Here is a 72089-nt window from a genome sequence, read left to right as displayed (position 1 = left end):
CACCCCTGCTGCATCTCTTCCTGCGCCGTCGCCGCTACGGCCCGCCCACCCGGCCCGCGCTAGGGGGCCGCCCAAGCGTTACGAGCCGGAGACCGGCCGATGGACTTTGGACTGAGACCGTTAACCCGCGGTGGTTCGTGGCTTCCCGGTCTGGGGGGGATGCAGGAGTTTACTCCCGGCCACTAGGGGGCAGTGCAGTACTGCCTGTGGAACAGTCTAGGTTAGAGTGTGTTGTTGTTGCCACGTCCTTTTCCTTCCGGTCGTGTGCAAGTGTGCACTTTGTCTCTCCTCTCTCTTCAGCATGTGATTGCTTGTTTGATGTAAGTCTGCTAATATTTATATGCTTTATGTGACAAGATTTATGTTAACAGTGTTCACTCATGTTACAGTGCTATGTCATGCATTCGCTCATATGTTGTTATGTCACCCGCAGGGTGTTCTCATCTTTGTCGGAAATAAAATTGCTAGCAGACATTGAGGAGTCTTTCTTCACTCCCTATAAGCAAACTAAGCAGCTGCTTAGGGCCCCGCAGCTGCCAGGGATGAAGATGGCAGAGGTCTGTTTTTGACCAGAATAGGTAGCGGTACCACCTACCATGTAGCTGCTTGCTCCATGGTAGGAGTTTAGATAACCGAATAGTAATGATAAAAGAAGGTGCAGAGTAAAAAGTGATCTTATCTTCCCAGTCTTATCTTATCTTATGTTCCCAGGAATGTTTGGAAGATCCAGAGGAAGTGTGTCCATAAGGAAAAGGCTCTATATAATAGTCTTTTTCTTTGCATTAGTTCTAGGGCACGCTAACTAAAGTAGTCCAGTGGCTGTTCTACTCCTGGATGTATGAATATCAGAACAGAGAACAGTATAGGCTAATGAGTCAAAAGCTCTTCTGCCCATAATATCATTCAACACCTTTCATACATTTAGGCGGTGTCTCGTCATAGTCAGACGTGTGGTCAATGCGTCAGCATGGGGGAAATACTCCCATTTTCCCCCACGACCACACACACACACACACACACACACACACACACACACACACACACACGGTACCGGAAGTAACGTATCTATAGATATTTACTGTCATATTAGACTTATTCTTTGAATTCTCTCTTTTTCACCCTGTTCAATTTGGTGACTTAATTCCACAGTCTACAGTGCTGTATGCTTTTCTCTCACTAACTGAACCTGATGTCATCGAAATATTTTTAGCTTGGTCTCTTTATGTCGTTATGCACTTTCAATCATTATCCATCCAGGGTGCACCTTTAGACTTGACAGCTATCAAGATGCAGCCCTTTCTTATAAAGGCTAATCATTTTGTTCATGTTGCCCCCATGTAGCGCAATCATTTTGTTCATGTTGCCCCCATGTAGCTTACCCAAAGAGGTATGGAGGCTGGATGTAAGTGGCTTTAAATGTTAGAAAACCCTGTTGTTTAGTGCTAAGTGCTCCACATGGCTTATGGCTTGAATATGACCATAATTAGCATTGTCTGACACTTATCTTTACAGTAGGCAAGGCAGCTTTTGTACACATTTCCTGCACTGATGGGGGCAGTTCAAAGTGCTTTACAGAGTAATAATAATATGGTAAAGGTAAAAGTTTTCCAATTGAAAAGTTCAAAAGTACAGAAAAGTGATACAAAATATAAAAGAAGAAATTTGACTCATTAGAAGCACAGGAGTCTTTATAGCCACATAATCAGCTACAGAGGGTTTAAGAGCTCCAGGGTCCGAAAGACACAGCATGCAGTGAAAATATGTTATTCTCTGCTTTTTTCTTTCTTTCCATATTTCTGCACACTGTGGTGCTTAAACGGAGTATCTCAGCTCAAAATAACTGTAATATAAATGTATATACACCCAAACCTATCCTGCTTAGGTCCCCGAGATGTGCAGGGCCAGCCTTGAGAGCAACTAATGAATGTTTCTGGTTAAAATCTCTCCGTACAAAACAACACATCAACTCAAATCAGTTTGAATGCTTCCCCTTAAATTCAAACTGATTTGAGTTGATGTGTTGGTTTGTACAGAGGGATTTGAAACATGCTTGAGTCGTGTGGCGACAGAAGTGTCATTAATGTTGATTAATGTTGATTCTTGTTGAGAGAGAAAATAACTTTTCATTGGTGTGGCTATTTAGATCAGTGGTCCTCAGCCTGGAGGATGGGACTGTATGGGGATTTTGAGATTTCTTTTGTGAGGCCACCGCAAGAATGCTCACAGACAAAGAAAAGGAAATCATTCACACACCAAACACAAGGTCATAGGAGAATTTAAGTTTTTTACAACCTGGACCTTATTTTCATCTAATTTCATGTTAAACTTCTTACCCAGAACAGAAAGTCTGTGAAATTGATGCAGTATTGAGCAAGAACGTGCCGCGCAAAAACGCTCGCCCTGGCTCTATTTCTGCGAAGCTTCGCACATAACTCCACCTTCAAAATAATATATAACTCCACCTTCATAATATATAACTCCACCTTCAAAATAAATATATAACTCCACCTTCAAAATAATATCTAAGAGTTGAGAGTTCAGCTGTAGTGGATCAAGCCGCCATGTTTCCCTGTAACAGCGTAGGATGTCTGGATATTTATCTGATTTCGAGAATATGGACGATGCATTTGAATTTGATGACCGCCCATATTTATTTGCACCGGACTAACGTTATATGGATTACAAACAGAGGAGCGGGGGAAACAGGAGCTTCTCTCTACCAGTGTGACAGACAGCAGACAGAGAACCTGCTGCTGCAAGAGAACCTGCTGCTGCAAGAGAACCTGCTGCTACAAGAGAACCTGCTGCTGCAAGAGAACATGCTGCTGCAAGAGAACCTGCTGCTGCAAGAGAACCTGCTGCTGCAAGAGAACCTGCTGCTGCAAGAGAACCTGCTGCTACAAGAGAACCTGCTGCTGCAAGAGAACATGCTGCTGCAAGAGAACCTGCTGCTGCAAGAGAACCTGCTGCTACAAGAGAACCTGCTGCTGCAAGAGAACCTGCTGCTACAAGAGAACCTGCTGCTGCAAGAGAACCTGCTGCTGCAAGAGAACCTGCTGCTGCAAGAGAAACTGCTGCTGCAAGAGAACCTGCTGCTGCAAGAGAACCTGCTGCTGCAAGAGAACCTGCTGCTACAAGAGAACCTGCTGCTACAAGAGAAACTGCTGCTGCAAGAGAACCTGCTGCTACAAGAGAAACTGCTGCTGCAATAGAACCTGCTGCTGCAAGAGAACCTGCTGCTACAAGAGAAACTGCTGCTGCAAGAGAACCTGCTGCTGCAAGAGAACCTGCTGCTGCAAGAGAACCTGCTGCTGCAAGAGAACCTGCTGCTACAAGAGAACCTGCTGCTACAAGAGAAACTGCTGCTGCAAGAGAACCTGCTGCTGCAAGGTAAATACAGCGTTCATTTCCTCTCTCTTTTACAATAACAATTTGAGCCTGTGTCCGTGGCAAAAACAAGCTTGTTTAGTGGACGTACAGTACAGCACGAGGGGCATGTGGGCAAAGAGACTGAAGCCATGTTGGCACCGATTTCAAAAATGTCTGCTAACATGACTTCGTTGTACATAAACAGAAAGTAGACTGAAAAAATATCAAAATTCTCCTTTAATAGCTTTGCATAAGTTTCAATTGCAAAATGAAGAGCATTTTATGAGGCCGCAAATGCAAGAAGGTATAAATATGGAGTGTGAGAAGGAAATCTATCATAACCAAACTTATGAATAGCATTGAATACCTTTCATTTGTCAAGTATAAGAGCATTCTCAAGCATACATTACATTGTGAGGTGACACTGCATTGGGGTGAGTGATTGATGCCTCTGGCAGTTGACAGTTGACCTCAGCTTAGTGTGTGTGTGTGTGTGTGTGTTTGCGCACGTGTGTGTGCGTATTTGCGCACGTGTGTGTGTTTGTGTGTTTTCGCACGTGTGTGTGTGTTTGCACACGTGTGTGTGTGTTTGCGCACGTGTGTGTTTGTGTGTGTGTGTGTGTGTGTGTGTGTGGACCAGCCTTGCTGCCGTGAGCGTGCTCTGAGGTAGGCCATCGCTGAAGTAAACAAGGCCAATGTGCCCTTTCCAGCCAGTAGTTGATCAGCTCCACCGTGGACATGAGCTCTGCCTCTATCACACCCCCTGACGTTTCTATGGCAACGCACACCACCGCCGCCCCCACCGACTGAAGGACGCTGACCTCCCCTGGACACACACACGCACAGATGCGCACACACCCACAAACACATGCGCACAGACGCGCGCACACACACACAAAGGCACATGAAACACATTTTGAAATATGCAATATTTATATGGATGTAATGTGCTATATCTTTCTGAAGTGATGTTCCATATTATGCACACACACACGCAGAGGGAAATGTGCATGCCCCACACACACACACACACGCAGAGGGAAATGTGCATGCCCCCCCCCCACACACACGCAGGGGGGAATGTGCATGCCCCCCCCCCCACACACACACACAGAGGGAAATGTGCATGCCCCCCCCCCCCCACACACACACGCAGGGGGGAATGTGCATGCCCCCCCCCCCCCCACACACACACACAGAGGGAAATGTGCATGCCCCCCCCCCACACACACACACACTTTTTTGAGACAAAAGTTCATCAAATGAGGGTCGGTGGCTCTAATGTGGACTAAACGAAAGGCTCCTTGATATGAAAGAGGATGAGAATCACTGGTATAGCTTCATGCTTTCATTTGGCCCAATTTGGAAGAAACCCCTTTGGGAGTCTGGCACATTACTCATGAAAAGCAGCTGGTGGGAATGTAATGAAATATGCTGATAACACATAGCTCACAGGAGTTATATATGGTACAATGTCGGACGGTCATTACAATTTACTGTGAAAATGATATATTTAGATATTCCACAAGGGTTATCCATCACATGTTTCAAAATGAGGTGATCATTCACGTGTCTCGTAAATCCAGAGCAGAAACATGGCCGAGTTACAGAGGTCTCCGTGAGCTGCTGCTCCCTGTCCCATATGGCCCTCAGTCCCATCAGGCTGAAGTGACCCCCTACCTCCTATGAATACATTTTGGTGGCAGTACTGCGAGAAATAACAATTTCTCTTCATTGTCATGTTTCCATGGAGCTTTTAGTGTGCCAAACATATTATTATAGACTGGTTCTAAGGTTTGAGGACAGTTGTGATGGCACACAGTCAGGTTGGCTCTGCATCTGTTCTGCCAGACCAGACTGCATGAGGATCCAAAGGCCAACAGCTGACCAATGAAAACGTCTTTCACTACAGTGTGGGTTGGACTTTGTGTTATTTTTAGAGAAGCACACTGGGTGCATGTTGTCTAATTAAAGAGTCGATTAATTATAAAGTGTGGCAGGCCCAAGCAGAAAGCTTAAACACTAAAGCAGTAGCCTAGACAAAAGAGATAGAAATGACAAGGCAAACAAATAAATCCAATGACAAAAACTAAAATTCTAATGTATTTTTTAATTATTTAAATTCAGTCATTTATTCATAGTTTAAGGACAATATTGAAATAGAAATATTAATTGACACATTTAAGTGACCTTGTATTTATTTTATTAACATGTCTGTATGTGTATTTAATTAATCACCTTATATTGGATAACTTGATATTATTTTTATGTATTTATTAATCAGTAAAAAAAATCTTCATTGAACTAGTCTATAATAACAAGGTTTACACAGAATCATCTGTTTCTATAGCACAAATAACATATTTACCGTTTTCTTATAATTAATCAGGATTAGTGATTTGTGTTATATTTTATACTCTCAAACACCTCTGAAATGAGCTCAAACAAATCATTGGGGCTGGGTTAAAAAAATCGATTCTCCGATTTTTAATCGATTTTCATTTTAATCCTCGATTATCGATTCATATGTCCAGAGATAGATTTTTTTTTTTTAATTTTTTTTTTTTTTTTTTTAATAAACAGGCTAAAATATTATGCTGTGTGTGGTAGTTGAAACATAGTTTCAAGTTGACGTTTAATTATGTTTGTAGTTGAAACAAAAACATAAATACTGTAGGCTACATGAATGGAAATGTTTGATCATTATTAATATCTACTTTTAGAAATTACAATATATAGGCTGAAATCAAATCACTGCATAATTGTGAAAGTGTCTTTATTGACAGATGAAAAGGCTGTTATTTACCCTTTGTCACCACCTGGTGAGTAAATATATGTGTAACTAAAACCATTAAAATTGACAACAGGTCTGCAACTTTTTTTCCCCATGTACAGTATCTACTTGGCTGGTTGGGAACCCCTGTGTTACATAACTGGACAGTCATGTAATTCAGGGTACAGCTCAAAAACCACGTTTTGGTATCACTAACCAAATCAATATTGAAAATTGATCGAATCGAATCGAATCGAATCGAAATTAATCGATTCGCAACCTTGTGAATCGGAACCGAATCGATTCTTGAAATTTGAACCAATACCCAGCTCTACAAATCATACAGTATTTATTTGCACAATTCACTTTTTCTCGACTGGGAAAACTCAGAATTGTAGTTAATCACTAACTGTAGGAGGATAAGTAGACGAGGCAGATTGAGGGAAAGTGGGCACACCAAAAAAGAGAGAACTCCTGCAATGCATCGGCCACCACAGATCCATGATAGACAGCGTAAGAGTATCACAGAGTGGATTTTCCTTTGAGCTCTAAATCCTGATACCTCCACTGGCGGGTAACATGCATGTGGTAACCTAGCAACCCCCACAGTGGAACACTAACCAGCACCAGGGTCGGGTCAGAACCTTTGGCGAAACAGAGAGAGAGAGAGAGAGAGAGAGAGGGAGAGAGAGGGGTGTGAAGCATTGTCAAAACACACATTCGACCACGTGTACACACACAAATAAATAAACACGATTTTAGACGGACAAGCCCGTCTTTTATTATCACACGAACACTTCAACACATGCATGCGGCCACAAACACACACTCATGCTGACGGTGGCCGGTGAAATCTGTCCTCTGCATTTGACCCATCCAGGCTTGTCCTTTTCCTCCAGGGGGCAGGCCAGGAGCAGTGGTCGCTTTTTCTTTCCAGCGCCCGGGGACCATCTTCGGATGTCGTCGTCACTGGTCGGATGACGATCTTCTGCATGTTTTTAGTGGGAGGTTATGTACGGAGGAACCCCCTGGGGAGCACGGGGAGAACATGCAAACTCCACACAGAAAGGCCCTTTCGATGAGATAGCCCACCTGGGCAGTAGGCACTGAAGATATGGGGGGGTCACAACTCCAGCGCCCACAGCGTCCCAGGCGAGAATCGAACTCAGGACCTTCTAGCTGTGAGGCGACAGCGCTACCGACTGCGCCACCGTGCCCCCTAAATCCTCCTAAATACCTAAATACTCGGCCTGCATTCAAGTCGGCACAACAAGCATGTTGTAACACAGTAACAATAACACAGTAACAAGTGTGTTGTCACAGATTGAGAGATTCATGTCGAGCAGGATTGAAACTACATCAGCCTCTCAGTAGAGCTGCCCACTTAGTAATCATGGCAAGTTGGTCCTAGAGAGAGAGAGAGAGCGAGAGAGAGAGAGCGAGAGGAAAGAAAGAAAGAAAGAAAGAAAGAAAGAAAGAAAGAAAGAAAGAAAGAAAGAAAGAAAGAAAGAAAGAAAAAGAGAGATAGAGAGAAAGAACATTGACAACAAATTTGAGACAGTGGAACTGAAATGTAAAGGCTTCATCCTGATGTAAAAATCCCATGATAGGGCTATAAAAGGAAGAGGAAAAACTAACAAAGTACTGTAGCCAGCTTTTTGTTTCATTCATACATTTGTTGGTTTGTCTGTTGGTTTGTCTGTTTGTTTGTTGGGCGGGTCAATAACCACGGTGCCTGCTGGCGTGTGCTGCTCTCCACTGAAGCCTACAGACTCCATTTGCCATACACTGTTTGTCAGTTAGCTAATAAGCACAAACACTTTGGGGGCAAAGAAGGTCGATAACAGCCTCTAAAACAAACCACTCTGCAGACGAGAGAAACAGAGAAAAGCACGCAAATTAAAAGCTTGGAATTAAACATCTCTGCATGTGCAAAAAACTCATTCACAAGAAAAATGTAGTGGCCATCTGAGCCAAAGAGATCAAAAGATATGTCTCTCTCCAGTCCCCTCCAATGAAGATGGCAGGCTTCAATCCAGCATCCGTTGCAGTTTAAAGCCATCTCTTGTTTAGATGCTTCGTGCACGATGCCCACTAACTGTTCTGTGTGTCATCACTAACTCTACTGTGTGTCATCACTAACTGTTCTGTGTGTCATCAATAACTGTTCTGTGTGTCATCACTAACTCTACTGTGTGTCATCACTAACTGTACTGTGTGTCATCACTAACTCTACTGTGTGTCATCACTAACTCTACTGTGTGTCATCACTAACTGTTCTGTGTGTCATCACTAACTGTTCTGTGTGTCATCACTAACTGTACTGTGTGTCATCACTAACTGTTCTGTGTGTCATCACTAACTGTACTGTGTGTCATCACTAACTGTTCTGTGTGTCATCACTAACTCTACTGTGTGTCATCACTAACTGTTCTGTGTGTCATCACTAACTCTACTGTGTGTCATCACTAACTGTTCTGTGTGTCATCACTAACTGTACTGTGTGTCATCACTAACTGTACTGTGTGTCATCACTAACTGTACTGTGTGTCATCACTAACTGTTCTGTGTGTCATCACTAACTCTACTGTGTGTCATCACTAACTGTTCTGTGTGTCATCACTAACTGTACTGTGTGTCATCACTAACTGTTCTGTGTGTCATCACTAACTCTACTGTGTGTCATCACTAACTGTACTGTGTGTCATCACTAACTCTACTGTGTGTCATCACTAACTGTACTGTGTGTCATCACTGTGTTCACACCGAGATATTTATTTTTCTCTCTGTCGCTCGATTCAACCCTTTGGAATCGCTCTGTCGCTCTGTTTAAATAGCTCGTCAACAGGCACAATAATTGACGGACATCTGGGGGCTATAACGCAATGTCATGATATTTGTCCACTACGAGCCGCCGTAGTTGTTTACAAGCTAAGCCTATCAGCGTGCTCCTAATGCGAGCTCTATACCGGTAGTACAGACTTCACTTCATGTCAGCTGTCAGCCTGTCAATCAGCTGTCAATGCGGTTTGTTGCCACACAATAAACCAGCGGTTTGTTCCAAGCCAGTGTGATCCTTGACTCACTCTCACATGGCAGCCAATCGTTGAACAGCGAGCGACTGATGCCAGCGTAATTTCGCTCGAGTTGGGATATTTCATCTCGGGCGACGAGCAAATATACGCTCAATCGCTCGTTTGCATTGATTTTGTATGTAAACTCGATGCCAGCGAAAATCTTTAATAGGTCGGTGTGAACGCAGCTTAACTGTACTGTGTCATCACTAACTGTATTGTGTTTACAGAGAGGTAGACTAACAGTATTGGTCATGATGCTTTTGTTGTTTATAGCAGCCTCCCTGTTTACCATCCTCCATCCCTGCGATGGAGATATTGCTTCTTCTCATTGCTGGACTTCCTGAAGCAACACTTCAAACATTTTGCTGGTCCTTATTTCTACCAGCTGAGGCAAAGCTTGTATTAGTGTTGTATTTTCTGTCTAAATAAATAAATAATTTAGTAATAACGACCGCACCGCGGATTTATGCCTTCGCCATTAGTTCATTCTTGAGTCCAAATCGCCATTTGAGGCAAATTGGAAGAAATTCCTTCAAGGCGCTCCTGAGATGTTGCGTTACAGAGCTTGGGAATGGCGTTCGTGAGGTCACAGTGACCTTGAACTTTGACCACCAAAATGTGATCAGTTCATCGTTGAGGCTAATATTTGAGGCAAATTTGATGAAACTCCGTCAAGGCATTCCTGAGATGTCACGTTAACAAGCTTGAAAATGGCGTTCGAGAGGTCACAGTGACCTTGACCTTTGACCACCAAAATCTAATCAGATCATCCTTGAGTCTAAGTCAATGTTTGACGCAAATTTTATGAAATTCCATCCAGGCGTTCCTCAGATATCGCGTTAACGAACATCGGACGGACAACCTGGATCCATTATGCCTCCCGCCTGGCTATCGCCGGCGGAGGCATAATAAAGACACACACCTGAAGCTAATGGCTCGTACTAAGAGTAAAAATGACAAAAGCTGCACATTCATCTCTCATGTTTCTGACTGAAACGACCAGCCGACATGTCAGAATAGGGCTTTTCACTCCCTGCTAATGGACATTTCACTGAGCTGCCACAGCCCCTGTCTGGAATGACATATATTGCCTGCTTTTCATTTCATAGGTGGTATGTGGGGTGGGCACTGGGCACTGGGGAGGGACTGGAGTGGGAGGTGGTATGTGGGGTGGGCACTGGGGAGGGACTGGAGTGGGAGGTGGTATGTGGGGTGGGCACTGGGGAGGGACTGGAGTGGGAGGTGGTATGTGGGGTGGGCACTGGGCACTGGGGAGGGACTGGAGTGGGAGGCAGAGTGGGATGCACTCCAGAGTCGATGAAGTTCAATTTCAACTTCAATGAAGTTGGCGATCTAATCTATTTTGCATGGAAGCCATAATTAATGCAGCAGTGGCAGGCGAAAACATAGGTTTTCCGGCTGAAGAAGTGTGGTTGCTTAACGTTTAAAGAGCTGTCATGAATATAAATGGCTGAAGTAGAGTTGGAGACGGAAGTCTTGGGACAGCAGAGTGAAAATGTCGTGGCAGCGAGTCAACGTTCAACACCTCCATGAATAAAATACTTCTGCCGCTGAAAGGAGGGAGTTCTCATTTCAATAGTTTGCAGAGCTAAACATGTGTGCAGTAAACATGTGTGCAGTAAACATGTGTGCAGTAAACATGTGTGCAGTAAACCCGTGTGCAGTAAACATGTGTGCAGTAAACATGTGTGCAGTAAACACGTGTGCAGTAAACACGTGTGCAGTAAACACTGTTGAAATTAGCAAAGTTGACCAATCAATGGATGGAAAAAGGATTGCAATCAAGATGACTCAATTTCCTTGTGTTCGTTATTTCTGGTGGAGGGTAAAAAGTGATGGAACAAATGACAGAGTCTCTCAGCTGAAATTCAGGTCTCATTCACGACACAACAAAGTATGCCGTCAAGAAGCGATCTTTATTCAGGAAGCATTCATATATATACTGTCCAAGAGAGGCTGGGTCTCTAAAAGAGGAAGACCCCATGTGTTGTAGGGCAGATTACCAGATGCACCCACTCATTGGGTGTTACCTTAAACTGTCAACTGTCTTATGGGTGTGTTTACAAAATGTACGGGCTGAAAAACATGTTTGTTTCATAGTGTATCAAAAGGACACGAAACCAGCCTATAGACAGGTGCACATCCTTGTTAGTCTAATGTTACGTGTAGTTTCACCTAGAACTGAAACTCCTGTCTGGGACCCAACTTCCGTTAGTATAGTTGAGCAAACATCTCATAGGCCACACATTATTAGAGCTTACTAGGCTGACCTTTGATCTTAAGGAAACTTGGATTAATTCCAACAACACGTGTGCAGTAAACACGTGTGCAGTCATTGTTGTGTGTCAGCTTTTTACAAAGGTGGGCGTCCGGGTGCAGGTAATGCAGCGCTAGATTGCCTAAATCAGGGGTTCCCAAACTTTTCCGACCAAATACCAAACCAAATTTCCCAGGGACCACTTCCATAACAGACCCCCCCCCATCAAATAACATTAGCTGATTGAACCATGCACTAGCAGCGGAAAGGCTAAATAACAATATAAGGCTACTGGGTCAACACACACCTGTGAACATTTGGCTGTGAAAAAGAGGATCTCGCCAACATCTTGCCTAACTTTGGAGTGTTATTTAGCCACCTTCCTGAGAAGCTAGCATGACATGGTGGGTACCACTCGACTCCTTAGGTCTTCATATAGACCTTATTCGCTAACCCCGGACAGCGCCATATTGTTGACATACCGTCCTGCAGCTGACAACTATAGTAACAGCCTTATTGTCGTTTCTGTTCCATTACAAAATAGCGATAGTGATGACGGCAATAAAAACCCCAGAGTTGTTGTTTGTATGCTGCCGTTAATGCCTGTAATAATAAACAAAAGAAAAAACGAGGTGAACAGACTTTGCTGTGAGGAGCTGTCAGAAAGTTTCACCTGTCTCTCCCAACTATCCACACATCTCCTGTGCTGCTGACGTATCCTCAGTCTCGCTCCCTTCACGTCTGTGGACAGTAGAGATAGAAACAAACCACGGGGACTTTATTGCTGTCATTACTACAGCCGTGTGTAACGCAGGTCACCATCCGAACACAATTGGAACGATACAGGTAACGCTAACGACGGCTAGCTTCCTATAAACGCTGCTCTTACATAGGCTGTCACTAAGAGCTGCTGCGCTATGTCAAGAACATGGCGGCGGTGGGCGTGCCCGTACGTGAGTGACGTCAATCGAATAAGGTCTATAGAGACAGTCGGTCTGTGTGGGAACGCCCACAAAATGTTATACGGCTGGCGCGCGAGTGGGGTAAAACCGCCCATATATCTCAATGGGCTGACTCACCAAAGGAAGGTGCTGCGGCTCTACACTACAGGTTTGGGGATTCTAGAGCAGAACACAAGACGTCTGTTCAGATGTGCGTTTACTGCGGTGGTTAAATCCCCGGTCGTGTCTGCCTGGGCTGGACTAGCAGCTCAATTCTAACTTTGCTGAATGGATAGACGAGTTTCCTCACCTTGCCCTATAGGGCGGCGCCATACTTGCTATTGTTGCACTCGTCTTCCGGTTCAGGCAGCATCACATCAGGAAGCACAGAGGTAGAGCCGAAATCTTAGCCTAGCCTAGCGAACATTTTATAAAGTCAACGTTAGTTAAAGTTATTATGGGTTCCGGGACACATTGTGCGGTGCGTGGCTGTCACAATACATGGAAACGCCTGAACGAGTGGTTGGATAGAGAGCGTTTTGTTCATCGGCCACAAAACGACAATGTCCCTGCACTCCAAGCATGTAAAATATAACGCTACACTACCCTATAGCAAGACTGTCTGAGTGAGAATGCATCTTCTAAACACATTGGCTACTAATATATAATTATTTTTCTGCATCTCATGATGAGATTAGATCGGTAAAAAGTTTGGACAGACTGCTTCATTTGTTCATCCTCCCGAGTCCCGCAGTGCTGACAGCGGTCAGCGTGCGAACTTGCTGCACTCGTCATGTCGTGCAGCCGGACACACAGAGAGCATAATAGCCACCTACAGCCCTCGTCACAGATAAAGAGAGAGAGGGAGAGAGAAGCAAACTATTTTTTGCAGATCTCAAAAGCAGGTAAACCACTGTTTAATTAGTGAGAATGTGAGAATGATGTCAGAAGGAGGAGAGCAATGAGCGCTTCGTCAGTGCGTCTTGCAGCCTGGAGGCTTGGGGCGGCTGGGTTTCGTGATGTGCTCTTCAAAGTGGAAATTCGTTCAATTAGCAACACATTAAGTTCTGAGCTTTTAAAATTCGTTTCTGCTGGTTTTATTAGACTATTTCTGACACCTGCAGTAAGATAATTCATTTGAGAATTGTGAGCGTGAGTATGGGTTTTTTCCTCCGTATTTCCCCCTTCTGCAATGCGTGCAGCTCCTATCATAGCTTATCGGATGAATGTTTTTGTTCTGCTGGATGATTCAACAGCTTGTCTTTTCGTTTTGTTAATGTGGTTTTTTCTGCTTGTAGATGTAAAAATAAACGCTTTCTAATGAAAATAATAAAGCATTTGTTGTGGTAATTGTTTAATGGGGCACAGACAGTCAAGTCAAATAGCCCATTTTGCTCGCATTTTCTCTACAACAACGCCGCCGGAAGAACAAAGCCGACTAAGCCTGAATGCGGAAATGAACCAGAAAGGCCCAGGAAACTCGTCTATAGAACGGGAGATTTACCCCACCCTGACCACGCCCCCAGCCAGGCTGAGCCAGCTATCCCAGCGTCTATGACGAGACATCGCCTCAACCTATGGTACCAGAAACTTCACTGGCTTTAACCCTGAACCTGCTACAGCCTCTGAAAGTAACTTTTCTAAATTGTGATGTTTCCCAAATATCACAATATTCCCGAAAATCGACCCAAGCCGGTTACTCCTCAGGGTTAATGTGTATGTAAGAACTGTTGTCTGTCCGTCTGTCTGTCTGTTTTTTCTTCTTCTTCTTCTTCTTCTTCTCTGGCAGACACCCAGGCAGAGTCTGGTCTGCGGACCACAGTTTGGGAACCAATGTCCTAAATAAAATAAAATAGCATCCCAAAAGGATTAAATAATAGAACATGCATTCTAGACTGAAGAGAGTGTGAGAAAGGAGAGAATAGCAGCCCAGCAGGAGGCAGTGTTTTGTTCAAGGTTACTTGACAGAGGATGGACCAAGTAATTGAACCTGTGACCTTTCCGCACGCCAATGAGACCACTAAGCTAGTAGGAGGCGGAGCCCGGCTCCTACGACTGCCTTACAGCCCTGGCTGTTGCAAATATTAATATTTGATCAGCCTGTTGCAGATATAAATAGTTGATTAACCCGTTGAAGATGTGTGGAATGTGAAACCTGGATATTTTAGTCGTAGGAGGAAAATACAAAATGGGCAAAGACAAAACATCAGAGGTCAAAGTCAAACTTAAACAAAGTCATTTATATTTACAAATTTGATTTTCATATAGATTGTCACATTTTCATAGTAGCCATAGGCTTCCGAAGCAAACCTTTCTCTGACAAACTAGGATGTCAAAGTTGCTGTCTCACCCCAAGGCCTGCTACAGACCCGACTATAGATCATGGATTCAGACTATAGATCATGGATTCAGACTATAGATCATGGATTCAGAGTTGGTTCATTTATAGTCGCTGATTTAGATTTCTTTGGCTTCCAATGAGTATTTTATAAGCCAGCAGGAGGCCAATCTGAATGGATGATCAGCTTGTTCCATGTGTGTGTGTGTGTGTGGAGTGCTACCTGCATCTTCTAGTTGTGGGAGGGAGACACATACAGGTAGCTATACAGGTAGCTAGGTACAGCTAGCATCAATATGAAATGCTTGGATGGTTTGTGTATTCGCTGCCATGTAGGTGGTTCTACCTGGATCACACACACACACACACACACACACACACACACAGAAGCAAACGCTACACTACACCTTGATGTTTACAGGTCAGCATGGGCAATGAACTGGATCTTGCTTCCTCACAAGTGACAAACACACGCACGCACACACACACACAAAGACACATGCAAACACACACAAACACAAAGCAAAGACACATGCAAATACACACACACATACAGGCACATGCACATACACACACACACAAAGCAAAGACACATGCAAATACACACACACACAAAGCAAAGACACGCAAACACACACACAAAGCAAAGACACAAAGCAAACACACACAGCTGCGCTCACAACACAAGCCTTGTTGTATCATGACTGTCCGACTGTCCGTGGAGCACTCAGAAGCGTAGTATCCAGAAAATTTGCATACGTTTTGATGGACAGAAAGTTGAAGAGGGATGAACTTTTTCTGGATGGACGTATCGGATGGTCGGATAGTCACTGTCCGTTTAGCCAATCAGAGTCGAGGTCTTGAGAGGAGGCGTTCCGAGGTTTGTTTCAACTTTTCAAAGAAGATGGCGGCCGAGGCGGTGAAGGAGGCGTGTACACCATCCCGCTGTTGTACAACGTGATAGTCAGTGTCACCGTCTGATTTCACCATCTAATCTGGTCATTCGGTGGCATTTTATTGCCACATAAGTAACGTAGCGCATAGAGCTAACAGCTATCTTACGCCAGCTTTCTTCTTCTCTCGGTTTATAGGCGGGTCGCTGACACCTTCATGGTGCTTACTGTCACCTGCTGTTACTTGGTTACTTGTACATGCAACGGACATAAATCTATCCGTCTATCCGTTCTGCCCATTTTCTGACAGATCAGTGTGGCCAAGGCCTTAAGTAGCTGTGACACACTCCTGCCCTCATGTCCTCCTTGTGGGCCCCAGCATGGCTCCTCCCCCCCTCATAGATTACCTCAATAGTCTGCTTGGGGATTCAGGTGTGGGCACTGGACACCAAATCACCAATACAGACTACAATACATTGATACACACCAATACAGACTACAATACATTGATACATTGGGTTTTGTAGGTGCAGTCACAGCAGTAGCGGCTGGTGCATTTTTGTCCAGGGAGGGCTATACCAAATATCAGTGTTCATCTCATTGAACTGAATGGTGATGTCAAACAAACCTTACATTTTCAAATAATATTCCTGCCATACCTCATTTGATCAGTTTTTAAGTAACATTTGCTTGTCATCATCGATTTAGACAGCAGAAATGTCACTATTAAAATAACTTCATCACGATGATTCTACTGAAAGACAACAAACATTAATAGGCTATTGAATTATCATCCACTCCAGCCCTCAAGCAAGCAAGTAGTAACGGACGTTAGCCTACTAGTAGCCTACCTTCTGAATCATATGGGCAACAGATTAGTAGGCATATAAATCACGGAGCAGATTACAGAAATATACACAGTAACCTGGTCAGCAGCCCTCTGATCTCTACATCAAACTTCCCTTTAGCATCCATATTTACTTGAAAAGCACATGGCATAAACACTTTGGAAGAAGGACTTGCCACAGCATGTGAATGAGTTACATTACATTACCTATGAGGAAAGCACGTTCGTGCGTCCAAATAGAGTCCTCAAGAATGCATTGCCGTCGCTCTACCTGGCCCCACCTCCACCTGGTCGCTAGATACCAGCGCCCCGAATCGCCCCGAATCCCTTTGTTTTGAGAGCGAACAGCGCATGTGCAATTTACACAGATCCTGGCTTAGCACTGGTGGAAGCAGGAAGTCCCCGGACGGCGTCCGTGGCAGAAAGTAGTTGACCCAAAACAGTACACATGTAGATCATTATGAATCTACATATTTATTGCAGATTATATAGGCTACTCACTATCTAATATTCACCTCGCTCATAAAAAATATATATATAGGCTATATATATATATGTTTTATTTCCCCCTCATTCATGTGCGTAGATGGGGCGGCGCCCTGGCGCCCTCTAGTGGCCGGCCGCCACTGAGTCACAGTGACACACGGCATGGTCACGGATACACACACCTCAACATGCACATGCTGTGGGTGATAACTCATCATTTATATAGGATGATCATTTAGACGGAGTTCAGAGTTCAATGTGTCGGGGGTGAGGAGGCCCAAAGCTCACCCTTGATGTTCAAACACATGCTATGTTAATCAGTGCAGACAACTGGAACGTTCCATCCCTGCAGCTAAAACAGCTACACACACACACACACACACACACACACACACACACACACCTGAAACACACGCATGCACACACACACATGCACAAACCCCTAAAACACACACACACACCCTTAAAACACACACACGCACACACACACACACACCCCTAAAACACACACATGCTACCCTTGATCTTCTTCGCAGGTGTCATCATGGATTCTCACACAATCTAAGCTAGTGTAGAAGTGAGTAACTAGGCTAATAATAACCATAACAGCACAAATAATTGACAAAAATCTCAAAATAAATATACAGTATTTACTCTGAGAAATGAAATAATGAGAAAAGGAACAATTATTGATGGTTAAAACTTAATAATGACATCACAACAGTCTAATCCTAATGCTAATTTAAAATGAGATATTCCTCTAAATCTGTCTTCAAACTGCAAAAGAGAAGCTACCTCCCCTGTTTCCAAGCTCACCAGCCGCCACTGAAGAGTGACTGTAGCTCACTGTATACTGTACGGAGAGTGACGGCAAAGGCATTGTGTATCTTGGTTATGTATGGGCGATATGGCAAATAGGAGAAATAAGTACCGTAAATTCCGGACTATAAGGCGCACCGGTCTATAAGCCGCACCTTCAAAGGTGACTATTTTTTTCTTCTATAAGCCGCACCGGTCTATAAGCCGCGGGTGTTTTGATGTTTAATTACCATATGTAAGGCTTCGTGCACAGAGGGGATTGTCGGGAAAGAGATGGCTGTTTGGGGAAGCTCCCATTTATTAACATTTCAACAAAACAAAAGTCAGGTCACTAATCCCCAGACAAAATCACACATTGTGAGATGCTTAAAAATCACCATCGGCGGGAGCTGCTGTGCAGCCAAGAACACAAGTGAAATTCGTTCTCTCGTGACCTGTGGTTCTCAACGTGATGGACGATTCACCTTTCTTGTCAACAGTCCTAGTGAGAGGCAGGTCGAACGTCAAAGGCACTTCATCCATATTTATGATCTGCTCCGGTCCGATGGAATATTCCTTGATCTTTCTTTGTGTGAATTCGCCGAAGTTTGTAATTTTCTCCTGGTAGTCGGGAGGGAGTTGCTGACACACAGTCGTCCGCGCCCTGACGGACAGTCCCTTTCGTCTCGGGTTTGTGCATGATCCTTTGCTGCTGCTGCTGTTGTTGTTCCTGTCTCGCTACTGTCTCAGACATGGCTTTCAGGCTCAATCGCCGCCATCGTCGTAACACAGCCAGTTCTCCATCTTTTGAAGCATGATGTTAGATTACAACGAGCTAGTTGTGTGGCTTAGCCTTCCAAAATGTTGCTGTTAGTTTTTTAGAATGTAATACATAGAATTGGGAATGTTACATTCAATTTCATTCAGACTGTCTTTCATGCTCAATCGCTGCCTTTTTCCCCCCGGAGCGAGGGAGGAGGGAGGGAGGGTGTTTTACCGTAGTGGCTGAGAGAGAGTAGTGGCACAGTGCTCCAATCAGGTCGCGAGGCACATTTTTTGCAACATCATCCAATCAGGGTCTCGCTCTCATAATGTCTGTCTTGCTCTCGTTCTGCCTCATACCAACATCCATAGATTTTGGAGGTTCCCGAGTGGCCGTTTGCTGGAAAAATCCATAGAAAAGCCGCACCGTTATATAAGCCGCAGGGGGCAAAAAAGGCCAAAAAACGGGAAAAAAGCCGCGGCTTATAGTCCGGAATTTACGGTAAGTAAAACTATTTGTATAGCACCCTTCTCAGCACGGCTGCAGAGTGCTTCACAGTGGTTTAAATGCAAAATATCAAATACAGAAAAAAGACATAATGATAATACACAACAAGCAGAATAAAAGGTTATGAGTTCAAAAATCAACAATTCAATCTATGAAAGTCCAAACGCCTGTCTGAAAAGGTGGGTCTTCAGCTGCCCCTTGAAGATCTCCACAGAAGCAGAGGCTTTCAAGTCCTGGTGGAGCTCATTCCAGAGCCACCGCCTCAAAAGCTCGGTCCCCCTTTTGGCTCATTTCCACCACATATAACAGCACAGTACAGCTCTACTCGACCTGGTCTTACTCGTCTCTACTTATAGACTGTTTCCATAGCAAGTTTACTCGCCTCCGCCCACACCTGGTCGTCATAGCGACCACATATCTGCCCTCCGCCCATAGCCGAAGTAGGCTATAATGTATAACGTTAAAATTAAATCCATACACAGAACTTTTAAACTGGAATACTGGTGCCCCTAAATTAGGGATGGGCATTTCTAGCAAAAACACTATTCGAAATTCGCTGGCCAAAGTCGACTTTTAATCGAAATTCGAAAAAAACAAAAAAATGTAAAAAAAACAAAAAAACAAAAACAAAAACAAATTGTGAGTGAAATGTTGCATTGTCTCCCCTGATTCTAAGTATAGTCGAATCGCTTGGTTTGAGCAAGTAAAACAATTTTATAAGCATTTTAAGCAAGGTTTATGGAAAAATGAATGGCGGATGAAATCCCATGAAGAGGGAGAGGTTGCTTATAAAAATTGTTTTACTTGCTCAAACCAAGCGATTCGACTATACTTAAATCAGGGGAGACAATGCAACATTTCACTCACCAAAAAAAAAAAAAATTTTTTTTTCCAATAAACGAATTTCGCCTTTCAATAATAAAAGTCGACCTTGATAATAACAACGATTATTCGAAAATTCGAAATTCGATGCCCATCCCTACTCTAAATCAAGGGTTTCCAACCTTTTCTGTGCCAAGGACTGGTAGATAGATGGGGAAAAAAGTTGCGGACCGGTTGTCAATTTTAATAAAAAAAAAAAAAAAAAAAAAAAAAACATAGGCTATAATATTATAGGCTGTGTGGTAGTTGAAACATAGTTTCAAGTTGACGTTTATTTATGTTTGTAGTTTGTAAAAAAGTTGTTTGTAAAAGTTTTTTTTTTTTTTTTTTTGACCGGGCTCGCGGCCCGGTACCAAATGCGTTGCGGCCTGGTACCAGTCGGCGGCTCGGTGGTTGGGAACCACTGTTCTAAATGACCTACAGTGTACATGGCATGGGCAAATGTGACAATCGGCCAGGAGAATGGATATCACTTTGTTGTTACTCAAACTCACATGCATGCACTGCGCGGGGGACGGGAGTACGCTACGGGGAGAAGGGAAGCCACTTCCCTGGCGGCCTCTCACCAGGCAAGACCGCGGCTTTGCTAAACCCCCGCCTCTGGCCTAGCGGAGCCGACGTAGCACACAACTACAAAGGGCTTCCCGAGGAGCTGACTTTTTCTCTCTCAAAACAATTGAAAACCACCGTCATGGGTGGGGCCGCGCTGATGCCAGCGGTGGAAATGGGCTTTAAATGGTAGCCTGTCATGCTCAGTGCCCCCACATTTCCTGCAAAGTGCTTTACAGAATAATAATAATACAGTAAAGGTAAACGTTTTCCCATTCAAAAGTACAGAAAAGCGATACAAAATATAAAAGATGAAATTGGACTCATTAGAAGCACAGGAGTCTTTACAGCCATGTGTGACATAATCAGCTACAGAGGGTTTAAGAGCTCCAGGGTCCGAAAGACACAGCATGCTATGTTATTCTAGCGAAATGGTTCTCAACCGATTTGTACCTGGTTAAATAATTGTCAAATAAAATAATTAAATAAAAAACACAAATAGATTGACAGAACCAGTTTGTATGGAGGCACACAGTCAACTCAATTACAATATAAATGCAAATTGTGAAATTAAAATGCAATTTGCTGTTACGTGTCTTGTGTTTCTACCTATGTGATGGCTGCTAGGCTGTAGTGGTGGCTAAACGCACGTAAACAGCGTTTACGTACCTTTTTCAATGCTCTGCAGCGTTTAGGCACCTTTTAAGATCGTTTACTCACATGTTTAAATCGTTTATGCACACTTATTATTGGACGAGTTTTAACACGTTCGCGTAAACTCCGTTGATGCGGAGACCACGCCAAGCACGTCACACACCAAAAGAAAAGAAAAAAGATTACACATGGGCATGGCACTGACCAGGATCTCCGCGAACCGTAGCCTATTTTTGTGGAGCGCTCCGCGGGAAAGGTACACGGCCCCGGTCACGTTGGTGCCTTTATCGAGCTGTGCTTGCCTGCCCAGACAGCGCTCCCTTCAAACAACTTAACGGTGCCATTGTGCCAGCGATGCGCAATGCGCATTTGGAGACCAGCTCATGGTGAGCTGAACATAGGTAAGGTTGGTTAAAAATGTGTGTCCGGAGTGGGGAAAATCATATAGGCTCACCGTTTTACAACTGAAGAGTGAATCACAGGTGTAAGAAACATGATTGATTTCCCTCTGATCAAGTAAAGTTTGTAACATTAGGTGCGTGCGAGTCGACTTGAATAGTCCAGGTGCTACTGTATAAAGCCAATATAATACGACCATGTTGAAAACTATCTAGAAACATACTGGTGTTTGTTGTGCCGAGATCTGTATAAATAAATATTGGCTGACTAAAATTTAGTGGCCAGAGTGGCAGAACCACTTTTATTTCCATGTACAGTATGTTGTCTACCTATCCTTGCCCAATGTGTTTGTGGACAGTTTGAATTATATATTGGTATTCAAGAATCACAGATTCAATCTGTCTACATACTTTTAGCTATAAAGCTGAAGCTGACAATCACAGGTACAGTGTGTGTGAGAGAGAGAACTATATTACTCTTCAAACTGTATATACTGGGTTCATACAAGGTCCTTTAAAGTAGAGTACCTACTGTATAATTTAACTTTTCATACCTGGAGAAATTCAACAAATGTTCAATAAATACATTTTATATTGATTGTTTAGGCCTAATTATTTGTAAAGTCACAACACATTAGAGATGTGTGTAGTTCATTTTGCTCTCAAATGCACCAGGTTGATGAATTTTACTTTAAAATGTAAAAAAAAAATCTTCCGGGGGAGAATCCCCCCGGACCCCCCTTGAGGGGCAAGGCCCATCCCATAGCCAGCTACTTTTTCTATCTGGCTGGCTACTCAGAAATGTGGGGGAACCCCCTGATATACCTTATAGGGCTATATGATTCAGATTAAGTTGTTCTATATACTCTCATATTTTGTCTTGTATATCGGTCACGGAAGCTTATTTATCCGCCGTTATAACACTGCCGGTGCCACGTGAGAAAGCTGCCTCGAGTCAAAAGTATAGTTTACCCACCTTTTTTTTTTACCACTACAGCACTGAAAGGGCACTGCCTTTAGTAGGCAGGCCATTTGAACTATATTAGCAATCATTCCCTTCAAGGAGGACAGGGGTGTCAGACAACCTTCTCTTTATCTGAGCCTGATGTTTGGTGTGGAGAGATCCTCTTCTTCTTCTGCAAGACAGCTGATGCAGGTAATGCAATAGACTGAGACTGAGTATTTGTCATATTTAATTCATAGTCTCGCTCATTCAGATTGTAGGCTGGTGGTTATGAGGTCGGCTGAGTTTATTATGCCTGCCCTTTAATATAACATTCAGATATGAACATGTTACCAAAATGCCATGTTTAATGTAGGTGTTCATATAATATTGGGAGGATTCAGACTGGTCCTGTGCTGTAGGTCTTCAGCAGACTGGTCCTCTGCTGTGGGTCTTCAGCAGACTGGTCCTCTGCTGTAGGTCTTCAGCAGACTGGTCCTCTGCTGTGGGTCTTCAGCAGACTGGTCCTCTGCTGTGGGTCTTCAGCAGACTGGTCCTCTGCTGTGGGTCTTCAGCAGACTGGTCCTGTGCTGTAGGTCTTCAGCAGACTGGTCCTCTGCTGTGGGTCTTCAGCAGACTGGTCCTGTGCTGTAGGTCTTCAGCAGACTGGTCCTCTGCTGTGGGTCTTCAGCAGACTGGTCCTGTGCTGTAGGTCTTCAGCAGACTGGTCCTCTGCTGTGGGTCTTCAGCAGACTGGTCCTGTGCTGTAGGTCTTCAGCAGACTGGTCCTGTGCTGTAGGTCTTCAGCAGACTGGTCCAGGCAGTGATCAGGGCAGTCTTTTCCTTTGGCACCAAGCATAGCCTATGCTTCATGCAGGCGGTAGAGGTAGTCTTGCATAGGGAGAGAGTCTGGCAGGTGAGACTATGGTACAGGTAACAGGTAACTATGGTACAGGTAACAGGTAACTATGGTACAGGTAACAGGTAACTATGGTACAGGTAACAGGTAACTATGGTACAGGTAACAGGTAACTATGGTACAGGTAACAGGTAACTATGGTCCAGGTAACAGGTAACTATGGTCCAGGTAACAGTAGGAGGTGAGACTATGGTACAGGTAACAGTAGGAGGGTTAATCCCTCTGAGGTAATGTATAGTCATCATCACTCCAATATAGAGGATCAGGATTGACTCTTAGGCTCCAGTGCCAGGCTGCTGTTTTGCCTATTGTGAGTCATTTGTCTTTTAGTCAACCTGGTTTACATAGTATGGAAATGCTATTATCATATTGTATGCTAAGTCAAGAAGTGCTTTAGTGAGGGATTGTTAGACTGTGGAAGACGGTTATTTTTATTGTTAAAATAATTATATTGTACTTGGCCTGAACCAACTATTTCATGTGTAACTCTTTCTCTCTGTCTTTTGAGCAGAGGGACGACGCTGCAGGGAGTAGACTGGGTCCTAGTGCTCCTTTGATTTGCTGGGTAATAAGTGTGTATTGTTTGTGCACATGTATAGTGTTGTTATTGGGGTATAGTACATCTCCCTGCAGTAAGTTGCCTAGCCCTAGTCTCAGTCTGGCCCCCTAGTGGTGGCTTCCCTAAATTGCCCTTTGCTATTATAGTGCAACTGCAACCTACAGTCTAGTAGTCCTATCTTTTATCTAGAATAATATTTTGTCATAGAGATTATTGTGGAATAACCGGTTTTCCTTTCAGTTTCTTTACAGGCATTTTTCTCCTTCCTTACAGCAAATTTAAATAAACATTGTGTTTACTGAATGCATGTCTCCTGCTCTGTCTGTAACCTTTTTGTAACGCACAAGTATTTGGTTTGACGTGGTACAAGACAAGTTCTTATTCCTACTGGGCCCGGTCTTGGTAGGTTAGGTCTAGTTAGGCTCATTGTCTAGCTGTAAAGGCCTTTGAGACATGCTTATGATAAACGGCTGCAGAAATCAAATAAACTGACTTGAACTTGAAGGCCACAATTGCAGTTGCATTTCCTAATTGTCATAGATTGCACATGGCAGGAGCATGAAAATACAATAGGATCATTAACTTTTCATTTGATCTGACTGAAATGTTGCAGACCTCAATTAAAACAATAGATTGCAATCTTCGGCTGTTCGGAGACTTCTCTGGACTTTCCTGCAGCTGTGCAACAGTCTCTGACACTGGGGACAACTGTTGCCAGAAAACGTATTCTAAAGCAGCGTTTCTCAACTGGTGGGTCGCGACCCAAAGGTGGGTCGCGGGGCCGTTTTGATTGGGTCGCGGACATTGGCCAATTTTTTTTTTTTTTTCATATTTCATTTGAGTTCAATTCTGATTATTGAAACTGGATTAGCCTGACCAGTTTTACTTGTTTAACAAGCTGAAGCATATGCTCTGCCTGTAATTCAAGAGAAGTCTGCCTTTTCATTTCATATTTAATTTTAGTTCAATTCAGATGATTGAAACTGGATTAGCATGGCCCCAGTTTAATTAAAATTTATGACCAGTTTAACTAAAAAGCATATAGCCTGCCTGTGATTCCTTTTTATTTCATATTAGTTAAATTCAGACTATTGAAACTGGATTAGCATGACCAGGTTAACTTGTTTTATTATTATTATCATTATTATTAACTTGTTTAAAAACATATAGGCATGTAATTCAAGATAAGTCTGCCTTCTATTTCATATTTCATACAGTTCAAATAAGACTTTCTGAGCATGACCAGTTTAACTTGTTTAAATTTAAAAACATATAGGCCTGTAATTCAAGTCTGCCTTATTTCAATTGGTTTTTAGCCCTAGTTGCACTTCTGTTGCACTTTTTTGTTCATTTGAGGTTTATAACAGTGCATGAAGGCATTGTGTATTAAATTAATGCGCTATTTTTTGTGCAATAAATTTGAGTGGTTTAAAAAAAATCAGAAATTTGGGTCGCGACTTCATGACAAGGAAAATAGTGGGTCCTGAGGCTACACCAGTTGAGAACCACTGTTCTAAAGGAATGGTAGTCCCCCTCTTCACCTTCTTTTCAACTGTGGCTGACGGACATGATCTCTGTTATAAGGATGGAGAGACTCAGATCACTGAGTACCAACTCACTTAAGACGTTTCTAACAATCTGGGACCCGTTTCTGGCCTACCTCATGAGGTTAGGGGCGGCGAGTAATTTGCCCGCCTGCCTCGTCACGGACCCGTTGCGTGAGACCCCATACACAAGATTTCCTACAAGCACAGAAGCACCCCAGGTGGCTGGTGGCACCACATTGTTACACTGAGTGTCTATATTATATGTATGTTTTCTTTCTTTTCCTTGCTGTGTCTGAGCCTGTTTGTTTTGTTCCTGTCTGCCTGCCTGCCAGAGTGGCTGACCACCTTCCTGTCTGCCTGCCAGAGTGGCTGACCACCTTCCTGTCTGCCTGCCTGACAGAGTGGCTGACCACCTTCCTGTCTGCCTGCCTGACAGAGTGGCTGATCACCTTCCTGTCTGTCTGACAGAGTGACTGACCACCTTCCTGTCTGCCTGACAGAGTGGCTGATCACCTTCCTGTCTGTCTGCCAGAGTGGCTGACCACCTTCCTGTCTGTCTGACAGAGTGGCTGACCACCTTCCTGTCTGTCTGACAGAGTGACTGACCACCTTCCTGTCTGTCTGCCAGAGTGGCTGACCACCTTCCTGTCTGTCTGACAGAGTGGCTGACCACCTTCCTGTCTGTCTGACAGAGTGACTGACCACCTTCCTGTCTGCCTGACAGAGTGACTGACCACCTTCCTGTCTGCCTGACAGAGTGACTGACCACCTTCCTGTCTGCCTGACAGAGTGGCTGACCACCTTCCTGCCTGCCTGACAGAGTGGCTGACCACCTTCCTGTCTGCCTGACAGAGTGGCTGACCACCTTCCTGTCTGTCTGACAGAGTGACTGACCACCTTCCTGCCTGCCTGACAGAGTGGCTGACCACCTTCCTGTCTGTCTGACAGAGTGACTGACCACCTTCCTGTCTGCCTGACAGAGTGGCTGACCACCTTCCTGTCTGTCTGACAGAGTGGCTGACCACCTTCCTGTCTGTCTGACAGAGTGGCTGACCACCTTCCTGTCTGCCTGACAGAGTGGTTGACCACCTTCCTGTCTGCCTGCCTGACAGAGTGGCTGACCACCTTCCTGTCTGCCTGCCTGACAGAGTGGCTGACCACCTTCCTGTCTGCCTGCCAGAGTGACTGACCACCTTCCTGTCTGTCTGCCTGACAGAGTGACTGACCACCTTCCTGTCTGCCTGCCAGAGTGACTGACCACCTTCCTGTCTGTCTGCCTGCCAGAGTGACTGACCACCTTCCTGTCTGTCTGCCTGCCAGAGTGACTGACCACCTTCCTGTCTGTCTGCCTGCCAGAGTGACTGACCACCTTCCTGTCTGCCTGCCTGCCAGAGTGACTGACCACCTTCCTGTCTGTCTGCCAGAGTGGCTGACCACCTTCCTGTCTGCCTGACAGAGTGACTGACCACCTTCCTGTCTGTCTGCCAGAGTGACTGACCACCTTCCTGTCTGCCTGACAGAGTGGTTGACCACCTTCCTGTCTGCCTGCCAGAGTGGTTGACCACCTTCCTGTCTGCCTGCCTGCCAGAGTGGCTGACCACCTTCCTGTCTGCCTGCCAGAGTGGCTGACCTGCTTCCTGTCTGCCTGCCAGAGTGGCTGGACTGGTTGGATTGAGTGGTCGTTGCAAAGCACTCAGCCACCCATCGACCCACAGCCATTGATCTAAGAAAGCCAATGACTCACCAGCTGCTCAGTATGCAACAACATGCACGCACATGCAACACACACACACATACACACACACAACACGCAACACACACACACGCAACACGCAACACACACACACACACACACATACACACACACACGCAACACGCAACACACACACACATACACACACGCAACACACGCACACAGCTAGGAAGACCAGTAATTGGAGTCACTGGATTAATTAGATTCCAAAAATGAAGTGACTTGGGATACAAAGTACTGTGGTACTGGGTTCTCATTCAGGGGTTACAGTTATTATTACAGATGACAAGATGGATTGGAAATTGAAATTAGAATTGAACAATAGCTGCGACCACATATGTAAATGTCCGATGGCAGGGGCACCCACCCTAATCTGCCACACACAGACACACACACACACACAGTGGATTCACAATGTTACAACACACTTTCTGGGCAGCTTCTGGGGAATACACACTGTTGAATGCAGCTGCATGGTGTCCCCACACGCATTATCTCCCTTGTTAACAATAGATATGAAAAGCCTTGCTTGCTCTAAGGCAGAGGTGTCCACATTTTTTTTGAATGGGGGCCAGATTAGATAATAAGAAAATACCGGGGGGCAGCTGGAAAAGGGGGGGAAAAACACAAAAAACATTTTGTACTCTAAGAATCTTGTTTACCATCTGAAAACATTAGTTCTGCCTGTGTTGTTCCTACTTGGTGCTTGTACAAACTGTATGATAGTGCTGTCATTGTTAGGTGAGTGGAAAAATGCAAATTGAACTTGCTTGATTAACCAATAATGTGTGAAGGGCCACGTATAGATATTTTGAGAGACCAGCCGAGGGCCAAATCCTTGGATTAAAGGCTTTTAAACTTTGGAAAGTACCTTGAATTGCTTCTCTGTGCTCATTTAAGTAACAGAAAAAAATGTGTAAGCCCCAAATTGCGTTTGTTGCAATGCCTCACCTATTATTACCACTACCCCTGTCCCCTGCTCAATGTGTATTACAGCATTATTCCTTACAGGTGTCAGTTATTTGCTTTGTTTTCGACAGCACTTCAGTCAATAGAGCAGGTCTAAAAACTGTCTCTGGATTTTAGTCATGTAAATTGTTCCACAGGAAGTGAAAGTGCACCACTTGTAGGAAGGTTTCATAACTACAGGCTTTTTGCACGACATTAATATGTATTATTACCAGTGTTGGGCAAGTTACTTTCAAAATCTAATATACTACATATTACTAGTTACTTTCATTTGAAAGTAATAAGTTACTTTACAATATTACTGTCTGTGTAGAGTAACTTGTTACTTGTTACACTACTTTTGCATTACTTTCACCAAAACAGCAGCAGCAGCAGAATGACATCGCCACCCCGGAACCATCCCCAAAAATAATGTCAACCGCCTTGAAGTCAGTGTAAACAATCCAAAATTCTAAATGTTATTTTCCTTTGTTATTGTCATCTATAGTGGTTATTTGCATAAAAACACAGTTTGATTAGGAAATGATTGTATCTTTATTATGTGCTTTGATTTAAAAAAAAATACTCAATTTGTAACTTGAGTTACTTGACAAAGTACCGGTAACTGGTATAATATTACTGAAATCCTATAAGTAATAAGGTATATTACTGAGTTACTGCTAAAAGTAATATATTACATGTAATATGTTACTTTTGTAACATACAAACCCCCAATACTGATTATTACACATAGTGGTATCTTCTGTAAGCGGGATTTAGGCGTTAAACATGCACTCTCCACTAGAGGTTCTCAAAAGTTTTTCAGCCAAGGAGCCCTTACAAGATAGAAAACATACCCCCTCATTCTGATTTGTGATTTTGGGCTAAAGCTTAATTGTTTCCACGGTAACGTGCGTGACTTTTAAATTGATAGGCTTGTTAGATTAGAATGTAATCCATGAGCCATTTTAGATTTAAAGCATAACATATTTTCATTGAACTATGAACCTTTTGCAACAAAATATTTTATTTTACCCCCCACCCCCCCCTGAAAACTTTTCACAGACCCCCTGACAAAGTGCCATGGACCCCTGACCCCCATTTAAGAAGCACTGCTCTACTACACAAGCAGTGTTGTAGATGGAGGAAGCAGAAGCCAGGGTCGTAGCTGGGCTCTGTCTCTGCTGTGAAGAACACTTTCAATATAGATGCTAACGCTGCTGAGCACTGGACACCTAAGCCAAAGTCAATTCACTTAACATTCATTCTCTGACCCCACGTACACACGGCAGTCAAATCTAATGCGGGAATAAGCTGCATGATTCTATAGTGTTTAGATAGGACACCATGCCACATTCTAATTATCACAGGTATCAAAACAGGAGTGAATCTGGCTTTCCCATACCTCATATAGGAAATGTGGTTTTCAATGTTTTTTTCGAAATGTATTTATGCTTTGATTCACTTTAAATTGACAGTCGATATATTGTAAATAATCTACTTAATACCAGGTCTAATGGCTTTAAGCATACTACATTATGATGTATACCAAGCCAGGTCCTGAAATACCATGTCAATATAATGAATGAAGCTTCAAACATTGTACCTAAAACACAATAGGTTCTAAAGCGCTTTAAGAAAATGTCATTTTGCTCTCCAAAAGCTCCAAGTTAAATAAGCTATTCAGCTTTTTTTCACTATTTGCATCCTCTACTCTAGTAGTATCAGCTGGTCTGCAAAGCTGCTTCAGCAATCAAAACACAAGAAACAGGAGTAGGGCAATGTGCTTATGAAGTCCACTAGGTGGAGCTAGAGAGCATCTGTTGTTGGAATAACTAGAACACTATTCAAATTAAATTCAATACAGATTATTGATTACCTGTTTTAAAATGTAATTACATTAATCTATTAGATTAATCCAACACAATGTATAACTTAATTCTGTGGAGAAATTAGTTTGTTTGCACAATGCACATTTTAATTTGATTAGTGTTCTGAATATCTCATATTTTAGTAAAATCTTAGTTTCATTTTTCAGTGACTCACTATTTACATGTTGTAATACATTCACTGTAATGCCATTATAAGTAACCTGTTAATCCCATACCTTTATCAGCCAATCAAAAGATTATTCATATCACTCAATTGAAGGCTAATGGACAAATGACTGCAATGACAGTTTAAGATATTGTATAATGCATACAGAGAATAGGAATAGATATTGTATAATGCATACAGAGAATAGGAATAGATATTGTATAATGCATACAGAGAACAGGAATAGGTTAGAAAAACAAACAGAATACACATTCCCCTATCATAATCAGGAATGTCGAAGAGGAAACCACCCTAAATTTAAGTTTATCCCCATTTTAGGCTGGCAGACATCTGCGACAAATCCAGAGTATATAGTCCCAGTACTGTATATTATAGATATAGTAAGGACTACTTGCACCTAAGTGCAGTGAATATGCCACTGTCTCGGACTTGTCTTATCACTATACTGCCTTATTGCTTGTTGTTTTTGCACTCATATGCCCTGTTATATTTGTACTATGTTGTAAACGGAGTCCACAGCACAAGAATTTCACACGTGATACTTGTACCATGGAGTGACAATAAAAATCTTGAGTCTTGAACTTAGTTATAATCTCGAAGATTTTTCTCTTTGGCGACATCTATGGCGATGAGCAGTAATTGCAGGTGACATCCAAACAATGATGCATCTGTGACATTAGTCAGTTTGTTGGGCCATAGTAACCACTAGGGCTGTGCCGATTCACTTATCTCCCGATTCGATACTATCACGATACTTTGGTGCCGATTCGATATATATTGCGATTCACGATTATTGCGATTCTACGATTATTGCGATTCGATATTACGATTTATTGCGATTTTTGTTTATTTTTTTCTTTTATTTTTTCAGTTTGTTTGCTTTTTTACACTAGATTAGAACATGGGAAAAGTTGAATCATACACTAGAGACTGTATATTATATATCATGAGTAGGGCTGGGCGATATAGTTAAAAACAGGGGCGGACTGGGATCATAATTCAGGCCGGGCATTAGATACCAAGCAGGCCAGGCCGATATGGGCCAACGCGCGTGAAATTTGGGCCGTTTGAAGCCAGATTTGGGTCCAATTTTACAATGAGATGCACCCACTTTAACCCTGAAGTGTAATTATTACTTCAGACTAACTAATAAAGTAATAAAACCACTAGTAAACCAGTAGGCGGCGCCTGGCCTGCTGTTCAGTGAGTGGCCTGACTGCAAGCACCCAAAAAAAAAAAAAAAAAAATTTTTTTTTTTTTTTTTTTTTTTTTTTTTTTTAATTTGCGATTATCGATTCTGGAATAAAAGATCGATCCAAAAAATCGTGACATTAAAAATCGCGATACTTAGGTGAATCGATTTTTTCCCCCACCCCTAGTAACCACCCACAATGCTAGCAGAGAACAGAAAAAAGTAGCTTGCTATCCTACTACACACAAGACTTGTCGGGAACCTACAGTAATGATGAAGAGTGAGTATATTGCGTTAGCTCCACCTACCCTGTCTGTAGAGACCCAAGGAGCGCAATGGAAACAAGTCTCTTGACTTTATTGTGCTATGCTTGATGTTCTTTAAGATGCATTGCATCTCTTGTGTAGCATGTATTTTAGTGTCAAATTAACTAAACCCCTCTCTGATGGAGTGTCACCACCCAGTGCTGCAAGAATGAAAATGCAAAGGATTCCATCCATCAATGGGCCATAGGTTCAATCCCCATTGTGTTAACTCAGTCTGCGATAGTGACTTAACAGACATGTAACCAAGTGAATACAACACACACAATTAAGGAAACACATAAAAAATGATGCATCATTTTGAAGGCTTTTAATAATCATCAACACATTTATGTACAAAGCAAGCCATGTCAATTGACCAAAAAATGAATCCTAAAATGCATTTTCTTTTTTTTTCTGTCATTAAAATAGCTAAAGATTACCTCGGGGTTCGATTCAACAGTTAAACACTATAGGTACAGAATCACTATTAGGAACAGAGTTTGACAAAACCTTCACAAATTATCTTCCACAGTTATACAGCCTTGGGGCCGGGCAGGGATGGGAGGACAACACAGAAAGGCAGGGATTGGAACATTGTGAGATTGGAACCAGGGAAATCAGAATCTCCGCTGGAAGTGAAGGGGAGTTCTGAGTCCAAAAATCCTTAAAAAAAAACGTGAAATATCTCATCCCTGCCATGTTTCCCAAAAGCACCAAGGTCATCTTTGTTCTACAGTAGTCACCGAGAACCAGTTGGAACAAAAGACCTAATGCAGGCCAGGCTAGCAACATTTAGAGCTAACTGTATAGGAATTCTGTCAGCGATTATGAAAAGGGCGATTCATACATATTTGTTCCTTATTACGCATCCCGTTATCCCAAACAATTGCCTCCCATTTGCCACCTAGGTTAAAGGCCCATTACTGCCCATCTCCACTCTCTTCAAATGTTGCCCATGTGTGTCACCTTTAGTGCAAAGTTAATCTCCACGTTCCATGGGACCAAAATTAAACTGGTATGGTAATGCGGTGTTTCTCAAACAGGGCCCTCTAGTGGGTTGTGAAGTGTATTTTCAAGTTGAAGCTCAGAAAATGAGTGGGTGAGTGTTTGAGACCAGGTCTGGTGCACTCAATTTCAAAGCTATAGTACAGCGAAGATTCTGGTATTGGCGGAAACTAGAAATTCAGATGAACATGTAGCTACCAACCATGTTATAGGTTGAGGCCACGTCTCGTCATAGACGCTGGTTTAGCTGGCTCAGCCTGGCTGGGGGCGTGGTCAGGGTGGGGTAAAAACCCCCATTCTATCCATTCAGCAAAGTTAGAATTTAGCTGATAGCCCAGCCCAGGCAGACACGATCGGGGATTTAACCACCGCAGTAAACGCACATCTGAGCAGACGTCTTGTGTTCTGCTCTAGAACCCCCAAACCTGTAGTTTAGAGCCGCAGCACCGTCTTTTGGTGAGTCAGCCCATGAGATATATGGGCGGTTTTACCCCACTCGCGCGCCAGCCGTTTAACATTTTGTGGGCGTTCCCAGACATGTCTCTATGCTAGCTTGCTGGGAAACGGGTGTAAATGTCTCCAAAGTCGGCAACATTTTGACAAAGGTAAATGGGCATGACTATTTTCAAACGGTCCCTTGCCCTCTCACCTCAGGATATCCGAATGAGATTTGACTCATTAGAACCGCAAGAGCCCTATGTCAAACATGGCGTCTGACATCGGGTTTAAGAGCTCCAGGGTCCTAAAGACAGTGTTATATATGCAGTGAAAATGTTATTCTCGCCTTTTTTCCTTTCCCTATTTTTGCACACTGTGCCACCTAAACATAAATAAAATAAAAACGTCAAATTAAAATGCATAATTTCAATGACCAGTTGTGTTTGAATTATCACCATGCAGCCGACAGTGGCATAACACACATACAGCAGTTTATTTTCCCCCCTTTTTCTTATTTTTGTCATGTTTTGTTTTCTCATTTATTTGAGAAGGTGGGCCTCACTCTTTTTTTTACAATCAGAAATGGGCCTTACTGACAACCCCGCTGTAATGCTTTTAGGGAACTGAATGTAGACTCAAATACAGCGAGGAGCACACATTTTACAGTGTGTTTATGCATCGTTCACACTACAAAAGCAAACAAATCCCAATTATTCAAGTGTCTTGAAAGACGAATGCAAACGCCACACTAGCTATCCTCGAGTTATGGCTCAAATCGGGCGATCACGTGACTTGAACATTCATCCTATTACAGACGAGGGCTGGCTTCCTACAAAGCATATCGACTGTCCAATAGGTGCGTCATATTGTATGTTGACTGTCCAATACACAATCCATGCGTCATATTGTACTGTATGTTGTGAAGGAAACCTGGAGACACTCATCACAGCTGGAGACAGTCAACTCTGCTCCGAGGCAATCACAACACAAATGATGCTGAGTTATGTGTGCCTCTCAAAAACAAGTCAACATGAGAGATGATGTTTTAACAATTTAAACGACATACGAGAATGGGCAAACGTCTCAAATAAATTATGTTTAAAAATACGCAGGTTGGCTGTTTTATACTGTGTATTCAAGCTTGCACGAGAACCAAAGTCTACATGTAGTAATTAGCAAAATATATAAAAAAAAAAATACAAAATACAAATGATTTAGCTGAAATTTGTTGTGTCATGGCTGAGTTCAGGATCAGATTTTGGTAGTGACCTGAATCTGGGGGATTTGTGCCATTAGACATATTGTGTTTTGAGCCATAAGCACTATGCTAATGTGCTGCTGGTGGCACGCTCAAATCAGCTGCTAAGCAACATCGCATTCATATGCTGTTTTCTCATAAAGTGAAACCAGGACAACAAACAATAAACAGAAACCTTTACGGACGCTGCGGCTTTGCAAGTTGGGAGAATTTTTTTTCAGCATTGGCAGAGACAGCATTGCCTTCAAGTTCTAAATTGTTGGAAAACGACGAATCCAGCAATTACATCATGTATGAAATTATCGGTTGCTGCGAACGCAGACAAAACATCTGCATATGAGGTGTTTTTAAGTGTAGCTACTGAAATATCCATTTAGAGTTACATGCAGGCAATCATGTTGGTGAAAGACAAACTAAGAGAAGCACTAAAGAGAACTAAACAACCAAATTTGGAGAGATCCAAATAAAACGAAACTTTAAGAACAGGACAGAAACAAAGATTAACTTGGTGCTAATTAGAAGGAAAACCACACCCAGGGCAGTACTAATTAAATTACAAATATGTTTTGTGAATGGATAAATCTTTGTCCTAACCCTAACTTAAACTTCCCCCTCTCCCTGTAACAAATATATTCAGTTATTTCCTTCTATCCCAGGATCCAAAATGTACGGTCATTCTTTTGCTCTCCAGATCCAGGCTTTGAAAACAAATCACTTTTCTCGTCACGCGAGGATCCGCCAAAAGTGAGAGTGAAATATTTGTTTTTTTTTGGGGGGGGAGGGGGGGGGGGGGGGCTAGTAGCCATGGGAACAGAGGGGGACGAGGAAGCAGTCACCACTCAGCACAATCCATAAGAAAGCATAAAAGTACAACATATTTAGAGAAACTAATCTTTTACAAAAGCACTTGAGCCACTAGTTGTTTGGTTTGTTTCCTCTTCAGTCGTTCACCCACAGTGACCGCTTGTGTGAGCAGCAATACCGAGGGGTTGGTGTTTAAAGTCACTATGTACACACACACGCACGCACGCACACACACACACACACACACACACACACTCGCACAGACTCGCACAGACTCACATTCATTATACAGTCAAGCGACTGTGCACAGAAGTCAGTGTGCCCAGTTTCCTCAGTGGTATCACAGGTCACAATCTGCAAGTGTCTCTCACACTCACACACACACACACACACACACACACACACACACACACACACACACACACACACACACACACACACAGAGGGCGAGCTAAGTGGGGCAGTGGCTGGTGCCGATGCTCCTGTATTGTAACCATGACAACTAGGGCTCTTCTTCTTGGTGATTTAAGAGGCTCAGTCAGGTGACCTGGCTGCCCCAAGGGAACTGTGGGATAGGTAAGTCCTCCAGAAAAGGGGTTTTATTTGTCCTCCAGTCCAGTAGGGGGGGGTGCTGTATGCAGAAAAAGACAGGGGGGGAAACACGTCTATCTTGTTCTCAGTTTCTGTCCCAATGGTTTGTATGAAATACAGTAACATCTGACTTTGTACCGTCTATGTAACAACCAGAGGATCAGTTGAGACGGTGTGAGGGCAGATGGCAGCCCCATTTTTATCAAATAGGACTGAGAGAAGGAATAATCACAATAATTCAGTAAAAAGCAAATGTGACACGTTCTATTATTTGTGGGTAAACATGATATTATGAGAAAAGATTGGCTGTTCAGATTTTAATCAAATAAAGCCTTGGCTTTCATTCGGTGTAAAGATGATTGTGAGACTGAACACTAAATATAGTTTGTAAGCTAATAAAGGTAGGGTTTGTCAACAAAGCTCGCATTCCTCATGTCAGGTTTGCTGTTTTCAATGTACTTGCAAATGTTATAACTGCTGTAGGCCTTAAAACACTGTTTATTAAAATGTTCAGGGTTGTATTGTGGAGTTTTCTTATTGTGACTTGTTTGATTGATTGGGCTGTTTATGGATTGGATTTTAACAAAGTAAAAATATCACAAAGTAAAAACTAGATTTTTGGGGGGTTTGTTATTGCAATACCTTTTTCTTCGCTATGCTCTCTTATTTTCATGTATTTGATGTAAAGCACTTTGAATTTGAACGTGCTAAGAGCTATACAAAGAAACTTGGCCTGTCTTGCCTTGGGATGGTTTAGTCCTAAGGACACTTCTCCCCTCGTGCATCTCCCTCAAACTTTGGAGTACAACAATATTTGTGATATCACCAGAAAGCTCAAATCCTCCGCTTTCCAACAGTGTATTCAACTGGTTTGAGGGCTCAATGTGACTGGAAATGACAGATCAGGTCACAAATGGCGGGTTAATGGTTAAAGGTCTATTCCACATTTTTGGGTGTGGCGCATTGGTAACCTTTCAAATATCTGATGAGATCATTGTCACCAACATCACCTCTGCAGAAGATGGATGTGTCTAGTGGGCAGCATGCTAACAAAGCATAGAGTCAAGCTAAAGGCCACTCAACAACAAAAAAGCAAAACCAACTTTGGAAGACTAAAACAGTTATTTTCACACTTTGGATAATGTAACCTACGATTACCTAACATACTGTATGCTAAAGCGTTAGCATGTGCACCAGACAGAACTAAAGACACAAAGATGATTGTGGTACCAATCGTCTCATCAGAAACTGCGTAAATTGACCAAACTCCAAAAACGAATTGTAGCCCTTTCAAAAGATTAACATTTAAACGAGAATTGGACCCGGGGATAAAAGCTGAAATAATAAATCAAAGAATGAAATTAGCGGACGATAAACATGATAGTAATCACAGATCATCTTCAACTGCTCAATTACAACAGTTTCAATTGTAGATCGGGAAGGTGGTTAAACGTATGCAGTAAAAGAAGGCATTGGTGCGTCTCTAGAATGAAAAGAGTGATTGTGTTTAGGTTTGGTTAGTGGTTAATCTGATTGATCGATTGATTGATTTTATTATGCATATAAAAGACAACAAAATCCAATGGATAAACATGTAAAAGTGTGAACACTTATGGTCCCTAATCAATAAAGACTGATTGTTTAGGTTAGTAATCTAATCAATCAATCAATGAAATGATGGACTGAAAGACATAAGGATGGAGGAATGGAGAGATGAAGTAAGGGAGAAAGAGTACTGGGCCAAGAGGAAGAAGGACTACAGAGAAAACTAAGTACGCCATTAATGAAAAGCTTCCTTCCCATGCAAGCATCAGGCTCAGGTCAATGCAATCAAAGTCAAAACATAAATCAATCAATAAAATATGTATTTGAGGTGGTAGACCATAAGACCATCCTCAACTATTACTTCACCAAGACTGGAAATAAATAAAACATGTATTTGAGGTGGTAGAGTAGACCATCCTCAACTATATAATTCAAAATACATGCTTCGGCATGCACTGGGATGCGTCATCAGTGATGTTAGCTGGGGTCGTAAGGTGTTTCGGGTCTCTCAACATCATACACCCTCGCCCAGTAGACCCAGCCGAGGCCGATTAAGACCCCGACCCGCGTCCCAGAAGCAGCCGCTCACGGATCAGCCTTCCTACTCTGTCTGCAACGTTGCCCGCGGAAGGGTTGATCATGCCCAATCCGCTGCAATAGAGTTAGTGCTACACCGCAGTATTGAAAGACCCTTCAGTGCATGGAGGCTCAGGCCCTGTGGGTTTCTCCCGGCCGCGCTCCTCCTTCGTCTCACCAGACCCTCCCTGGTAAAGAAGGCAATCCTACCATGCCGTACCATCATGGCGTACCATGGGCAGAGAGGATGCCTCAAGAAGGCCTGTGCGCTGCACGTCATTCGCCTGCGACGAGCACCTCGCTCTAGCCTGAAGGACCCCAGGCCGCGCCGATGTTTACACAGATTTTCGGGAGGCTAATCCGTAGCGTTTGTGGATTTCTCCCTCACGAGAGAGCCAGGCTGGGGTGCTAAACCCATCCCTATTAGTTTAGCAAGACTGGAAATCAGCACCTTCGCATGCCAACAGTTTGTCAGGATCAGAATATGGAGAAACTGAATAAATGCAGCAACAATATAAAGGTAAGTAGACAGGCAGACAAAGGGATGTGGAGGGGGGGGGGTGATTTTACCTTGAAGGTGTGAAGGTTCTAGCTCTCATCATCTGAGATGTAGGGTTTGGCGATGGCCATCTCCTCCTTGTTGTTTGCAATCAGCTTACACTTCTACAAAAGCACATGCAAAAAAACACATTGGTGAGCTGGCACTACCACAGGTATTCACACATGATGACGTGTATTGATGTGATGCCACCTCGCCCACCCACTTAAAAAAAAAAACATTCTTTCACATGATGTTTCTCTCTAAACTCGCATGCATCTCACACAAAAACAAGCATGAACACCATCCCATCTCCTTCCCATTACCTCCGTAAGTTCCTTGATGGTATGGATGTTGGCCTGCTGAGTGACCTTCCTCTTGGCCTCCTCTATGTGGTCCAGGTTGAGGGTGGGGGCCGGGGGGGCGAGGCAGGGAGGGGGCTTGTTGGTGATGGTAGGGAGCGGGGCGAGCTGTGGCATGGCGGCCAGGGCTCCCATGTTGCTCAGGGCAGCTGTCATGGTCGCTGCCGTCATACTGGCCATAGCGGCGCTCATGGTGATATTGGACATGTGGGGCATTCCTGGAATATTGGATTGCTGGAACATGTTGGCCATGTTGGGCATGTTGGGCATGTTGGGCATCCCCATGCCCATTGGGAGGGGTAAGGGGAGGGGCAGGTTGAGGGGGGTGGGGCATGGAGTGGGCAGAGGGAGCTGGAGGATGGCTTTGGGCCGGAGGCTCTCGGGGATGGGCATGCCGGCCTTAGCGCACATGGCAGCAGCGTTTGCCTTGGCGATCTCCAGTAACTGGTCCTTGTCTGAGGAGAGGAAAGGAAGGAAGTGTGAGGAAGAGAGTAGATGAGAGGGAAAGAAAGCAGGATGAAGTAAGAGCGGTTGGGCCAGAGGAACATGGGTGAATAGGGCCGAAAATGGAGAGATGGGGAGAAAAGGGGACAAACTGGTTAAAAAAACAAACACTAAACATGTTTTTAGGACCAATTTAATTTAACTATCCGTTTGTGCCAAGATGTGCCGACTAAACTAAATTGGAATCAACGTTGAATGCAAAATATAAACAAAAAAAAATAAAAATAAAATGCAAAGCACATTACTTAAATACACCTGGCATGCAGGTGTATGAAGACCATTGAAGAGGTTAATGTAATGTCAACAATAACCCTGCCCTTTGCTTAGCTAGTCACTTGGGGTATATCTGCCTGAAAATTAAACCACCCAGAAGCCATAACAATCTTAACATACGGTAAGTAACCGTAACATTTACTGGAGCATTAGTGACTCTAAAGTGTTGTACCCAGGTCAGTGAGCCGTGGAGGAGCATTAATTACCGTAAATTCCGGACTATAAGGCGCACCGGTGTATAAGCCGCACCTTCAAAGTTGACTATTTTTTTCTTATATAAGCCGCACCGGACTATAAGCCGCGGGTGTTTTAATGGTATTTTTTTTTTTTTTGTGTGTTTTAATGTTTAACACATTGACTGCCAACGACGTGTTAACATGTTTTCAATATCCAGCTGTTGACTGCCAACGACGTGTTTACACGTCAAAAAAAAAATCGATTTTTTTTTTTTGACGGTGGATCGTTGATCTGGCCCTTTTGCATCTCTTATTATAGTGTTAGAGCCGCCGGGCGTGTGCAATCCATTCCGCCGACCCACTGAGTGGAGACGGTGCTCAGACTATTGAGAGCCAAGCAAGCCAAGACAGCAGCATGGAAGCCATTATCATGAAAATGGATGGGGCGAAAACGCTTTCGCTTTCGCCTGGGTCCTGGCTGTGGGGGATTGCAAACTTGCATGGTGGATTGCGGATGGAGCACACTTTGAGGCACGCAGCGTAAATATGACCAGAGTCGCAGGGGCTTCATCGGAGCTCTCGGCCAGGGCTCCGGGAGGCGGGCGAGTCCAGCCGGGCTTCCTCGGGGAGCGGCCAGGCACAGCCGCACAGCGGCAGCGGGGCAGTGAGACTGTGACAAGCTTGTGGTGCAGCAGGTCATTTTGCCTTGCAAAATAGCACCAAATTGGAAACAGCCATAAAAGGCTTTTAGAATGGGATTTTCAACCCATTCTTTTTTGTTTCTTTTTCGCTCTAATTTAGAGTAATTTAATTTCTATTCAGAAATTTATTTGAGAGGTCGAGAGTATGAGAAAGTGCATTTGCACAGGTAGGAAAGTGCTTGTGACATGGCGCTGCAGCCAAGAAGAACGCCCACGGAGGGAGGAGTTGAGCAGAGGGGAGTTTCCTGCTGTTATGGAGGAAATTACTGTTCAAAACTATTGTTTAGGTCTTACTGATGCCAAAAATGAATGGTTAAAGTGACTGTTCTATCGAATTTCACAAAAAGCCGTTTATCTCTGAATAATTTTTCTCACGCTGAAACCATGCTGTATTCAACTGCTAATGCTTACATAACTACTAACTCTACAAACTAACTCTTTTAGACAGAGAAAGCACACATTCTATTAGTTATTTTTAGATGATTGGTGTTCACGAAGTATTAACAGAAAAGAATCCTCGGCTGTTGTAAAATGAGCCTAGAATCCTCAAAAACCCCCCTGGCAGAACCTACCGACAGCATTGAAAAAAGGCTGGCAGTCAATGTGTTAATTACCATATGTAATGCTCCCATTTATTAACATTTCAACAAAACAACATAATACAACACCACCTGTGTTGTTATTTACAGTGCACACAGTGTCATACAGTGTGGTGAAAAGAGGGCAAGAGAGGAAATTAAAACAGAAGTGGATTTATAGTTAGAAAGAGTGCTAAAAAAGATTTTTTTTTTTTTTTTTTTGAAAAAATCCATAGATAAGCCGCACCGTTATATAAACCGCAGGGGCCAAAAAAGCCCAAAAAACGGGAAAAAAGGTGCGGCTTATAGTCCGGAATTTACGGTAGTTACTCTAAAGTGTTGTACCCAGGTCAGTGAGCCGTGGAGGTGTTAGTGATTCTAAAGTGTTGTACCCAGGTCAGTGAGCCGTGGAGGTGTAAGTTAGTCTAAAGTGTTGTACCCAGGTCAGTGAGCCGTGGAGGTGTTAGTGATTCTAAAGTGTTGTACCCAGGTCAGTGAGCCGTGGAGATGTTAGTGACTCTAAAGTGTTGTACCCAGGTCAGTGAGCCGTGGAGGTGTTAGTTAGTCTAAAGTGTTGTACCCAGGTCAGTGAGCCGTGGAGGTGTTAGTTACTCTAAAGTGTTGTACCCAGGTCAGTGAGCCGTGGAGATGTTAGTGACTCTAAAGTGTTGTACCCAGGTCAGTGAGCCGTGGAGGTGTTAGTTACTCTAAAGTGTTGTACCCAGGTCAGTGAGCCGTGGAGGTGTTAGTTACTCTAAAGTGTTGTACCCAGGTCAGTGAGCCGTGGAGATGTTAGTGACTCTAAAGTGTTGTACCCAGGTCAGTGAGCCGTGGAGGTGTTAGTGACTCTAAAGTGTTGTACCCAGGTCAGTGAGCCGTGGAGGTGTTAGTGACTCTAAAGTGTTGTACCCAGGTCAGTGAGCCGTGGAGGGGTCTTGCTGGTGCTGCGTCGTGTTCGGGAGCCTGAGCGACGCTGCTTTCGGAGAATCAGAACAGGAGAGTGGCTGGGTTCCCTCTTCCATCGGTCTCGCCTGTCAAACGAACGACTGCGGAAAACTGGCCGCCTCCCTCTGCCCCTCGACCTGGACCTGCGCCTGCGCTCTGGGGAACGAGATCTGGATCGCTTGCTCCTGTCTGGCGACCTGGACCTCTTCCTCCTGCCTGCAGAGCGGCTCTTAGATCGCTTGTTCCTGTCTGTGGACTTGGACCTCTTCCTCACACGGGGGGCGGGTGAGCGGGAGCGCTTCTTGCGAGCAGGAGAACGGGACTTGGACCGTCGGACCCTGGTCCGCGTTTTGGAGCTCGACCGCTTGCGTCGTGTATTGGAGCGCGAGCGACTGGACCGCCGGCGGCGGGCGGGACTCCGGGATTTGGACCGCCGCTTCTTCTTGTCTGATGGAGAGACAGATGCTCTCTTCCTCACTGGAGACTTTGACCTGAGGAAAGGAGAATGACAGGAGAATTCATACAATGTCTACAAACATGTCTCTACACACAGACGCCATGACAACATAACATCCCGCACACCATGTACCATGGTGAGGAGGAGACATGGAAAATGACCATAGGGATGTAGCCTTTAAAATGGGAAATACAGAGCAAATAGGAGTAAATCAAATTATGTTCAAAAACAAAATTAATAGCATATAGTCACAAACATGGAAATGTATTTTTTTTACCTATAGTTCAGGGTTTCTTAACTGGTGGATTGGGACAAACATGGGTCGCGGGGCTGTTTTGAGTGGGTCATGGACGCTGTGGGGGTGGGATCTGATGTTGTGTTATATAAGTGATTGGCTGGGGGTGGGGGGATAGCTCCAAATATCCCCAGATTATCTTGTCTCGACTTGTTTTAGTGAAAGAATTTAGATTGTTGAAACTTGATGAGCATCACCAGTTTAACTTGTTTAAAAAACATATAGGCCTGTAATTCAAGTCTGCCTTTTTATTTCATTGGGTTTTTAGCCCTAGTTGTAATTTTGTTGCACTTTTTTTGTTTATTTCATGTTTTTAACAGTGTATGAAGACATCGTGTATTACTGCACTATTTTCTGTGAAATACATTTGAGTGGTATAAACATTAAACAAAATCTGAAATTTGGGTTGCGACTTAATGACTAAACATGTGGGTCCTGAGGGTAGACCAGTTCTATCTACTATGTTTAAAATACATACTACAGCATGCACTGGGACGCGTCATCAGTGATGTTAACTGGGGTCGTAAGGTGTTTTTCGGGTCTGTCAACATCATACACCCTCGCCCAGTAGACCCAGCCGAGGCCGATTGAGACCCCGACCCGCGTCCCAGAAGCAGCCGCTCACGGATCAGCCTTCCTACTCTGTCTGCAACGTTGCCCGCGGAAGGGTTGATCACGCCCAATCCGCTGCAATAGAGTTAGTGCTACACCGCAGTATTGTAAGAAAGACAACCGGTCCGCGACTTTTTTTCCATCTATCTACCGGTCCGCGGCACAAAAAAGGTTGGGAGCTGTTAAAACAAATAACTATTTGTCTAAATCTGTCAGAATGACGCATTCAGGAAGTAGCATTGCTACACATAGAGACACTGCATGAAATAAGCCACGCCCATTACGGGGGAAAAGCTCTGTTCTTTTCCACACACCAGTGTCATTTTTCTTGAATTAAACATAGCTAAAAGCTGTTGTGTGGTGGGGCTGCGCAGACAACAAATGTAAAAAATCGCCAGTTATGAGAATTGGAGAGAAGAAAAATGTGGATCTAGCTGTCAAGAAGTAAGTTGGAGTGTTCATCTTCCGTATATACGATCTTTTTGTGCAACATGCGACCATGCATGCGACATAGGAGAATGCCAGGATTGGGGGGGGAGAGTTTGTGTTTTCCCCCGTTTTGGGCGTGGTTTCTGAATGACGCGCTCCGCAGTGTCTCTATACAAAGGTAAACGCCACAAACCTGGATTGCTTCCTCTTGGACGCAGACTTAGATGTGGATCGTCGGGGAGAGGAAGTAGAGCGTGACGCCTTCCTGCGGGTCGCAGGGGAACGCGACTTGGAGAGCTGCTTCTTCTGTTGGCCTGGGGAGGGTGACCTAGAGGAGCTGCCCTGGCGCTTAGTTGCCGTTTTAACAGGAGAGGAAGTATCCCCTTCCTCACCAGAGCCCTCTGAACCATCGGACTCATCGGGGCCGGTCGCGGGCTCAGGGGAACCAGACCTGGAAACCTCTTGTTCATCTGAAGAGCTGGCTGGGCTGCCGGCGTCCTCCTTCTGCTTCTGCTGGTGGTTGGGAGCAGAGGACACAGGCTGGTCCTGCGGCTGAGCTGAGGAGCTCCCAGCTGGGTCAGACGCTACAGGCTGGGTGCCTGGAGCACCGGCTGAGGCCATGGGTTTCCACGGAGCTGTAAGGTCAACTGAACTTTAATGATCATCACAATACATTCTTATTGGAGTACTTCAATGTTTTGGCTATGGTGGTAAAATAATAAGTTTGAGATACTCAAGGGCATTCTGGACAAAAGCATACATATATGCTATATATACATTCAAGTCAAAAGGATGAGAAACCTGCACCATGCTCTTTTTTCTTCCTGATTTTCCCCCATTTTCACCCCAATTGTACTTGGCCAATTTCCCCCTGCTGCCCTGGTCATTGCTCCACCCGCTCTGCCAATCTGGGTAGAGCTGTAGACTAGCACCATGCCTCCCTCCGACACATGCGCAGTTGCCAGCCACTTCTTTTAACCTGACAGCGGGGAGCTTCACCGGCAGGACGTAGCACGTGGGAGGATCATGCGATTCCCACCAGTTCCCTTCCGCCCCGACCGACCAGAGTGACCAACGCTAGTGCTGCACCAAGTTCTTTAAAGGTCCCATTCCGTGCAAAAGCTGTTTTTACTTGTAAATGCATATATACTGCTGTCAGCCCTCCCTGTAATGAGTGGTCACACGCTCAGAACTGCCACAGTTGGATTTGTCCCTATCCAGCGTCCCCCTGCAGTCTCCTCCAAGCCACACCCCCAAACGCTTCGTTTGCCCAGAGGGGAATTGGGACGTCACTAGCTTCCTCCTGCATACTGCGCGGGTCTCTCTCACACAAGCTACCTGCAACCATTTAGTCTATAGCCACAAAATTAACACTTCTAGCTGGAGCGACGCCAACTGTACGTGATCCAGCAACTGCAGAGGTGCATTCGGTAAGTCTAGGCATTTTGAGATGTCCTCTTTAGCGTAGTACCGTTAAGTTAACGATAACTCGCAACCTAGCGTGCTGGTCTACAGACGCTAATCTGATTGGCCGCTGGGAGCCTGGGGCGGGCTCTCGCTCAGCGGCCAATGGGAACTGTTAGTTCTGAATATATTATAGAAACAGGCCATTCTTGGGAAGCGACGAGATGAGGAAGTGAGAACTCCGTCACAACAAACGGGGTTGCTATATTTTCGACAGATTAATCCAGAATCATGTTTTATGGACCAGAGACACACGTTTTTAAGAGGTTACAGCTGCACGAATTGGGACCTTTAAGAAATATTTGTGATGATGTACTGATGGGAATGGCGACCTTTGGGATTGTGGACTAGATCAACATGTTGTATTCACTACTGCACTACTGTTAAAAAAGTATAAAATAAAAGTATACACTGCTTATTAGAAATAATAAGGGAGAATAATGTTGGCACTGCTGCATGTCACACGCTTGCAGCATCAGGAGTTCAAAAGTGTGCAGATTGACACTATGCAATTAATTAGAAATGGCATAACAACTTGACAAACAAAATCAAATGTAGAATTGTTTTAAAAAAAGAGAGCAGAGCAGCAGGACTGACCTTTAGCTGCAGCTGTAACCAGCAGCTGCTGAAGCTCTTTAACAGGAGAGGAGGCTGGAGAGGCGCTGTCAGACCCCCTGTCACTTGAGCCGGACCTGGACCCAGAGCCAGATCTGCTGACGGCAGGGGAGGCGGATTTAGACTTTGACCTCTTTCCGCTCTTCCTGGGTGATTTGGACCTTTTCCTGACAGGCAGTGGCGAGTGGGACTTCGAGCGGTAGCGACGAGGCAACGAGCGAGACTTTGAGCGTCTCGCGGACCTTGTTGGCGGTGAACGATTTCTCCTGGCAGGGGACCGAGAGCGCTTTCTAACCGGAGATCTGGATTTGGACCGTTTGTTGCGTGGACTCTTGGATTTGGACCGTTTGTTGCGTGGACTCTTGGATTTGGACCGTTTGTTGCGTGGACTCTTGGATTTGGAGTGGCGGTTGCGCCTAAGGACTACAACGGAACGTGACCGGGTCCGCCTGGCCCTGCGGATTGAACGGGAACGTGAGCGGCGGGTCCTGGGGGGTGGGGACCTCCTGCGGCGAGACAGAGAGTGGCTTCTGGAGCGCCTGCCTCCTCCACGTCGTGCCGGTGACCGCGAACGGGATCGGCGGAGCGGGCGTCTGGATCTAGACCGAGAGCGACGGACTTTGGGAGAACGTGACCGCGAACGTCTGCCAACTGCACCACCGCGTCTAGGCGAGCGGGTCCTGGATCGCCTGGTGGCACCACGAGATCGTGACTCTGACCTTCGACCTCTCCTTGGAGAGCGAGAGAGGGAGGGGGACCTGCGGCCGCCACGTTTTGGGGATCTGGACAGCTTCTTCTTCGGAGAGGGAGAACTGCGGTGTCGCTTGGGGGAAACAGATAATGAGCTCCTCCGCCGTTTAGGAGATGTAGACTGGCGTTTGGGCCTCCTCGGAGACTTGGACTTCTTCCTCTTGGGGGTGAGGGAGCGCGAGGTGGACCGGGACTGACGCCTAGGTCTTTTGGGAGACTTGGGCGACGGGGAGAGGGACTTCCTCCTAAACTTTGGAGACGGGGAGCGGGATGGAGAGCGGGACAACCGCCTGCTCTTCAGGGGTAACCGTTTTCCCTTTGAGGGTGATCTGGAATGGGTTCTTGGCCGTTGTTTGACTGCTGTTGGAGCACCAGACTGGCGCCGAGGGGGACTGGGTGTTGGCGACTGGCTCTGACTCGAGTCAGACCTATTCTTGCCTCCGCCCCTCGACAGGGAACGAGACCTGGACCTGGATGGATCTCGCTCCTTGATCTTCTCCCTCTGAACTGTGTTGGCCTGATCTTTCAGGCAGCGGTCATCTCGTGGGGTCGTACCTTCCTGTTTGGGGATGATGTCAGGGAGTTCCTGGGCATGGCTGAGCCCGCCGTCTCCGTGATTACCCTCCGCCTTAACCTTAACCCCCGCTGCCTGTGCCATCTCCTCCCGGCCAGAAGAGGGCGACCTCATGTCCTTCACCGACCCATTGTTGTTACTGCCCTTCCCTGCAGATGGGGAGACGTCGCTATCGGATGTCTCCTCTCTCTTCATAGACAGCGATTCAGGTTTCTGGGTGAGGACGGGGACCTCCTTCTCTCCTCGTTTGCTTTTGGGCAACAGTTTGGATACTGGTTCTTGCAGGTCAGACGCCGCTGCTGGGGAGTATTTGCCATCTCCCGCCCCTCTCCCCCCTTCCCCCTCAGACTCAGAGCATGAGGCTGAGCTGCTTTCAGATGGAGAGCGAGATGGGGATTTCTTGTCTTGCTTTTCATCTTTCTTCCTCTTCTTTTTCTTCTTCTTGGCAACATGCCTTTTGGATTTTTTGGATTTTGCATCTCCCTCTGCGTCCACCCGATCTGAGAGGGGGAAACATGTTTCAAACACCAAAGTGGAATTCATTCATCTTGCAGATGAAATCTAAGTGGTTTGTGTTTGTGTGTTTCCTCCTACCTGTAATCACATCCCTTTTACCCTCTTCTTTAGGCCCAGCTTGGTCTCCAGGCCCTGAGGCTGCCGCCAGTCTGGCACTACAAACACAATGCAATAACACGTGAGTTATGTAGAAAATCACCAAAACCCTGTTTTAAACCAGGCTGTAAACATGCTTAATCCTGTTGTAAAGACGGCCATTTTAACATGGGGGTGAAGAGGGAACGACTCCCTTTTGAAGCCAGCCTCAGGTGGCCATTCGAGGAACTACAGCTTTCAGTATCACTTGCACGGCTTCCTCTGCCAAAGCCCAAGCGCGTCGCCTGGTGTGTACTGCAGGATGAATTTTTAAGTTCTTCTCACCTGGCTCTGGTGGTCCTGACAGGTTTCAGTGGAGGTGGTGGTTCTACATCAGACTCCGCTCCAGACTCTGAACTGCTCTCCTTCTCGTCCTTCCTCCTCCTCTTCTTCTTCTTGCTCTTGTGTTTTCTGTGCTTCTTGTTTTTCTTATGGGCCGTCTCGTTTCCTTCCTTGGCATTCACTTCATCTCTCTCCTCCTCACCTGCACAGGGAACCCAGCGTTACAGCTGACATGAGCGTTTGACAAAGCAGAGCAGCAGTGCTTTTGAAAGTCGGAAAATCTACATGAACTGTTACCGGAGGGATTTTTAAACACAATTTTTTTAAACACGATTTCAGACGGACAAGCCCGTCTTTATTATCACACGAACACTTCAACACATGCATGCTAGTCTCGCCCTGGAGGAATATTAAATACTGGTACTTGTCTTGAGAAACACCATTCAAGAACAAAATATTTGATTCAATGGCCTTTATCTAATTAATCTCAATCGCCACATATAGCCTATACACAGCAGCAGTAAATAGCCAGCAACAGTAGGTGCTGCTTTAGGACCAAACCGTTCTGGGGACTCCCTGAGAGGAACTGCCACTGCTCTATGATAGAACAGTGGGTTCTGATAGACTATCTGAGCATTATTCTTCACATCAACAAAAACTGTGGACTCAAAGTGGGTTTACTCTACAACAACACAAAAGCTATAATTATGTGTGTATCGGACCTGAAGCACAACGTTTTCAAGACATTTTTCAAATTCTCAAACTATTCAAGACCTACTTTTCCGGAACTGCGTATGAACCCTGAATGATCCATCACTCACCTGAGGGGGTGTCCACCGCACATTCCATTATGCCAGTGTCCCAGATGTGTGACTGATCACTTAGAAGCCCCTCTTCTTGTCACGGGTGTGCTGCCCCTTCTCTCAAACACTCTAGATAGGAAAACAAAGACAATGTAATTAAAGCGATGGAGAATGATACAGCACAACCTGTTTCTTACATGGTGCTATATTGAAAAGGCCCTCATTTTAATTAACCCATTGATACCTGATGCAGCATTTGCATGTATATCCCTCATTTGTGTGCGTATCCCTTTAAGACTTTATGGTCTTAAAGGGATACACACATAAATGCTGCATCAGATATCAATGGGTTAAACGAAAGCTAGCATGCAGCAGCAGTGTTTGGTTCAAGGGCCATCAAATACATGTCCTAAACTAATATACAATTGTTTATCACCACCACCACCACGAGCAGCAGGACTTTACTTTTTTGGTCAAATAGTCAATGGTTTGCCTGGCAGACAAAGAGAGTTTGTCTCTAAACACCAATCAACCCCAATGTATCAGCTAAAAGTCAAAAGCTGACAAGATTACTAAGTGGGCGAATGAGTAACTAAAGCGTTTCCAAATTCTGTTTTATTTTTTCCCAAATTCAGTTTTTTCCATTTTAATGTTAATTTAGGGGTTAGATAGATTTATTTTTATGACTTGGCTCTCTCAGACAGCCTCCACGACATGTTTCTCAAAGTTAAAGCCGGTTGTGAGGTGACATAAGGGCCCCACGCAAGAACAACCCCCTTCAAAACACCCCAATCGAAAATGGAATAATTTTTCTAGGCCTATTTTATAATTATGAAATCATGTAGGTTACTACAATAATTAGGTCTGCTTGTGATTTTCATAATTAGGTATACTTTTTATCAATTTCAGACAAATTATGGAAAATTCTGCAATATTCCATCTTTTACAGTTGATTCCGATTCCATTTGCATTACCAAATTCCATGATTCCGTCAGTTTTTTCCATTTTGTGGAAATCATATGGCCCTCCCTGAAGATATCCAGACATTGCTTGGACGGAATTCATCTATGAACATGAATACTAGCACCGCCGCCTTGAGATAACTATTCTTATGATTTGGTGCTACATAAATATAAATTTGATTGATTGATACGGTTTAATGTCCAGAGCGTGTGAGTGGGCACATTGAGTTGGGATGACTTCTGTTGCGTGTCCCGTTTTATTGTTAAATTGCATTTTTACAAACCATACATATTCCCATGTGATTTCATTTCATGAATGGATAGTTATGTTGCTGAATTTTTTAGAAGAGAAGACGCTAAATTGGTGAGTAAACAAGTAAACATGGAATGGTTTCTTTTCCTCACAGTCTGAACGTCTTGAATGGTGAAAATGCAACAAGGAGATAAGTGTTGCATATATTCGAGAGATAACCTCTGTGGAGAGAAATGCATTGAAAACGGGTCAGATACAGCAGTGCTTCTCAATTATTATTTTTTACATGAAGGACCCCTAAACTGACAAAAGTTAGACCACGGACCCCCATTTAATAGGATTTTGTCCCCCCATTGATGCTTTTACAGTAGGGCTGGCACGGATCACGGATAATCCGTGACCCGTACGGATCAGCCCCCACGGTTCGGCACACGGTTCGGAACGTCGTGGTCCGCGGACCCCCCCCCCCCCCTCCCCTTTCGTTTCATTTAACGTTTAATGTTAGTGTATGAGAACGCCCAGCGCAGCCAGACACAGACAGGAATAATCATGGCAAGCACAAGTGAGCTTCCTCAACCCTTGTCGTCGCTGTAAAGTATCTCTGAAGGCTGTGGCTAGTGGCTCCTAAAGACAGCGTGACAACAAACTTATTTCAACACCTCTGAAAAAGCACAGGAATGCGATCAGCGTGTTGCGCGCTGCACAATATAACGAGAGCCACACCACACACACGCGCACACGTTTCACAAACACATTATCACCGGACGGTGAAATGTTGCCTTAGGACACATAACAACAAAACAATACGTGGGGCCACTGAGTAGCTTAACGTAGCATCAACGTTATATTTCCAGACTGACCTGGTCTGGTCTGTAGGTCTGTACCCGTGTCATGTGACTGGTGCAAGCAACAGCCACGAAGTTAGGCATAGCAGTGCCACCTAAAACAGGAAGTTTTGCCTGCCTTCAGAGTAAAAGCATACATTGTGTCACTTATGAGAAAAAAATATTTTTTGAGCTGTGCAGGGCAACAAATGGTTAGAGAATTATAATAGTATTAAAAAAATCTAATCGAAAATCTAATTTTGAGAGAAAAAATCTGATCTATATATTTTTTTGCTGATCCGAAAAATCCGTGATCCGTGGCTCAAAATCCGTCACGCGATCCGATCCGTGGGTTTTCTGATCCGTGCCAGCCCTATTTTACAGTAGATGTTTTATTACAGAAAGTGTATAAAACCCATGACCAAAAGTCATTGTGTTACTTATGAATGGAATTATAGCTAAAATAAATTACCCCCTTTTGGCTGGGGACCCCCTGGAACCCCCTCAAGGACCCCTAGGGGTCCCCGGAACCCCATTTGAGAACCACTGAGATACAGTATGCCTTGAATTAGGGCTGCACAATATATCGTTTCAGCATCGTCATCGCAATGTGCACATGCGCAATAGTCACATCGCAGAACGTGCAATGTCAAGTAAGGCAAATTAACTCATAACATACAGTAATGCACGCCCTCTCTGTGATGTTCTAAGCTCTTTTCCTACTAACTATAGTACCTTTACTCACTTAGGATCCTGCAACTCACCCTGTCTGTGGCTAAAAACACACTCACTTCCTACTACGTCAACCGTGCACGTTACCCACTAGGCCATCTTCTTAAACAGGCAAGGCTTGATAGACCTATTTAAGACTTTTGGTGAAAATTCCTGTTTTTTTCATATCGCAATATATATCGCAGAATAAAAAAATATTGCAATGTCAGTTTTTTCCAATATCGTGCAGCCCTACCTTGAATTATGGTTGTGCGATGTCAGTAAATTATCCATCGTGATTATTCCACAGTGAACCATCGTGATCCACGATGGCATCGTCATTGGCGGGGGTGGGGGGAATAATTAATAATTTATTAAGTTGCTGCGGTGCGGTAATGCCATTCATTGCAATGCGTTCATTAACAACTGGACAGCTGAGCTCTTCACAGAGACCAGCGGGCTTCGATAGGCTACTATTAGCCTCTGTGCTAAGAGCACAGAGCCAGGTGACTGAATGAAGCAGTGGCTCTCACTACCAGCAATTTGAATGGCGCAAATAAAACGTTAACGTTACAGGTCCTCACCAACAACGTGTGTGTGTGTGTTGAATTTAACTAGCTGGCAGTAAACTGACTGAATTACTGGCTGATATAACGTTAGATTCGCGTGGGCTTTTGAACCTAATGAGAGCGATTTGACGAGAGGAGAGTTGAGAGAGAAACACAGCTGCTGCTGTAGCCTCAACGCGAGACTGATCAGTCATTCAGACTGATCAGTCTCGCGTTGAGGCTGCTGCTGTGAGCGACTTCAACTTTCACTTTGGAAACAGGCGAGTTAAATTCACAGTTGAAGACATGTACCGGTACTAACTTTGGGTTGAAAACAGGAAAGAACGTGAAGTTTCTTCTTTGTCTTAAAAGTGTTCGCAACAAAATAACTGACTTCTCATGCGCGGGGGATGCCCGGCGACATTAAACAAGCGCTCCCAGTGCAGAGAAGCACTAGAGCGGAGGAGAGGCAGGGGAGGCTTCTCTGAGTCTGAACTGGGCGCGCTCGTTTAATGCTGCCGGCGCGTCCCCCACGCGTCACGGTAAGTGGACTTGGTATTTTTTATTATTAAAACGGCACAAATTTATTTCAAACAGATAATTAATCACGATGATCCGATGTAGAAGGCTCAGAGGTCGATGGGGGGTCGGCCAATCACGATGGTCGATGCCATCGTCCATCGTGCCAACGCTACCTTGAATGCAGCACTTCACGTTACCACGGCCACTATTTAGCAGCCCACATTTTTGGTACATCGCAAGCAGTTCACTATTTGGTGCATGGCAATCCCAAGTTTTCTAACCCTATCGCCAGAATGGGTTGAAGATTTTTTCATGGAGTGGATAATTGCTTAGTGAAAAGATTGATCTGATGTAGTCTACATTGAAAAATGTAATTAAAAGTCTTGCATAAACAGTGATTTCCTACCAACATTACGTCATGACTTGGCCCCGCTGGCCCTGTGTCCTCTCTCTTCACCCCTCTGATTCTCTTTTCCCCTTGCGAGTGTATAAACACACTATCAGTCTCTCTCCTCTCCGCCCAGTACACAATTTTGAAAGATGTGGGGAAAATGGGTTGGGAAGTGGTAATGAGTGTGTGTCTATGATAGCCGGTCACCCATCTTTACTTGGAGAAAGTAAAACAATTCTGATCACAAATAATTTGACACAGAGCAGGGGCTGTAGGAAATGGTCAACCCTGAATTGCTACCGGCAGGTCCGGCCAATGCCGAAACTGGCCCGGCGGGCGGAGTCAGCACTTAATATTGAAAAATGTAACACACTGTTATACACAGCGTGTATAACACATGCAACCTTATATATTATTAATATGCAAATATCATGTGACATCATCTGGTGACTTCTAGTGACTTTCTGAGCTCCAATAACTACTTTCCTCAGAAAAAGAGTTGGCCTCTGGCAACTTTAGAGTGCATTCCTGACTCAGTAGCCAATGAACAGCCAGGAAGGGGTCTTGCGCTACTCTTGAATGCTAAAATAAAGCTGATAATGTACAATTTTATTCTTGAAATAAATCCCTTTCAAAGTTCAACACAAACTGTCCATTTTGCTGCAACTCGACAGTGCTGCTTAATCCAGAACCTTACTTCCTGGAACTCTTTGAGTAAAAAACAATTGTCCATTTGAGTGTATGGCGATGTGACTCTTCTATATACACGGCTCTGGGTAGACCTAATTTGCATTCAAATTAGATGATGAATAGGTGAATTGGTTCTCAGCCTGGAATCCAAGAACCCCAAGGAGGTTCCAAGTGAAAACTGATTTTAATGCTGGCACACTAAACATGTTACTGTGTAGATAATACATGTGGCAATGATAGAAATGCTGTTGGACTTTAAAAGCAGTGTATATGGTTTGGCAGATGCATATTTTGAGTTCTAGCTTCGTGCTAGACTAGTAGACTGGTTTTGATTGGCGTTTGTGCTGGTTTTGTCACACAGACCTGACAACCCCGGCGACATATCTAATTCGCTATTTTGTGGAGGTAACAAAGAAATAATTTTAAGAAGAAGAAGAAAAATCGTTGGTCAGAAAAAGTAGTCGTTATAAGTCGAACGTTGTAAAGGCCCTCTACCTACCTAGCGTTACCTAACGCAGCGGTAGGTAGCTTAGCACCGCTCCAAGCTAACGCTAATCCTCATTGCTCAAGTAACGTTAAACGTTATCATTTCGATTTTGTTTAGTTACATCAACATATCTCCATCACAATCCGCAGGTAACGTTACAAGCGGGTCGCGTGACTGCGCGGATGAATGAAAGAAAAACTTTTAAGTCTCAATGGCTTCATAGTTAATAGACACGTTAGATAAACACTCCGGCCTGCGATGCCGTAACGTTACAGCTGGCAAAAAAAACATCTTTAGTGCAGTTGCCGTTGACATTAGCTAACGTTAGCTAAGGTTAACTGTACCAACAATGACCTGGGAATGTGTACATGTACGTACTCGACAAAACTCACATCTGTTTGAATGGCTACATGGATAACTTACAAGTTGCGTTAACAAAGCCAGACTTGCTGCCCGCACGCCGCGGCCTCGATAGCCAAACACTAGTTGGCTGGCTACGAGGCTAACGTTAGCTAAGTTAGCATGCTGTTAGCTATTTTACCACTGTCACAAAACAAGGCAATTCATTCATCACGGGCGTCGATTTTGTAGCTAGCACATAATTACCCAGTTTCTGCTCTGTGGCTGCAGTCCCAGTATAGTTATGCTCTGTAGGAGCAGTCCTTGAATAGTCGAAACCGAAAAATTGCTGAAGCTAATCGTTAACGTTAGCCATCCAACTGTTCCGCCATGATGGTGAAAGGTATCCCAACATGCCATGCTGCGCGGTTTGAATGGCAGCGTCACTATCTCCAAGGCAACTCTACACAACTTCAAGTTCAGTTAAAAAACAACAAAACCTTCAAGTTCAGTTGATTTACTGTATAATTTCTTTGAAGCTGCTAATTTTGTCTACTGCTTTAGTCTTAGAGATATTATCTTTTACCATAAAACAATATAAGCAATCTGATGATGGGGCTCTTGAATTTCTGATTAATCATTTATGCAGTTTTTTATTCATAAACAAAGTTTTCCAACTCATTACCTAAAGTCGCTCCTCTGAGCTCTTCTTAAACCATTCACATTGGTAAACAACAACAAAAGTAAGGCAGTGTGCTTTTGAAACATTAATAATGGTAATATATTACAGTACACGATCCTGGCTGCAGGTAAAGAAGGGTTTGCCTTGTCCGTGTCGTTTAGTAAAGTTGCATCATCATCATCATCATCATCATTCATTAATGTATAAAACATACCCTATAAATAAACTCAACTAGCGCATGTTCGGTAAAAATGAGCGAGATAGTGGGTGACGCGAGGATCCAGTGAGAGGAACCTCGCGTCACCAGGTTCGAGGGTAACCTCGCGTCACCAGGCTCTTCTCGGCGAGAAAGAGCCTGGCTCCCGCCCACAATTGATTTTGTCACCCTACTGGTTCCGGCCTAGAGCCCGCCCTAGACCGGATGGCAGCGTTTCTAGCTCGTCAACTTTCACGTTAACTTGACAATTTGACCCAAGTATCAGAACCGCAAACAACAAAACAAAAGATGGAAGTACCGAAGTTCTTTTAGAAACATTGCGGATTCACAATCTCACATCTTTTAAGCCAATACAGAAGCTTTGCATCAGACAATTAATCGAGGGAAGAGACATCAAGCTAACAGCAACACAGATGTTTTTTGGCGCACTGCCTTCCGGTGTTCATTCTGGTTCCGTGGTTTACGCCCCATGACAAAAAGCGGGGTGGAAGGTGCCCAGACTATTCGAGGGGGAGCAGAAGAAGACCCGCCCCCGTCTTCCGGTGGCTTGTGCTGCAGTGTTTTCGTTCCCCCACAGAAATGCAACAGTAGGCAGTCGCTACGAGTTAGAGAAAAAATAAGAAGCATGGACATACCAAACGAAGTGTTTGTTTTTAGCTCTCTCGTTACTCGCGTCGCCCATGTTTTCTAAACGGACCGCAAGAATTGAGCGGAATATTTTTCTTGGAGCACAGCACGGTCTTCCGCCCATAGCCGGAAACGTTTTTCCATCCAGGCTACCTATGAGAGGAGAGAACAGAGGAAAAGAAAAGAGATGGAGATGAATAGATGAACACTTGGACACTTGTTTCATTGCGTTTGTGATCAACTGTGCTCTGGAGCGGGAGGGAAAGTCGGAGACACAAATACGTTTGCCAACCGCCATAAAACACTAGAAGTAGAAGAAGAAGGAGATGAACACTTGCGCCCTCCATTGGCGGGACATGTGTTTTCAGACATCGATTATTCTGCTATCAACGTGTACGCCTGCCTCATTGTTGTTCGTTCTCAAGGAACGTTTCATAATATTGTGCAGACAACTGGCCCAACTCAACTAACGCTAACTAATAATATGCCTTGAAAGGCTGCATAAATCGAGACATGGAGAACAAGAGATTTAACATCAACTTGGACGACTCTGCTTTCACAAAAGAAAGAACACCGGTTGGTGGTAGCTTTATCTTACCAGACTACGAATTAACGTTAGCTTGCTACGCTTGGGGCAACTGTCCCTATTGGTGTTTTCTCCTAGACGATTTTTGTATTAAACCTTTTACCACAGTGATATGGAACGTTGATTTGAATGGGGATGGCCGTTCTAGCCATATTATTTCTGTGCTTCTTACTATGTTATTTGTACCACAAGCTTTCCAATCTAACAGATGTCAGACTATTTTAAAGGCTAGTTTTCCTGATGAAAAATGGCAATTGAATTCTTGGAGACTATTTTCATGTCATTCCATCACTATTGTCATTCCATTCCAGCTAAAGCCTCAGTTCCAGTCCACATCCAAGGGAGGACAGAGTGTCTCAGCCACATCTGCATCTTCAGAAAACCCTGCTTCTCAGCCTACTACAGGACAGCCCTTGTCATACGCACAATATATTGTCCAGAGTAAAAGCCACGTTCCTGCTCCACAAGTGCAGAGTTCCTCCGGTTCCTCTGCTCCTCAGAGAGAGTGCAGCTCCACACTGATCCTGGCTGAAGGTGCTGGAGGCAACCGTACAAATACACCAGTGCAAAGTGAACCTGACTCAATATCCTTTGCACCGGATGGATGTGTGACCACTCAGGGCAGAGCTAAAGGGACTGAGGGTGGACCTTTAGGGGCTAAGAAGAAAGAGGAGACACAGATCACTGGTGCTGACCAAAAACAGCCAGAAGGTCAAAGGTCAGAGCCAGGCCTCAACCTGGGTCCTAAACAGGTGGGGTCAGGGAGCAGCATTATCGTCAGTCCCCGACAGGTACATGTGACAATATAACTGTATAGTGTTTTGCCATTTGACTAAGGCATTTTGTTTTTTTAGTGCTTCCCTTGGGAAAGGGGGGGAGGGGTCATGCTCTGTCTAGCTTGAAATAGTTCCTAGTTTCAGGCCTGATAGTTGTTGCCTTGCATGATGGCAGGTATCACGACACTTATTATGAACATCTTTGTCCACACACATTCAGAGGGGAAATCCCATTCTGAAGTTTGTGAGGAGCGTCCCGTGGGAGTTTGGAGAGATTGTACCAGACTACGTCCTGGGACAGACAACCTGTGCTCTCTTCCTTAGGTCTGTATTTTGTGGCCCTCAGCTGTGTGTGTGTGTGAGTGTGAGTGAGAGGAGGTGTTTGCCTAAGCACATAGGGGAGTGAATGCCATGTTTGCTTTCTTGCATACATCTTTCTCCCATGATGAACCTAATAACATTTAATGAAGAGCATTACTATTTGTCCTGATATTTGATCATCTGATAGTACACAAGTAGCTACATAATAATAATAATTATTATTATTATTATTTATGTATTATTTTTTGCTATATGTTGACATTGATTTTGACCTGGGTATTTAGTCTGCGGTACCACAACCTCAACCCCAACTACATCCACGATCGCCTCAAGCTGCTTGGACAGACCTTCACCCTCCGTGTGTTGCTGGTACAAGTAGATGTGGTGAGTAAAAAAAAAAGTTTAACAATCACAATATTACTTATTTATAAATCCACCAGCATTGTCGGTGTCCTACATCTGAAAGTGACAGTTTTGTGAACAATATAGTGTTTTAGTTCATTTTTGTTCTCATCAAGCTTTGCATCAGATCTTTGCACATCACAAGTTCCATTTTTGAGGCACTAGGAATTCATGCTGTATCACACTGTATCTCTAAATCATTTCTATGATAGATATGGATATTTGGGTTTACATTGCAGAAAGATCCTCATCATTCTCTGAAGGAGCTGGCTCGCATTTGCATCATGGCTGACTGCACTCTCATCTTGGCTTGGAGGTAAAACCTGCAAAAGATTGTCTCACGGAAGACTGATAGATTTGCTATATGAGACAGATTTGTAAAAGAGTGTATTGGACAACTGTTTTTTCAAATATGTTAGTTTCCGGATGTGCAGATGATACTGACCATGCCACCTGAAAAGCCTCTTTAGGTGGAAATGTCAAGCCATATATTCCTTGTTTGTTATGGGACAGTAAAAGACTACAGTAGTTGCACCTCTACACCTGGTCTCATTATAACGTTCCCAATACATTTCCTCATGTTGAATTGACAGTTCAGAGGAGGCAGGCCGTTATCTGGAAACATACAAGTCCTATGAGAAGAAACCAGCCGACCTTCTGAAGGAGCAAGTTGAGAAGGACTATCTGTCCAAGGTTTGGATTGCAAACTGTAGTTACACACAACGCAAAGACAGTAAAGTTCATGGTTGTTTTTCTTAATTATTACTAATGTGAAAGCCACACATTTTCAAAATGAGGAGGACCAACTCACTATAAGGAAGTCAGATGGAAAATAATCCACAACCAATGTATTGCAGATTTGTTTTTGTTTTTTACCATTTTACATTGCAATACAGGGGTGCCACAACATATTATATATCATGATGCTTCCTCTTGCAATACGTTATTGCCAACAATTTATATTTTTATTAAAACATGCAGGCACTGAAATGTGTCAAAGTTGACGTAAAACAAGCTGATTATGCTAGTTGTGAAGCACTTATTTTCCCCCCATCCATTTATGTTTTTAGAAAAGATTTTAGCGTGGCATAGTTGTATCTTTCCTTTAAACATTTTAACTCCAGAACTGATGCTGTTTCAGTTTTAATTCTGTTAAACTGACACCACAATGCAGTGAATAAATACACAATTCCTGCTTTTTGCCTTTTTTAGGGGTAGTTTTTCTTCAGTTACACCGATATGATGTATCATGGTCTTGCACTGTATCTGGTATCGCAGAATCACTGTATCATGATACCATCTTTATCGTGGGCAACGTATCGTATCATGATTGACTCTGTGATTCACATCCCTATTGCAATACTGGTTGGAGTTCTACTTTTGTTTGAAGGTGACGGACTGCCTGACCACTGTGAAGTCCGTCAACAAGACAGATGCTGTTACCCTCCTGTCCACCTTTTCAGTAAGTGGAAACAGCCCATGAGCCTAAATACATCTTCAGATATTCCACCAATGCTCCAGAGACAGTCTGCACTTTTGCCCATTAAAGCAGCTACGAGCAAGATTTTCGATTGTTATTAAACAGTCTAAATTTGATATCGATGCATCACATCTTACCTCTAATAGTAGACGAGACCAACGCCGAGTAGTCTCGCTTGAACCCCGAGTGAATCGGCCAGTGTTGTCTTGACGATTAGTCTGTCTGCGGCCGGGGCAGATCAGGAAGTGAAATGAAACCGTTTGCGGCAGCCACTTCGGCCATAACCACAAAATAACAAAATTACTTCCAAACAAACTGTTGGAATATAACTAGAGATGTTCGCGAGAGTAGCAAGCCCCTGCATGGCGTTCTCCGTGTTTATGGTCTGTTGCTAGGCAGAGCGAAACGGTTGAAGGCAGGCAGCTGCCGTAAACCGTTTCCTTTCACTTCCTGGTTTATCCAGCCCGCCGGTAGACAGATAGAGAGAGAGCCTCCTGGTGACGCGAGGTTAGTAGACAGACACAGACTCTATAATCATCAAGCGAGCAATCTCCGATTCACACGGCTTTGGTCTCAGCTACTATTATAGGTAAGATGTGATGCATCAATATTATAATTATACTGTTTAATAACAATCGAAAATCTTGCTCGTAGCTGCTTTAAGTTGTCATCTTCCAACAACAACAAAAGGCTTCATAGACGGGAGGTATTTGACCAATCACGACACTTGTAAATATAACGGAGGCAGGTGATTGGCTGCTTTTATTGTGTGTTTTGAATTCATCTTCATGCTGCTGTTTTCAGAGGGAATGAAAGGCCTCCTAGATAATGACTTTTGTCTTCTTTTTTAAATTTACAGTCTGTAGAAGGAATCATCAGTGCCTCTAAAGAAGAGCTGGTTCTCTGTCCAGGCCTCGGACCACAAAAAGTGAGAGGAGGTGGGGCTGGGGGGGCAGTATGTGCAACATGTAAAGATACAGGAGGTATAGACAATGCCAACATGATTTAAATCACTAGTGAATGAATAACATCTTTATTACAATAGCAGAATCACGATGCATTGCAGAATGCATCATGAGAAATGAATGTGTCAATAAGTCTTTGGCGCTTACAACACCACAAGGAGATATAGAGATCGAGGGGTGTCAGCCCTGAGCAGCACCCAGATATATCCCACAGTGGAGTCAACACTGGTGGTGGTCATGGCCGTAACTAGCTATGAGGACGGGGAGGTCCGGACCTCCCCTAATATTTCAGCCTGCAAAAAAAAAAAAAAAAATTTTTTTTTTTTTTTTTTTGCAGGCCAGGCCAGGCCAGGCCACTCACTGAACAGCAGGCCAGGCGCCGCCTACTGGTTTACTAGTGGTTTTATTACTTTATTCAGGTTTAAAGTGGGTGCATCTCATTGTAATCATGCATGATGCCAATTGCCAAGCTCCCGAAGTCAGGTATGCAGGTGGCTATATGCATGGTTTCAGTTTCATGACCCAATAAGTAACAAAAAGAGGTGGTGTAAAGTTAAAAACAACATAATATATTTTATTTTATTTTTCAATCGTTCCTATCAGGAATAAATAAATGTCCCTCTGTATGTTTTTTTTATTATCGATGATGACTTTGTGTGTTGTGTACGGCTTGGGTTGTGTACCTGTGTTTGTAGGTGTCATTTTGATATGAATTTGGCTAAAACAGTTTGTGTTTGTTAGTTACAATTATGTTGACAGGAGAGCTGAGCAGGTGGTGACATGAAAGAGAATATACTGAATAATGACATCACAACAGTATAATCCTAATGTTGATTTAAAATGATATATTACTCTAAATATGGCTAAAAAAGGGGGGGGGGGGAAACTCAAATCTTTTTCGGCGGCGCCCTATTTCGGAACCCTGGTTACGGCCCTGGTGGTGGTGGTGGTGATCAGAGACTGATGAAGCTGATGACTCTGAAGGGTCTGCAAGACTGGGAGGGGGAGGGGGGGGTGCATGAACGGCTGCAGTAGGAGAGGGCAGGCTGAGGATAAAAACACATTTAAGAGGACAGCAGCCATGTGATTGGCTCACGATGGAGGTGTGTAGCAATGTGATATGCTTACAATGGAGGTGTGTGGTGATACCATTGGATAGATGAGAAACAGCTGATTATTCAGTTGATGCCCAGAAGTTGCCAGGCTTGATTTGAGCGTGTGAACTAGATATGAGGGAAGCATGAATGTAGAAGTGATTTGTGGAAGCTTTAATGTGCAGATTATAGTCTTCCTGCTTGAAACTCTGTTAGAACCTCACATGTCATATAATGTTGGCATTTTGTGCTTGCAGGCAAGGCGTCTCTATGATGTGCTCCACCAGCCCTTCCTCAAGTCGAAGAGGAAAGACAACTGAAACTACCTGTGGCGTGTTCCTGAAAATTCCCATTCCCTCAAGAGAAGAATGAAGTAAAGCCGTAACCTCGTACTGAGGTGAAGAAAGAGATGCAGAAGATGAGACTCTGCTCTTGGACAAACATAGCATGAAGAATTTAAGATGTGCACCTGCTTCAACTGCATGTCCTTCATGGAGTTATGTTGTTCTAATTTGTTCTATGCTGAATGAATTTGCTGTATAAATAAATATTTTGTAATATTTTTGCAATACATAATTCTTCTTTTCAGGGTTCCCACGGTCATGAAATTCCTCGAAAAGTTATGGAATTTTGAAAAACGTTTCCAGGCCTGGAAAAGGTTTGGAATTAACAGTGTGTTTTGGAAAAGTGTTTTGTGAATTTACAGTTTTGGGCTATTGTTAAAAATATGTTCATAAAAATCCCAAAATATGTTGGTTAAGTGAAATGATTTTGGTATTACGAATTTAAAATCTAGACACACAGGTTGACACTTCTTATCACCTCATATTCGTAGTATATTATATATATATATTTATATATATATATGGAGCGTTAACAGCAGCCAGGCAAGCATCCTATCCTCACTTTATACTGTCTTCAAGCATCCTATCCTCACTTTATACTGCAGTGATACTCAACTTGTGGCTCGCGATGGAATTGCATTTTTTTTTTTACAGTGCACCTGAATGCAACATGCAAGATACCCGCTGAATAAGTCTCCAAATGTTCATGTAATTCTGGCCAACAATACTCCACTTCTGTTATATCATTTCAGTCTGGAATATGGAATATCTTTCAATAATCTATGATTTAGCTGTTAAATTGTCAAATACTGCCGTCTGCTCGCTACCCAGGCACTTATGTACTTAACCTAACTAACTATCCGGTGTGCACAACATTCTCAGACTAAACTCCGGCTGACACCCCAAAAACCTACAATCTGCTACAGAAAAATGTATATTCTTTGTTTATTAACTGGCCCCTGGCCTTCTATCATTTCACTAAAGTGGCCCCCGGGCAAAGCAAGTTGAGTATCCCTGTTATACTGTCTTCAAGCATCCTATCCTCACTTTATACCAGGGGTCGACAACCTTTTTGATATGAAGTGCCATTTTCAATTTTGCTTGTCAATCAGTGTGACACACCAAGATTAATGACTCGCACATCAAAATGTAACATTATTCCTCCCAAAATCAGGACATTGAAGTAAAGCACTATACACAGCACAGTCCTGTTTTGGTCGCTGGCATTTTTCATCTGCTTTCTGCTGCCCAGAGCCATGTATATAGGATATTTACGGTAGTGACCCACTCTGCCTCTGATTGGTTTAACTCCTTTTTTGTTCATAATGATAAACTATATGCAATACTATCACAATACTATCGTTCATAATGCAGTAGTGCATCCTAGACCAGTGGTACTCAACCTTGCTCTACTCAGGAGCCACACTGGGGAAAAAGAAAAAGCTTTGCAAGAGCCACAATCCAAAAAAAAAGTTTATTTATTTATTTTAAGTAGGACTTAAAAGAGCCACAACTACCCATAAAGGAGCCGCATGTGGCTTTAGAGCCCCGGGTTGAGTATCACTGTCCTAATCAATTATCATCACTATATCATCCCAATCACTATTGCGCATAAAAAATTCACTATAATCCCAGTTATATTATAGGGATAGTCTATGATAGCGGCAGGATGAAAATATCAAGTACTACTATATAAGCCACAGAGAACTAGAAAGGATTAGCGGCAACTAGAGCCTGACCGATGCGTCACATTACGTCTCCTGTGTCGGGGCCAAAAAGTTACATTTGAACACACACCCCAAACATGACAGCCAACAGGCAACTGAACTAACACGTGTTCTGCGCCTGCTTGAGACCTGATTCATGAAACAAAGTGTTTGCCTGGCATTTCACTCACTTAAACTGTTTCGTAATATAGCTACTTCTAATAGCAGAGATGCAAACTCAGGGAGAGTGAAAAAGGTGACAGATCTACCAGGGCAGACACAAAACACAAAACCACTCAAATCATTCATTTAACTGTCCTATTTTGAGATGAAAAAGGTGACTAGTTTGCGTCCCTGTTATAGGGAAACAGTTGCAAATGGCACTAAAGACGGTCGTGTAGTGTGTTGAAAATACTTTGGAAAAGGTTGGAAATGGAAACAATACTTTTTTCTCTCCATACTGTTTTATTGTTTATTTTAAATTAATGTCCATATTGTTTTACAATAGGCCTCTCATTTTTAAATTGTTCTAGCCCTCTACATAACCAATAGGCTTCTATGGATTTCAAGATTTTTTTTTATGATTAACCAAACATTATGATCAACAGAGATACTGTAGTTTTCAATTACATCTTGAAAGATAAGTAAATAAACAAAGTGCACCTGCTACACTCAGCAATGTTCATATGAATAGCCTTAAATAATACTAAAAAGCCTACAAATTGCACTATGAGCATATTCATTGTTAATTGTAATAACTGTAAAGAAAATTACATGTAATGACTGAAAGCAAAATAATTAACCATACAATTAATAAAACCATGTTTATATAAATCAGTTACCGTATTTTCAGTTACTAAACTATAATGCAAATTTCCCTCTTGTCTCATCTTGATTTCCAATAGATACGACTGATAAACATGTATGTTTTTGGTGCTGTAGAACTGTAATAGTTGATCATCTGTACAATGTGTCGATGTACATTTACTACTGAAAGAGCAACTGTTGCATTAGCTGATGCACTCCTCTTGGACATGACAAGAAGGGTACTCGCTCGCGGAAACACGTACGTTGTATCAATGTTGACCCAGACAGAGAGTGCTGGCCTTTAGTCTTTTGTCACTTCTCTGGGCCATGCCTACATCTGGGTCATGCCTACATCTTCTCTGGGTCATGCCTACATCTTCTCTGGGTCATGCCTACATCTTCTCTGGGTCATGCCTGCCTACATTTGACTCTTGGCTTTTGCTCTGGAACGTGTGTTGACTTCAGAGAAGACAGGAGCAGATGAGGACAGAGGGGATGGCGGCCTGGAGAGTGGCACAAACAAGGGAGGCTTAACGACCTTCTTAACCTGTTCACTTTTAACCTTCTTCTGCCTCAAGTGTTTATCACAGTGGTTCACAAACGTAGCAATCTTGACAAATGTTTTGTTGCACACTTTGCAGTGATAAGGCCTCTGCCCTTTGTTGAGGCGTATGCACAGCCGTATGTAGGACGAGCGCACAAAGGTACGGCAGCACACGCCGCAATTCAGATCATCCAGGTCGGACGGTGTCTTCTGCTGCTGGTTGGGCGCTGATGCGGACACCGGCTTGGCCCGCTCATAAGACTTTTGAGCCTTCGCCGGTTTTGCCCGCTCAGAGCAGTCTTGAGCCTTATGGGAGAGCAGATGCGACAGGGAGGGGAAAGTGTCACCGCACTGCTCACACTTGGTGTGCAGGCGCATGTGTGAGATAAGCCCGACCTTCTGAACGAAGGCCTTCTCGCAGTAGGTGCACTTGAAGGGCTTCTCGCCTGTGTGGAGCTTACGGTGGGTCTTCAGATGTGCGGCGCGGCCAAAGGCCTTCCCGCACTCTGGGCATTTGAACGGCCTTTCCCCACTGTGGGTCGACTTGTGCGCCATCAGTTTGCAGGGCTGTTTGAAGCACTTGCCGCAGATCCCACACCTGTGCTTCTTCTCCTTGCTGTGAGAGGCCATGTGAAGGGCCAGGTGGGTGGAGGAGATGAAGGTCTTGGTGCACAGGGTGCAGCTGTGAGGGTCAGGGCGAACGCGCCTGTGTGGCCGCCGACCGTTGGGGAGAGCAAGGCGCGCCTCGCAGGCTGGGCATTTGGAGGCGGGCTTCTCTGGTTTGTGTAAACGGCGTTTAGCGAGAGCTGAGGAATGCGAGCTGGGAAGAGGTGTCTCAGAGTCCGGCTGAGGTCTGCTGAAGCTGCATCCGCAGTCTGAGCACCGCCCACTCTGCTCGCCTTTAGCACTGCTTTTATCCAGCATGATGTCATCTACAACCATCGTGGGAGAGGAGGGCTTTTAGTTCCTCGACACATCATAGGGACATCCGCATCTGCAAATAGCAAACACATTGTGTCATACATATTGTGCAGTTGAGATACAGATAGGCTACACACTGTACCCACTACCCACCCCCATGTTATACCTGAAATAAATAGCAAGGTGGTGTCAGTCTATACTCTATACAGGTTCCATATCTCATTTGTAAGACAATTTCCTCGATCACTAATACACCACCGATACTGGCCAATTTATGCTGCGTTGTCGAAAAATGCTAACGTTATCTTATCTAGTCGGTATCCATATTAAAACAGTGCCACAGCAGCCTCTCAACAACACGTTGTCTCCTGTGCTAACTTCGAGATATGCTACTTAGCATGCGCAGAACCGCTAGGTACTAGCACATCATCTCGATAGCATAACGTTAGATTGATATAACAACGGCTCTGGCTACGTGCAGTTTTCTCGAAAAGCACTGAATGCAATGCAAGACGAAAATTGATTGATAGAATATCGTGCGATTGTCGACAACTGCAGGCCAAGCCTAACGTTAGCCTGAGTCGAAAAACAGAGGTGGATCTTCGAGGACCTGGCAGTGCATAAACAAAGGTTTAACGTTACAATTAGGCTACATACCGAGTTCATTGTTCAAAAGAAACGTAAATGTCATACTATCTTGCACAGGCTCGCCTCGAGAGCACAAGCAACACACCAGGGAGTTGTTGGATGATGGATCTAATTCTAACGCCGTATTTCATCCCTTGCGGCTTTCCTGCAATAAATAAATAAATACCCGGTTATTTTACTGCTGTTGAAAGAGCATCTTCTTCTTCTTCTTCTTCTTCTCTGGGGTTTAACGCAGCTTTGCATCCTTAGCGTTGCACTACTGCCATCTTCAGGAGTAACTCCTACATTGTCCAGTTTGTCATATTTTTCACCACCACCCGTTCTCTCCTTCTCCTTCTTCTTTCCTCACAACACCACCACTCTCCAACTATCCTGCTATCTCCGACTCTAGAACATCACCCAAACATATGAACAGATGACAGTATTCGACCAGTGTAAGCGACGTGTGTGTGTGTGTGTGTGTGTGTGTGTGTGTGTGTGTGTGTGTGTGTGTGTGTGTGTGTGTGTGTGTGTGTGTGTGTGTGTGTGTGTGTGTGTGTGTGTGTGTATGTGTGTGTGTGTGTGTTAGTGAATGAAACAGTCCAAGACGTTCTGGGTTTTAATCATAACCTTTAGTGAGGTAATTAGGGTACATAGGGTACAGCAGCTCAGCCCTGCAGAATCAGCCTGTCACTTGCCACCCAGAAATGCGGAACCCCGCGGCAGTTAGCCTATTAGTAGCCTATGAGTTGTGCCAAACAAACGTTAATATTTCAAAACTATACATTCTGAGATACATTGACATTCTGAGTGAGAGCAGAAGTAGCTCAAGAGTTTGATGTATTATATGCATGTCCTGTTAAAGTTGTGTGAACTGTCGCAGTTTTTAAAATGTAAACAGAGTTGGCCGGCTAGAGTCTGACACTCAAGCCTCGCCCACTCGGGCTCCATAGGGTTCCATTGCCGTTGCCACCCAGTGACGCGGTTTGTTTACAAAAATGCTGCTCGGCTGATCCCTCATAAAGCCTAGGGTAGGCTACACAAAAGAGTAAATGGACAGGTAATAATTATGAACTAATTAACTAGGCCTATGCTCACGAACTGACCATTAGGCTAACTAATGATTAACTACTCTACTCAGGAACTGACCAACTAATCATTAACTATTGATTAACTGATTAACTACTATAGGCTACTCGCAATTAGGCTACTTTAACTAATGATTAACTAATGATTAAATGACATTAACTAATCATTAACTAATAGTTAGTTTTTTCATTATTTTCCTAGTAGGCCTACTGTGAAATTTGTGTAGGCTACCTTATTGTAAAGTGGGTAATGCTTTAGAATACAGCCCGCAAATAAGCATGTAGTTATAGTATAACTAAGGGGTACAAGGAGTGTAGTTATAGTATAACTACGGGGTACAAGGAGTGTAGTTATAGTATAACTACAGGGTACAAGGACTGTAGTTATAGTATAACTATGGGGTACAAGGAGTGAAGTTATAGTAGCCTATAACTACGGGGTACAAGGACTGTAGTTATAGTATAACTACGGGGTACAAGGAGTGTAGTTATAGTAGTGTAATAATCCGCTCCCGGGATCATTAAGTGAGGAGGAGAAGAGGCAATACTTGGTACAGTCTTTATTCCTGGTTCACACTCATAGCTTCTAGCTACACACACAGCTCCTAGCTACACACACGTCTTGTCCGCTTCCTCGTAATCCCAGACTTCCTCGCCACCCGAGACCGGAAGTTCCCTACTACCCTGGCTGGTCCGCTGCCTTCACGTGACGTCGTAATCGCCACCGACATGTCAAACTCTGGATCGCCACATTATCCCCTCTCAACAAGAGCCAGCTTCCACGCTGGCACCCACAACCCACACACATCCCCTGTACCGAAACACACCCACACATCAACACTTTTCCCCAATATCTTTTTTTCTATCCCCACATTAAATTCTCATTCCCCACAACAGTCTTTTCTTTTCTTTTCTTTTCACACACCATCATCTACATCATTGACATTTTCCCCCTTTCCTTTTACACTCATTTTCACTCACATTTCAATTATTTAAACCGCCACCATTTCCATCCCCCCTTTCAAAGCTTCTGTCCCATCTGAAGCACTCTAGTCCTTCCCTTGTGCTCTACAGTCATCACATGCACTGCAGTAGCTCCGCACGTCCTCTTTTTGTTTGCCCCAGTAGTACGTGCTACGGGTGCGGCTGAGTGTCTCTTCAGGCCCGAAATGCCTTTTGAGTCTGAGATGACCGATTACGGGGCCCCTGTGCATCCACCGCAAGACCAATTCCCGCAGGTAGCTGGGCACAACCGCCCGGGACCCCTCCTTCCCGTGTCCTTTCCTCGCCAACATCCCCTCTTCATCCAGACGCAGGTCCGAAAACATGTTCCACAGTCCCTTCGTGGCACCGGAAAACATGTGAATCTCCTCTCCAGGGGGTCGGCGCCCGGCCGCCACCCACGTGAGCACCGGACCGATGTCTGCGTCCTCCGCCTGCCTGCGTTTCCACTCCTCCACGTCGACATCCATGATGGTCACGTCGTCTCCCGTCAGCCCAAAGTCTACACAGTAGTTCTCCCATCCCCCACCCCCAGGGGGCGGCCCCGTTTTTTCCATTCCAGTAAGGAGAAAACTACCGACGGCGATCTCCACCTTGGCTTCCTGCACCGCAATTGTGGGGGGTGTGGAGCAGTCAGGTTGGGCTGGTTCCTCCGGCGTTGACCCCTCTCGCTCACCCGGAGACACGAGCGTTGCTCTCCCGACTGTAACAGCGTTGCAGATGATGTCCTCTACCGTGGGGGTTGCAGAGCAGCTAGGCTCCTCCGGCGTTAGCAACACCCGTCCATCTGGACACGCAGTCCACACTCTCCTGACCTGAATGACCTCTTCCCCCCGGCTGCACACATTCTCCTCTGGAGACACAATCGTCAGTCCCCCGACTCGAATAATGTTCTCTTCAGCCTGTGTCCCTCCTTCGTCCTCCACAGACTCAGTGCAGTTCCTGGCCAAATGTCCAGGCTTCTTACACGACCAACAGAGTCTCACCTGCCAGCCGCCTGCGCATCTCTCCTCTCCCGCTGTCCTCTGTCCTCTGACAGCCTCCGGACACTCCCTGGCCAGATGTCCAGACGTCCCACACGACCAACAGACACCCGGGCGCCCCCAGTACCGTTGCTCCACGTACCTGGTTTGCCCCGAATGCATGCTGTGACACCACCTCGCCAGATGTCCCTGTGCTCCACAAGTCCAACACAGTTTCTGCGGCTCCTCCGTCTGCCGTTCTCTGCACTGCGTGGCTTCCCTCAGTAGCTTCATAAGCACCTCTGCCCAGGCAGGCGTCGCCTCCAGCAGCCGTCTGATCCCCTGCATCAGGCGGGCCTCCACGTCGGCAAGCACCACGCTGAACTTTTGCTCCAGGCGGGCCTCCATGCCGGCTAGTACCGAGCTGAACTCCGGAGTCGGTAGCTCCTCCCTCCCCCCGTCCAACGACGAGGGTCCACCAACGTGTGCCATTCCACGTGGTGTTTGTAGCAGTTAGCACACCAGCTAACCCCCAGCTAGCACACCAGCTAGCCTCCAGCTAGCAGTTTAGCAGACACAGCTAACCTTTGTAGCAGTTAGCAAACTCAGCTAACCGCTCACGCCAAGTCAATCCTCCAAGGCGTTAATCTTCACTTTTTCTCCGCTCCACTTCTCTCCGCGCTGCCTCTTCACCCGCCCACTGTAGCACTCCAGCCGACTTAATTGAGGGAAATCCAGCCCGATTAGCTTGCAGCTGGCTGGAACCTCCGCGACGAGCAGCAACAGTCCGTCTCCGTTCCTCTTTTTTGATGTTACCGCACGAGGCGAGCGGCAAAGTTCGTAGTTAACACTTCTGTACACCAATGTAATAATCCGCTCCCGGGATCATTAAGTGAGGAGGAGAAGAGGCAATACTTGGTACAGTCTTTATTCCTGGTTCACACTCATAGCTTCTAGCTACACACACAGCTCCTAGCTACACACACGTCTTGTCCGCTTCCTCGTAATCCCAGACTTCCTCGCCACCCGAGACCGGAAGTTCCCTACTACCCTGGCTGGTCCGCTGCCTTCACGTGACGTCGTAATCGCCACCGACATGTCAAACTCTGGATCGCCACAGTAGCCTATAACTACGGGGTACAAGGACTGTAGTTATAGTATAACTACGGGGTACAAGGAGTGTAGTATAACTACGGGGTACAAGGAGTGAATTCACTCCTTGTACCCCGTAGTTATACTATAACTACAGTGTGGTACCCCGTAGTTATAAGTCTACAGATCTTGTTCCCCTGTAGTTACAGTCTAAATTCACTCCTTGTACCCCGTAGTTACACTATAAGTAGCCTACAGTGTGGTACCCCGTAATTAGCCTATAAGTACAGAATTGGTCCCCTGCTTTAGAATACAGCCCGCGACCCCGTAGTTACCCTGTAAGTAGTGTGGTACTCCGTAATTAGCCTATAAGTACAGAATTGGTCCCCTGCTTCAGAATACAGCCCGCGACCCCGTAGTTACCCTGTAAGTACAGTGTGGTACCCAGTTATACTATAAGTACAGATCTTGTTACCCTCTAGTTACAGTCTAAATTCACTCCTTGTACCCCGTAGTTATACTATACATGCTTATTTGCTGGCTGCTTCCTTTGACAGGATATTGAGTCAAGCGCCTGCTTGCCTCCAAAGTTTCGTTTCTTGTGAATTGTAAGTGTCATTCTCAAAGTTACTCTTGGAAAACATAACCTAACCTATAGCCTATATCTTGAACTTATAGTTATATAGTAGCTAAGTCTTGGGCTGCTCAGTAAAATAGCAACATGTGTGTCCAATTCTTTTATATTGTAAACTTTGTAATAAACAAAATATTTGGTAGGTCTAATAATGTGTTTAAATAACAGCTCAACAGTGGTTAGGTGACCTACAACAGTGGTTAGGTGACCTACTGTATACGTGTCAGGCTCTGCTTGCCTCCTACAGTAGGTTTCGTTTCTTGAAAACAAAATAAAGCGCACACAAAACCGCTCCGTGCGCTGTGTGATTTCCAAAGCGTTCACCCGTGTTGCGTGCGCACGCGATATGTTTCGTTTCTTGTGAATTCATTATAGCAGTGGGCAGGACATGGTTGCTGAAATGCAACAGAAACTGTTGTGATGTTGGGCAGGACGATATATAAGACCGCGGACAGCACAGCAGCATCAGTTCTCTTCCACTG

General features: G+C 44.3%; 3 protein-coding genes across 5 annotated transcripts; 1 reads left to right on the top strand and 2 right to left on the bottom strand.

Annotated features, from left to right (window-relative positions):
* Positions 1-32103: 32103 nt before the first annotated feature.
* Positions 32104-55129, bottom strand: sona (SON DNA and RNA binding protein a). Its single transcript, XM_083642221.1, has 10 exons — positions 54998-55129; positions 49022-49132; positions 48204-48402; positions 47862-47938; positions 45926-47767; positions 44058-44499; positions 42036-42562; positions 38859-39349; positions 38565-38657; positions 32104-35913 (listed from the first exon to the last, which is right to left on the bottom strand). The coding sequence occupies exons 2-9, from the start codon at positions 49047-49049 to the stop codon at positions 38583-38585; spliced, it is 3681 nt and encodes a 1226-aa protein (XP_083498347.1). The 5' UTR covers positions 49050-49132; positions 54998-55129; the 3' UTR covers positions 32104-35913; positions 38565-38582.
* A 1566-nt stretch (positions 55130-56695) lies between these two features.
* On the top strand, positions 56696-62564 carry ercc1 (excision repair cross-complementation group 1). Its single transcript, XM_083641430.1, has 9 exons — positions 56696-56832; positions 57154-57633; positions 57839-57942; positions 58224-58323; positions 58581-58657; positions 58935-59034; positions 59732-59803; positions 60681-60749; positions 62138-62564. Exons 1-9 carry the CDS (start codon positions 56770-56772, stop codon positions 62198-62200), a joined length of 1128 nt encoding a protein of 375 aa, XP_083497556.1. The 5' UTR covers positions 56696-56769; the 3' UTR covers positions 62201-62564.
* Positions 62565-64406: 1842 nt separating this feature from the next.
* LOC310781451 (uncharacterized protein) lies at positions 64407-67020 on the bottom strand. Of its 3 annotated transcripts, none has more exons than XM_083642089.1 (2): positions 66896-67020; positions 64407-66275 (listed from the first exon to the last, which is right to left on the bottom strand). In XM_083642089.1, the coding sequence occupies exon 2, from the start codon at positions 66221-66223 to the stop codon at positions 65156-65158; it is 1068 nt and encodes a 355-aa protein (XP_083498215.1). In that variant the 5' UTR covers positions 66224-66275; positions 66896-67020; the 3' UTR covers positions 64407-65155. The 3 variants fall into 3 exon arrangements, with proteins under 3 accessions (XP_083498215.1, XP_083498216.1, XP_083498214.1); XM_083642090.1 differs by having other exon boundaries at positions 66936-66995; XM_083642088.1 differs by having other exon boundaries at positions 66860-66992.
* Positions 67021-72089: the final 5069 nt, after the last annotated feature.

This window comes from Poromitra crassiceps, assembly GCF_964638095.1.
Source record: "Poromitra crassiceps genome assembly, chromosome: 8".
Lineage (NCBI taxonomy): Eukaryota > Metazoa > Chordata > Actinopteri > Beryciformes > Melamphaidae > Poromitra > Poromitra crassiceps.
The sequence above is the reverse complement of the archived record's forward strand: the minus strand, read 5'-3'. Positions and strand labels throughout refer to the sequence as shown.

Coding starts and splice junctions, on each gene's coding strand:
- sona (XM_083642221.1), bottom strand. CDS start 49,049: ATGGAATGTGCGGTGGACACCCCCTCAG. Junction 47,939..48,203: donor GTCAGGACCACCAGAGCCAG/GTGAGAAGAACT, acceptor TTGTGTTTGTAG/TGCCAGACTGGCGGCAGCCT. Junction 38,658..38,858: donor CCATCAAGGAACTTACGGAG/GTAATGGGAAGG, acceptor GTGCTTTTGTAG/AAGTGTAAGCTGATTGCAAA.
- LOC310781451 (XM_083642089.1), bottom strand. CDS start 66,223: ATGGTTGTAGATGACATCATGCTGGATAAAAGCAGTGCTAAAGGCGAG.
- ercc1 (XM_083641430.1), top strand. CDS start 56,770: ATGGAGAACAAGAGATTTAACATCAACTTGGACGACTCTGCTTTCACA. Junction 57,634..57,838: donor TTATCGTCAGTCCCCGACAG/GTACATGTGACA, acceptor ACACACATTCAG/AGGGGAAATCCCATTCTGAA. Junction 58,324..58,580: donor TGCTGGTACAAGTAGATGTG/GTGAGTAAAAAA, acceptor TTTACATTGCAG/AAAGATCCTCATCATTCTCT.